At 42.1% G+C, this 53,356-nt stretch overlaps 1 protein-coding gene, 2 pseudogenes and 1 gene segment (V, D, J or C); 3 read left to right on the forward strand and 1 right to left on the reverse strand.

The window, feature by feature from the left end:
- The first annotated feature begins 5,269 nt into the window (after positions 1-5,269).
- On the forward strand, positions 5,270-11,454 carry LOC134467256 (immunoglobulin lambda-1 light chain-like; annotated as a pseudogene).
- A 2,229-nt stretch (positions 11,455-13,683) lies between these two features.
- Positions 13,684-17,088, forward strand: LOC134467266 (immunoglobulin lambda-1 light chain-like; annotated as a pseudogene).
- A 2,934-nt stretch (positions 17,089-20,022) lies between these two features.
- On the forward strand, positions 20,023-22,914 carry LOC134443458 (immunoglobulin lambda constant 6-like). The segment is given in 3 exon segments: positions 20,023-20,062; positions 20,728-20,748; positions 22,309-22,914. Coding segments are annotated over 3 exon segments (384 nt in total).
- A 2,463-nt stretch (positions 22,915-25,377) lies between these two features.
- Positions 25,378-48,792, reverse strand: slc39a6 (solute carrier family 39 member 6). Of its 2 annotated transcripts, XM_063221186.1 has the most exons (13): positions 48,692-48,792; positions 46,452-46,486; positions 45,468-46,154; positions 40,000-40,126; positions 39,533-39,571; positions 34,710-34,748; positions 33,728-33,897; positions 32,096-32,308; positions 29,805-29,892; positions 29,145-29,591; positions 28,222-28,302; positions 27,441-27,631; positions 25,378-27,064 (listed from the first exon to the last, which is right to left on the reverse strand). In XM_063221186.1, the coding sequence occupies exons 3-13, from the start codon at positions 46,149-46,151 to the stop codon at positions 26,912-26,914; spliced, it is 2,232 nt and encodes a 743-aa protein (XP_063077256.1). In that variant the 5' UTR covers positions 46,152-46,154; positions 46,452-46,486; positions 48,692-48,792; the 3' UTR covers positions 25,378-26,911. The 2 variants fall into 2 exon arrangements, with proteins under 2 accessions (XP_063077256.1, XP_063077249.1); XM_063221179.1 differs by lacking the exon at positions 46,452-46,486.
- Positions 48,793-53,356: the final 4,564 nt, after the last annotated feature.

Raw genomic sequence — 53,356 nt, forward strand, 5'->3', positions numbered from 1 at the left:
GTAGGCCTACACACACACACGCACACGCACACGCACACGCACACGCACACGCACACACACACACACACGCGCGCGCGCGCGCGCACTCACACACACACACACACACACACACACACACACACACACACACACACACACACACACACACACACACACACACACACGCACACGCACACGCACACGCACACGCACACGCACACGCACACGCACACGCACACGCACACGCACACGCACACACACACAGTGTTTATTTCCACTGGCTCCCAAAATAACAATATTTCATTGGCTTCACACCATCTGAAATGTCAAAATGGGCACATGTAGATATGACACTTTGTGTAATAAAAAAGGGATTAGCTAAAAGGGGAAAGAACATAACCATAACATCCAGCCGCGCAGAAATAATGAAATAATAAAAATCACACACCCACACACACCTTCACTGGCAGCCGGCTCCTCTTGCTTCTCATCTGGTGACAAGTCGGGATGAAAAATATCAACATGGGCCCACATCATTACTGCTTGTCAAAGACCAAGACTGGTTAAATCAGTAGTTCCCAAATGGACCCTATAGGGTCGTAGAGAGAAGGGACTTTCTTGCATAAAAACCACACATGTACACATATCTATGATAACCTTGGAAATATTCACATTTATTATATTTCTAATTATTATAAGTGCATTTATACTCAGGGTGCGATTTGTAGGGAGGGATGGGGGGGATTGTCCCCCCTTATGGTCTTGATATCGCCACTTTTTCCTCATGATTTTATCACAGTTCAATGTAATTCCATTGACAATCTGACAATCTGAAACATATACCGACTTCTGGTTTTCCGACAAATCGCACCGTGTTTATATACTTTTTTTGTTTTTAGCAATGTCAATGGAAAAATACATTTTTGGCATCTGGAATATGACAAGGAGGGGGTCGTGAAATGGCCTTCCAAAATGGGGTCGCAGCAGAAACATTTGGGAACCACCGGCTTCAATCCAGTCTGTTAAAGCTAAGGAGAATTTGTGTAGATACTAGACACCCTGGCACAGCCAGAATCCAAAGGTTTGAATCACCCACAATCCCACAGGTGCTGGTTTTCCAACAACTTCATTTCATCGCCTTGAGTGTTTAATGAAAGGGAGGACCACCGTTATTAATTCTTCTGAAACCCATTTTTCTATCTATGCTCGAGTTAAGCAATTACACTTTCGGGTGGCAGAACTGTCGATGAATTCATATCTCCATGGCTGAACAACAACAACAACAACAACAGCAACAGCAACAGCAACAGCAACAACAACATGCATTATATAGCACAATATCACAAATATACAGTTGACTCAAAGTGCTTTCAAATATTCACTTCACATTCCCACAGCTCTGGAGGCAGCCAATTGGAGCCAATTGTCCAGGGTTCACATGAGAAAGTGCATGCTATAAAACTAGCTTTGGCAACCACTAAAAAAACTGATCAGAAATATCAGTAAGATTTCATATAAAAACTGAAAGTGAAATGAAATTATGCAAATTAAAAACGAATCGTACCGCAAAGTCTAATGTGATATTACCTTGTGTTTGGGACATCTCATGGAAAATGGAATTCTCCTCGCAATCTGTAGAGAAAAAACACATGCACCACATGCAACAAAGCACATTTTCATTTTGTCACTCACTGACCCATCTCTCTCTCTCTCTCTCTCTCTCTCTCTCTCTCTCTCTCTCTCTCTCTCTCTCTCTCTCTCTCTCTCTCTCTCTCTCTCACACACACACACACACACGCACGCACGCACGCACACACGCACGCACGCACGCCAATCACACCAGTCGCAAAAGGTCAGACAGTCGAGGAGTGCCTCCCACACACAGGAGAAGAGAGTGTGAAAGCTGGCCGACTAACTCCTCTGACCTCTCTATTGAAGCAGAGTTACCTTCAAGATTTTTTCAAACCATTAAAAAGGCTCTAAGCACTTTCATATTGTGATGAGCATAGCATGGGTCCTGACATTTCAAATGAGGCATTGAGATGCTTGCAGGAGTTTGGTAATAAACCAGGGACTTTCTTTTTTAGCGCGGCGGCCTCAAACTCAATATTGTACAGAAATTCTTTTTTTATATAAACAAACAAACATTAAAGTAAACCTGCAAAGTGCTCAGCATGTCACAGTAAGCCATCAGCCTCACCTGCCTGCAGGGTGCAGCAGGTATAGTGGTACTTACTGCAGCAGCCTTTGAACACAGCCCAGCATGGCTCCCACATTGTAGTGGAGCAGTTGCACTCCTACAAACACACACCAACAGTCAGCTTCCATCATTCTCTGTCATCAAAGGAACCAAGACTAAACTTTAGTGTAAAGGCTCTTTTCCACTGCTGTATTCCACACTCGACACAGCACAACCCGCACGCCACTTTTTGCTTTTCAACTGTACTGTGATGTGCCCGATCGAAAAGCAAAAGGTGGCTTCTGAGCCGCGCTGTGTCGAGCTGTAGGCCTACCAGGAAACCAGCAGGAAAAGAGTCTTAAGCTATGAAATAAACACAAACACATACACACTCACACACACAAAATGATACAGCTATGTAACTAAATTAAACTAGATGATTCTGTTCGCACAAACTGCTTCAAAGAATGTCAAGAATGCCAAGAAGACCATGCAGGTGAGTTGTTGGTTTTCAGTTTATTTGGTTTCCACTCACTCTCTCCTCAGCTATCCTGATGACCTCCTCCAGTCCGTTCAGACTGCCTTGGGTCAGGAAGACGCCGTCCGATGCTTCAGTCCTTGTGGATCAAGCACTCGCTCGTGTCCTTGTTGGCCAACTCCATGGTCCAGTCTATGTGCACACACCCTCTTGCTGGGGTTCCCTGGGGAGCTGTGGAAGGAGGAGCCTGCAGAAGCAGCCACTAGGGCTGCACAATGAATCGAAATGAATCGGAAAAAGGCCATTTTGGCTCTGACAATTGTTGTTTTTACATTGTGATTTAATCGTGATCGCACAGCGGGCAATGTAGCATCCTTGAAGCCAGAACATGTTGACAAGCTGGTACTTCTGGTCAAAAATCTGTAGGTCTGCCTAAGCTTCATGCTACTGCCTTTTACTTCACGTAAATGTCATTTAGGGCTTTGTTCATCCCTTAAATAATAGCTCCATCTCCCAGGGGTCCCTCTGGTTCTTCCCATGGGCCACCCAAAGAGTGCTTGAAAGATGGCACTGTGTATCCAGACGGGACGTAGGGCCTGCGCAGCGGCACAGGGATTAGAGAGCAGGTCTGCGTGGGCCTCCCCTGGCTCTCTGCACTCTGGTGGCCCAATAAGTTAAGTTGTCAATTCAACACTTAAAGAGTACTCGGAGACCAAATACCATCTGAGATTTTACTGTAACTCAACTCTCTCTGTTTTAAATTAACACCACATTTTTACTGTGCATCTTCCTGATGATAAAGGAAGATAATTGATTATAATCCAGGCAACTCCAAATAGTAACTATGCTTGGTATTGCCCAGGGGGTGCCGTCAGGGGGGGACAAAGGGGACAGTTGTCCCGGGTCCAGGGAGAGAGGGGGCAGAGAATTGGGTCCTCATTACATTGCATATATTGGGCTAAGGGGGCCCTTTGAGATGACTGGGCCCAGCCAAAGCTGTAAGCGGCCCATGTATTGGCTGGTAAATACATTTTGTTGAGTATATTTAGGCTTTTAGTCATGCTTGTGCCACTGTAACATAATAGAAAACGTATCCTGTGTGTCCCAGTCATCTTTGGCCCAGTCTCTCTGAAGTGGGCTAGCTTGTTTTCTCTGTTTGGATCGTATTAGGGGAAGAACAACAAGTTTCTTTAATGTGTGGGAAAATGTTAAGATGAGAGACAGGACACACCTGCTTGGGTTGGCCATGCGCTATTTCTGAATATGCAAATAGTCAAACCTTTCCAAGGCCATGAAGCATGAAGTGGACAAGTTCCACTTTCAGAATGACATTCTTCCCTTGTCAGCTTGAATTGTGTCCAGGGCCGCTGCTAAGGTTTTGGAGGCTCTTAGCATAACCTAACTGGTTAAGAGGCCCCCCTCAGATTAAATAATATTCATAACAATACGTTTTTTTTAATCAATCTCTTTTAGGAGGCCCCAATCAAAGTGGTTGAGGCCCTAGCGCTCTGCTTACTCTGCTTATGCCTAGTGGGTGTCCCTGATCGTGTCATCTTAAAAGCAAAATATACCAATTTCAGAATAAAAATACTGTGTTAATTGACCACTTGAGACCACAAACAATTTGGAAGATGTTTCGACTCTGTAAGTGTTGGATTAATACTGCATTTTTACTGTGCGATCTTCACCTTATTTTACATGCATGTAAGGGTTTTGAATTGCTGGCAATAACTGTCCGATATAACACGAATCTAAATGCATTTATGAATGGTTTTCTGATCAAATACAGGGTAAGTGGTTAAGGGAATCTTAATATGAATTACTCATTTAAATGTCAGCTGACTTGTATGCTTTTGCACTTAGCCTACTTCATCTAACTTTTTGCTCTACTGTAAAAAAAAAAAAAAAAAAGACAGAAAAAAAGAAAAAGAAAAAAAAGACTGACTGTACATACCTGTCTTTTCAGTTTCAACACAACACACTCCCCTCTCAGGTACAATACAACATGTCTCATGTCAGCTAAAATCTGCTTTCTGTCTCTAATTATGCAGAGCCTCTGTTATACTGTCAACCAAAATGTAATGATCAAGTATTAATCTGTTACTTAAGGTCCTTATTGATGGCATAAATGCTGTTATGATGTAGGCCTAATTGAATCTTTTCAGCAAAGAGTGAGCGGGCCCACCGATCTGCGCAAAGAGGCTATGCATAAGAACTATCAAGAGTAAACGCCAATAATGTGCTAAAGGTCCAACCTCATAAAGTCATAAATCCTTGGAATTTCAAGACAACACAGCTGGAAAAAAGGCCAGTGAAGAGATCATCATGAAACGATCATTGAATGTCAGGATTAATGGTTGAAAGGACTTTGGTTAACTGAGTCACCTTATAATGATTATAATATAATCGAAAGGGTCTTGACATCTGTAGTGACAGAAAAGAGCCTGATGAATGTTCTACCTCAGATGTGTAGCTGACATATCCAAAGTTATGGCTGGCCCCTCCCCTCCCCCACCTGTGTGTGTCCTTATAGGAGGATCCTGCAGTCTGTCTGCTCCCACTGCACCTCTGCTCATCTCTCTGGACACCAAGAGCTGCTGCTTCACACTGACACACACACACACACTGCCAACATGCTGGGGACACTCTGCACTCTCCTCACTGCTCTGACATGTAAGACACCACTGCAGGCTTTGCTTTGCAGGCTTTGTCTCTGCTCTACGTCCCTATGGCTGTAATATGTGCTCTCGTTCTTTTCAGGTGGCAGTGCTGTGAGTGTGACTGTAGTCACACAGACACCTGTCGTCACGGTGAGGAAAGGAGAGTCGGCCTCTCTGGACTGTAATCTGGGGACTGTGACTGGCTCCTCTGCTCGGTGGTATAAACAGGTTCTAGGAGAGACTCCTCAGTACATGCTGCAGTTTCATCAGACTATGAGCTCTGTCAGTTATGGTTCTGGTTTCTCATCTCCAAAGTTTCATTCTAGATGTTCCTCTAAGACTGATTGCAGTTTGATCATTAATGCTGCAGACGTGGGAGACTCTGCTGTGTATTACTGTAAAACATGGGATGGCACTGCTAGCGAGTACGTATCACAGTGATTCACACCATGACAAAGACCTCCTCACTGATTGCGCTCACTTCTGCTTTCAGTCTACCAGACAACTGTAAACTTGCAGCTGAATGCACAATTAAACTCAAAGGAAATTGTGTCTTTGAATGCAATGAAAAATTCCTGAAATATATTTCCTTCACCACCATCAATCTTCCCACATAATTTATTCTTATTGGCCCTGTCATGGCTCTAATGGTGGGGCACTGCACTGCTGCGCTGGCCACTCGGGTCTGATTCTGGTCCGGGTCATTTGCCGATCCCTCCCCATCTCTCTCTCCCATTTCCTGTCTGTCAATAAAGGCGAAAAGCCCCACCAGCACTAAAAAATAAAATAATGTATTACTGTTGATCAATGTTAGCTACAATATGAGCAGACTTGATGTCTACTCCCAAAGTATTCATCAGTCATCTGCATGAGAGGTCTTTGCAAGTTGTGAATTGTAGAGAGCTATTGTCGTCATTTTTCTTTAGAGCCAAGGCATTGATCAATTCATTTCAGTACAGTGATTGTTAATCTTCCACCAAAGCACTCATTTGTGATAGGATGACCTGCTGGTGCCTCCCCCCCCCACCTGCGTGTGTCCTTATAGGAGGATCCTGCAGTCTGTCTGCTCCCACTGCACCTCTGCTCATCTCTCTGGACACCAAGAGCTGCTGCTGCTTCACACACTCACGCACACACAAACACACTGCCAACATGCTGGGGACACTCTGCACTCTCCTCACTGCTCTGACATGTAAGTTGTATATTGTCTGGCGGCAAACGCCATACTCAATCAGCAATTCGAAAAGAATGCGCAAGGCAGCATGGGTACTCCCAGGCTAAGTTGTATACGCAATTTTCAGTTTATTTGAATACATTTGTAGTTTAACAAAGATGTATATTACATTACATTACATTGCATTTGGCACTTTTTAGCCAAAGCGACTTACAATCAAGGTATCATTGTGGATCAACAATGTTAATACTGTATTTCATATTTCATGTATCCTGACAGATATCAGCTGCCAAAAACTGGTTACTCAGACACCATCAGTTACAGTGGCAAAGAACGAGAAAACAACTTTAAACTGTAACATTGCAAAAGATGAAGGGCAATATGTATCTTGGTACAAGCAGCTCCCATCTGAAGCTCCCCAGTTCATCTTGAGGTTCCACCACTCTCTTTCTTCTCCTGATCTGTATGGAACTGGCTTCTCAGCTAGCAAATTCACATCTAAAGCCTCCTCAAAAGTAGACTTCCAGTTAGAGATCAGTAATGTCCAACTGGGAGACTCTGCTGTGTATTACTGTCAGACGTGGGATGGCACTGCTAACATGGCAGTACCACAGTGATAAACACCATGACAAAAACCTCCTCACTGCTCACATTCAGTGCAGCTTGGAAAACAGCAGCACAGCTGATCTGAGCCTGTGAAATGGCCATTCACATTGAATTCATTTTTGGCACTATGATTTTACTTGATAATCGTTATTTATCAGTATTTTAATGAAACTTGTGATTTCACAAACCCTGTGTTATAGACACAGACTGCACACTTCTCCAGGATAGTTTCCACACATTAATGTATCAGCATTAGATGTTTGTGTGCTTTAGGTCACATGAAAAAAAAAGTATTGCCGCTGTCAATATTGTATAGCCCAAATTCCCTCTGAATCATCCAAAATAATATAGCCATGAATTCGGAATTGATCAAAGATGATTCTCCACAGGCAACCTTAAAGAGCAAGCAGCCACAATATATGAATATTGTTCTGATGTCAACCTTGGATACAGATATGGATATGAATTCCAACCCTAGAGGCTCCATGGTGGTTATCCTCAGGAAGTGGAGAAAGTGGAGGAGAGGAAGTGGAGCCAGTGAAGTGGAGTTCTGAGGAGAAGTGGGTGTTTCAGTTGCATCTCTCGGTCCTGGCACTGAGGAGGTTTTTGTACGGGGGGGATAGGAGATGAACCACTGTGGTATTCGGCCCAGGGACCAAGCTATTTGTCACTGGTGAGTACACTTTTCACTATGGCTTTTTCTTTGTAGCAGCTTTTTTTCTTTGCCTCACATAGGTAAATTGCAGATATTTTTGTTACAGATAGCAATCTATTTTAAACTGTATGTTTAAAAAGAAAGATCAACAAGGAATCAACATCCAGCTTCAGTTTTTGCGACAATGTTTTAGAGCTTCATAGATTAACTTATACCACAGACCATGTATGTAGAATAGATCATCAGTTGTCGAAGTATTTGTACAAGTAGGCTATTAACTTTATGACAAAAAAGGATTGAAATTGGCAAATTTGTCACACTTAGCCCACTTCATGGCTTATCATACAGTATCCTCCATCCAATTAATTTAGCCTAAATATTGTATTTATTATGGCCATTAACCAGTTTGTATTACATACTGTAATTGAATTCACTATTCATTTTTGATGTGGACTTGGATATTCATGCATTTTCTTTAAATAACTTATCGCTCTGCATTGCTTATAGGCCCATCTGTTATTTGCCTCCAATGAGATGCTCATTTTCAGATTTTCTGAGTAAAAACTTTAAAATGAAATATAATAAGTACAGTGAGTCCAATATGTATTTGATCCCTTGCTGATTTTGCCGGTTTGCCCACTAATAAAGACATGATCAGTCTATACATTTATGATAATATGTATTCAAACATGGAGAGACAGAATATCAAAAAGAAATTCCAGAGAATATCTTAAAATAATATATTTAAATTTATTTGTATTTAATTTAGGCAAATAAGTATTTGACCCCTCTATTTAAAGAAGATAAAGTGCTTTGTGACAAGGTCCTAGTTGTCTAGCACTGAGGTCAGATGGTTCTTTTAGTTGATGACAATGTTTTTGCATATAGTAGAAAATATTTTTGCCCATTTTTCTTTGCATATTATCTCTAAAACATAAATAGTTTGTCGCTGTAGCTTGGTAAATGGGAGGTTCAGTTCTCTCCATAGAATTACTATAGGGTTAATATATTGAGACTGTAGGCCACTTCACGACTTTAATATGCTTCTTATTGAGCCACTCCTTCGTTGCTTTGACTGTATGTTGGGTATTATTGTCATGTTGGGAGATCCAAAGATGGCCCACCCTTCAGTGCAGTGGTGGAGGGAAGGACGTTTGCACTCAGGATTGCACATGACATGTCTCCCTCCATCCATTCGTTGATGATGTGAAGTTGTCCTGTGCCTTGGCCAGACAAACACCCTCAAACCATAATGATACCACTTTCATGCATGATGGTGAGGAGGGTGTTCTTGGGATCATAGACAGCAGTACTCTTTCTCATAACACATTGAATTGTGAAAATGCCAAACAGCTTGATTTTGGTTTCATCTGACTACAGCACCTCCTTATCATATCCTAAACCAGTCTGATGTCTATTGGCAAACCTCAAGTGGGACTGCACATGTTCCTTCTGAAGTAGAGGTACCATGTGTGCACTACAGGATTTTAAACCTCTGTGGCATTAAGTGTTACCAGTAGTATTCTCAGTGATTTTGGTCCCAGTAGCTTTGATATCATTACCTAGTTCATCCCGTACAGCTCTAGGGTGATTTCTTTCTGTTCTCATGATTATCAAATCCCTACAAAAGGTCAAATCTTGTATAGAACCCCAGACAGGGTGATGGATAGTCATTTTGTATTCCTCACATTTTGGAATAAATGCATCAACAGCAGGGTCATTAATACTCAGTCTCTTTCTTGTGGCTTTGCAGCCCATTTAATCTTTGTTCAGGTCTAAAATCGTGTCCCTGATATCATTTGACCACTCTTTGGTCTTTCCCATGCTGGTGAGGTTGGAGTGTGACTGATTCACTCATACTATGGACTGATTCTGCTGATTCAATGTGTCTTTTATGCATGTTAGTATGTACTGTACAGGTGTCTTCAATTCAGATGACAAGTTGATCGGAAGTGACCATCTGGTCTGTGGGCCCGGAACTGTAATCAGTTGGCAGGGGATCAAATACTTATTTTGCTCGATGAAATGGAAATAAATTAATATATATTCTCTTCAGTTAATTTCTGAATTTTCTTTTTGATATTCTGTCTCTCCATATTAGAATACATATTATCATAACCTTTATTGACTGATCATGTCTTTGTTGGTAGGCAAACCAACAAAATCAGCAAGGGATCAAATACATATTGGACTCACTGTATATTATCATAGACAAAGGTCTTAGCCCTGCAGTAATGTATCGGAACATCATTCCCATATTTTACTTTCATAGGCTTTTAAATGTTTTTGTCAGACACAATTACAAGTAGGCTTAAAGTTTTTTGTTTTAAATTGATTTTTTTAATAATTCAAAATCATTGTATAGGCCTATAGGCCTAAATATTATAGGCCTAAGCATATTCAACACGTCGAAAACGAAAACATGTAAAACTCCTACTGATATTGGTGACTTTTTGTGACAACAATATGATGGCGACTGTGGGTAGCATGTTTCACATGTCACTGAATTTTGCTGGTTAATGTTTAACATTATTAAACATATTAATATTCATTGTGATCCAACATTACTCTAGCCTCCACTGAGGCACATTTGGAGGCTTTTTTGTCACCACCATCGTAAAACCAGACAGTGGTGACATCTGACGGAGGTGACAAAAAAACACTGCGTTATACATTTTGTGTTATGTTGTGCAATGACAGAGTCATAGTGCATTACTAGAGGCCCTTATGTCATAGTAAGCTAGTACTATGGTAAGTAACTATGCATAGTTTGTTCACATTAGTCATTTAGTTTTCCCTGTTTTTTTTAGGTATTTAATGATGACATGTTATGGTAGTGATAGCAGTGCCCAAACCAGTTACCAAATAGGGTTAAAAGTTTAGTGGTTTTACACAGATCTGCTGTTTGAAACTACTGCTGTTTGAGGCTACAGACAATGTGGGCAATATTTTTTGTCTTTCAGAACTGTATTAATGTGTGATTGTGTGTGTGTGTGTGTGTGTGTGTGTGTGTGTGTGTGTGTGTGTGTGTGTGTGTGTGTGTGTGTGTGTGTGTGTGTGTGTGTGTGTGTGTGTGTGTGTGTGTGTGTGTGTGTGTGTGTGTGTGTGTGTGTGTGTGTGTGTGTTTCAGACCCTACCCTGCCACCTGCATCTCTGACTGTCTTCCCCCCGTCTCATGAGGAGCTGAAGGGGGACAGTGTGAGGGTGGTGTGTGTGGCTGAGGACCTGTCCTCTGGCCTGCCTGATGTCAGCTGGCTGCTCGGTGGGAACCCTCTGAGCAGTGACATCAGCACCAGCTCTCCTGAGAAGCAGCCCAACGGCAGATTCCGACTCAGCAGCATCACGACCATCCAGACGGACCTCTGGTCCAGTGGCAAAGACGTGACCTGTCAGGTGACCAGTTCTGGCTCCACAGCCTCCAAGACCATCAGCCAATCAGACTGCTCCAACTGATGCAACAGGGACGCCTAACTGTGCCGTCCCTATGAGTGACATTTTGATAGCATGTGTCAGATGCAACAGCGGCTGCACTAGTTGTTAATGTGTTACCGCTGTCAGGGTGGTTTTTCCAGAGCATGACTCTTTGCTTGAGTTTTGTTTTCACAGTAGTGATTCTTCTTTTATACCTTTCTGTTTTATCTTTCTTTCATACATTAGAAGATCCTTTTATATGTTCGCAATCTTTTGGTTAGAACCTTTTGATTCTTCAATTTTGTTTAAATAAAGAGCATATTAATCAAGAATATTCTTGTTGTGTGGTTATTTGTCGTGACTTATGTTGTGAGTGTATTTAACTACTTTTGCTTTGCATTAAAATTATTAATATTTTTTAAAGCAGTTCTATAAAACATAAACTAAAAAATCTGTCCATAAATATATTGTTTTCTCAAGTAGGGTTATTTCCAAGTCCTACCATGGGAAAGTACCTGCAGTTCCTAAATGGTATTCATAGTGCCATGTAAATCTGGTGGTTTCTACATGGCTGCTCAAGTGGCAGACCAAGAACGGTTTCTAAACTGCAGGTGTAAATTACAGATAGGCCTAATTTTAAGAATCCATAATGCATCAGCAGTATAGTCTGTCATAGGCATGACAGATCATAACATATCATACGAAGCACAGGGAGCGAGAGAGAGAGAGAGAGAGAGAGAGAGAGAGAGAGAGAGAGAGAGAGAGAGAGAGAGAGAGAGAGAGACAGAGAGAGAGAGAGAGCAGCAATTTTTGAAAAGTCTAGTCTTCAAGACAATCCATTCAACTCGAGATTACACACTCCACTATTTATAACCTCCAAGCTTTCTTAATTGACCTTGTGGCTGATGTATTCTATTCTGTATCAGTCTTATTGCATGTGCTGTAGGTGCATTAGTATTTTTTCTTTTTTGCATGTTGTAACACTTAACATCAGAATGGCCTGCTTTGTCTGACAGTGAAATGAATTCATATCTGACAAAACATGTTTTCTTTTTAATCAGATCGCAGCCAAAAATAAAACCGCACATGCTATTTCAAAGTATTATCTGTATTACTTTAGGCAACTTTTGTGCAATTGCCTGTGGAAAAAAAAACATTTATGAGTAGGACCACATGGTGGCAGTGTTAAGTCACAGATATGAAATATCTGATGAGAGCGTAGCCTCTTACTGCAGATACTACACTGAACTACATCAAAACAACATTGCTATGACAGTACCGAAAGCCTTAAGTAGATTAAGGCATAGCCATTGGTAATAACATGGTCTCTACTCTAAGGGGTTAAATAATGATCCCGAACCAAAGCCCCATACCAGTCCCAATGACAGACTGGAGGAAGCCTAGTAGTCCATGGGCCAGACCAGGTTTCGGTACCATCTGATTGGAGAAATTCTACATGTGATTTGTTTAATACCTCAACACATCCCTAGTTTATGTTCTGATATACAGTACTTGGGCTCTGAGATTGGTAGTTTTTAGTAGTTATCACCTAATAAAGTAGCCCATTCCAAATCTATGACATTTAGATGAGAGACAGGAAAACAAAAGTTGCCTAAAGTAATACAGAAAATACTTTTAAATCACGATTCAAGCTGACAAGAGAAGAATGAGAGTCATTCTGAAAGTGAAACTGGAACTGGAGTTCTGAAATTCGCCTGCTTAGGAAAAGTTTGACTATTTGCATGTGCAGAAATAGCGCATGGCCAGCCCAGCAGGTGTGTCCTGCCTCTCATCCAAATGTCATAGATTTGGAGTGTAAGGTCCTTATGGCTCATTCTTTTGAAACTCGGTAGTCGGAAACCCCAACCTCCACCTCGGGAAGTTGCAATAAAGCGGGTACTCAGATCGGAGTTCCGAAAAAAAGAAAAAAAAACCTTTGAGCACATTAGCTTTTTTCCTGACATTTGTATTAGACCTATCCACAGATGTTGCAATACAAAGTAGAACGTATTCACAATGGATGTCAGGAGAACGAACTCGGGTCTACCGACAACTGAGTTTCAAAAGAATGAGCCATTATTGATGGCCTAGCTATGTCATTATGATGTAATTGAGTCTTTTCAGCAACGAGTGAATGGGTCCGCCGATGGGCCCATCTGTGCAAAGAGTCTATGCATAAGTATCAAGAGTAAATGCAAGTAATGTGCTAAAAGTCCATCCAAATAAAAATCATAAATATCATAAATCCTTTGCCTAGACAACACAGCTAGAAAGAAAGGCCGGTGAAGAGGTCATTAAACAATCATTGACTGTCAGAATGAATGACTGAAGGGACTTTGGTTAACTGAGTCACCTTATAGTGATAATATAATCGAAAGGATCTTGACATGATTTCTGTAGTGAGCCTGATGAATGTCCTATCTCAGATGTGTAGCAGACATATCCAAAGTTATGGCTGGTCCCTCCCCTCCCCCCTGTCTGTGTCCTTATAGGAGGATCCTGCAGTCTGTCTGCTCCCACTGCACCTCTGCTCATCTCTGCTGGACACCAAGAGCTGCTGCTTCACACATACACACACACTCACACACACACACTGTCAACATGCTGGGGACACTCTGCACTCTCCTCACTGCTCTGACATGTAAGTTGTGTTCTGCAATTTTCAGTTTATTTGAATACATTTGTAGTTTAACAAACATGTATGTATTACATTACATTACATTGCATTTGGCACTTTTTAGCCAAAGCGACAATCAAGGTATCATTGTGGATCAACAATGTTAATATATTGTATTTCATATTTCATGTATCCTGACAGACATCAGCTGCCAAAAACTTGTTACTCAGACACCATCAGTTACAGTGGCAAAGAACGAGAAAGCAACTTTAAACTGTAACATTGCAAAAGATGAAGGGCAATATGTATCTTGGTACAAGCAGCTCCCATCTGAAGCTCCCCAGTTCATCTTGAGGTTCCACCACTCTCTTTCTTCTCCTGATCTGTATGGAACTGGCTTCTCAGCTAGCAAATTCACATCTAAAGCCTCGTCGTCAAAAGTAGATTACCAGTTAGAGATCAGTAATGTCCAACTGGGAGACTCTGCTGTGTATTACTGTCAGACGTGGGATGACACTGCAAAAGAGAACGTATCACTTTGATAAACACCATGACAAAAACCTCCTCACAGCTCACATACCATGCAGCTTGGAAAGCAGCACCACAGCTGGTCTGAACATGTGAAATGGGCATTCAAAAGGGATTGATTACAATATATTGGCACTAATATTTTACTTTGTAGGCCTAATTCTGAATATTTCAATAGAACTTCCGATTTCACAAACGCTGTTTCTATGCACAGACTGTACATTTCTCCAGGTTAGTTTCCACGCACCAATGTATCAGCATTAGGTGTTTGTGTGTTTTAGGTCACATGAAAAAATATTAGTGCCGTTGTCAATATTGTACAGCATAGCCCAAATTCCCTTGTAATCATGATAAAGCCATCAATTAAGAATTGATACAAGATGATGATTCTCCACAGGCAACCTTAAGGAGACAAGCAGACACAAGATATGACAACTGCTTTGATGTCGATCTTCCATGGATATGGATATGAATTCCAACCCTAGAGGCTCCATGGTGGCTATCCCCAGGAAGTGGAGAAAGTGGAGGAGATGAAGTGGAGCCAGTGAAGTGGAGGTCTGAGGAGAAGTGGGTGTTTCAGTTGCACCTCTCGGCCCTGACACTGAAGAGGTTTTTGTACGGGGGGAGATAGGAGCTGAACCACTGTGGTATTCGGCCCAGGCACCAAGCTATTTGTCACTGGTGAGTACACTTTTCACTATGGCTTTTTCTTTGTAGCAAGTTTTTTCTTTTCCTCATAGATAAATTGCAGATTTTTTTTGTTTCAGTTACAATCTATTTTAAACTGTAAGTTTAAAAGGAAAGACCAACTAGGAATTAACATGCAGCTTCCGTTTTTGCGACAATGTTTTAGAGCTTCATGGATTAACTTGTACCACAGACCATGTATGTATATCAGAGTCCAAGTATTTGTACACGTAGCTTAATGACAAAAAAAAGATTGAAATTGGCAAATTTGTCACTTAGCCCCACTTCATGGCCTATCGTGTCCTCCATCCAAATAATGTGAATATTGCATTCATGGCCATTAACCAGTTTGTATTACATACTGTAATTGCTTTCACTATTCATCCTTGAAGACTGGGACATTCATGCGTTTCTTTAAATAACTTAGTACTTTGTATTGCTTATATCTGTTACAGTATTTGCCTCCAATGAGATGCTCATTTTCAGATTTTCTGAGTAAAACTTTAAAATAAAATGTAATAATATTACACATTTTTTGCCTTACAATTTAGTTCACTCTTGAGAATGTGGCTTAAACCTTTTTAATTCTGAAAGAAAACAAATAGGCCTAGTAAAGAATATAGAAGTAGGCCAATTATCATACCAATTATCTTGACTGTGCAGAAATATATCGGAACAACATTCCCATATTTTACTTTCATATTCATAGAATATATTGTTTTGTCAAAATCGTCTGACACAATTACAAGTAGGCCAAAAGTGAAACAATATTTTAATAATTCAAAGGCATTGTATAGGCCTACATATTGTGGGTACATACTGTGGGTAGCTGGTGAATTCTGCTGGTAAATGAAACATTATTAGACATATTAATATTCATTGTGATCCAACATTATACTCTAGCCTCCACTGAGGCGCATTTGGAGGCTGTTTTGTCTCCAACATCAGATGCAAAACCTGACAGTGGTGACATCTGACGGAGGTGACAAAAAATACTCTTAACCCGTTAAAACACTGCGTTATAAATTTGATGTTACCAGAATGGCAATGACAGAATCATAGTGCATTACTAAAGGCCCACTGTTATGTCATCATAGTAGACTAGTACTATGGTAATTAACTTTTCAATGACTATTACAGCGGCCCACTGATGGTGGTACAGTGTGCATTATGGAGTTACTATGCATAGTTTGTTCACATTATTCATTTTGTTTTCCCTGTTTTTTAGGTAGCAGACTTAATACCTCTTCTCAAAAATATAGATTAGTCAAATAAAAATTAATCTAATAAAATGTTACTATCCAACAGTGACAGTGGTGACATGTTATGGTTGTGATCGTAGCAGTGTCCAAACCAATTAACAAGTTTGCTGGTTTTACACAGATCTGCTGTTTGAAACAAATAGTGATTCTGCCCTAAAACGGTAGACTACTGACAATGTGGGCAAGAATATATTATATTTTTTGTCTCTTAAATGTGTGTGTGTGTGTGTGTGTGTGTGCGTGCGTGCGTGTGTGTTTCAGACCCTACACTGCCACCTGCATCTCTGACGGTCTTCCCCCCGTCTCATGAGGAGCTGAAGGGGGACAGTGTGAGGGTGGTGTGTGTGGCTGAGGACGTGTCCTCTGGCCTGGCTGATGTCAGCTGGCTGCTCGGTGGGAACTTTCTAAGCAGTGACTTCAGCACCAGCTCTCCTGAGAAGCAGCCCAACGGCAGATTCCGACTCAGCAGCATCACGACCATCCAGACGGACCTCTGGTCCAGTGGCAAAGACGTGACCTGTCAGGTGACCAGTTCTGGCTCCACAGCCTCCAAGACCATCAGCCAATCAGACTGCTCCAACTGATGCAACAGGGACGCCTAACTGTGCCGTCCCTATGAGTGACATTTTGATAGCATGTGTCAGATGCAACAGCGGCTGCACTAGCTGTTAATGTGTTACCGATGTCAGGGTGGGTTTTCCATAGCATGACTCTTTGCTTGAGTTTTGTTTTCACAGTAGTGATTCTTCTTTTATTTTCTGTTTTATCTTTCTTTCATACTTTAGAAGATCCTTTTATATGTTCGCAATCTTTTGGTTAGAACCTTTTGATTCTTCAATTTTGTTTAAATAAAGAGCATATTAATCAAGATTGTTGTGTGGTTATTTGTCATGACTTATGATGTGAGTGTATTTAACTACTTTAGCTCTGCATTAAAATTGAATACATTTTTAAAGAAGTTCTATAAAACATAAGCTAAAAAACATAAGCTGTCCATAAATATATTGCTTTCTCAAGTAAGGTTATTTCCAAGTCCTACCATGGGAAAGTACCTGCAGTTCCTAAATGGTATTCATAGTGCCATGTAAATCTGGTGGTTTCTACTTGGCTGCTCAAGTGGCAGACCAAGAACGGTCTCTAAACTGCAGGTGTGGATTACAGATAGGCCTAATTTTCAGAATCCATAATGCATCAGCAATATAGTCTGTCATAGGCATGACAGATCATAACATATCATACGAAGCACAGGGAGAGAGAGAGAGAGAGAGAGAGAGAGAGAGAGAGAGAGAGAGAGAGCGAGAGAGAGAGAGAGAGAGAGCAGCAATTTTTGAAAAGTCTACAGTCTTCAAGACAATCCATTCCACTTGAGATTACACACTCCACTATTTATAACCTCCAAGCTTTCTTAATTGACCTTGTAGCTGATGTATCCCATTCTGTACCAGACTTATTGCATGTAGGCGCATTAGTATCTTTTTTCTTTTTTGCATGTTGTAACACTTAACATCAGAATGGCCTGCTTTGTCTGACAGTGAAATGAATTAATATCTGACAAAACATGTTTTCTTTTTAATCAGATCGCAGCCAAAAATAAAACCGCACATGCTATTTCAAAGTATTTTCTGTATTACTTTAGGCTACTTTTGTGCAATTGCCTGTGGGAAAAAAAAACATTTATGAGTAGGACCACATGGTGGCAGTGTTAAGTCACAGGCATGAAATGTCCGATGAGAGCGTAGCCTCTCACTGCAGATACGTCATTCAACTACATCATAACAACATTGCTATGACAGTACCGAAAGCCTTAAGTAGATTAAGGCATAGCCATTGGTGACCGGTAATAACATGGTCTCTACTCTAAGGGGTTAAGTAATGATCCCGAACCAAAGCCCCATACCAGTCCCAATGACAGACTGGAGGAAGCCTAGTAGTCCATGGGCCAGACCAGGTTTCGGTACCATCTGATTGGACAAATTCTACATGTGATTTGTTTAATACCTCAACACATCCCTAGTTTATGTTCTGATATACTTGGGCTCTGAGATTGGTAGTTTTTAGTAGTTATCAGCTAATAAAGTAGCCCACTCCAAATCTATGACATTTAGATGAGAGACAGGACACACCTGCTGGGCTGCCCATGCGCTATTTCTGCACATGCAAATAGTCAAACTTTTCCTAAGCAGACAACTTTCAGAATTTCAGTTCCAGTTTCACTTTCAGAATGACTCTCATTCTTCCCTTGTCAGCTTGAATTGGATCAGTTTAAAAGCAAAATAAATCTTCCATTTCAGAATGCACAGTAAAAAGTACAGTGTTAATTAAGCACTGGAGAGTGCTCTAGGACCAGAATACACTTTGGAGGATGTTAAATTGACTGAGTGTTGGATTAATAATGCCTTTTTGCTGTGTGATCTTTGCATAATTTTACATGAAAATCTGGGCAGTCATTAATGTCCTGTTTAAAATGAATCTTAATGCATTTGCAAGTGTGGTAAGGACTAAGTATTAATCTGTTACTTAAGGTCCTTATGGCTCATTCTTTTGAAACTCGATGGTCGGAAATCCCAACCCCCACCTCGGGAAATTGCAGTAAAACGGGTACTCAGATCGGGGTTCCGAAACACAAACTTTGAGCACATTAGCTTTTTTTCCTGACATTTGTATTAGGTCTATCCCAAGCTGTTGCAATACAAAGTAGGATGTATTTACAGCGGATGTCAGGAGAACGAACTCGGGTCTACCGACAACCAAGTTTCAAAAGAATGAGCCATTATTGATGGCCTAGCTATGTCATTATGATATAATTCAGTCTTTTCAGCAACGAGTGAATGGGTCCGCCGATGGGCCCATCTGTGCAAAGAGGTTATGCATAAGTATCAAGAGTAAATGCAAGTAATGTGCTAAAAGTCCATCCAAATCAAGTCATAAATCCTCTGCCTAGTATTTCAAGACAACACAGCTAGAAAGAAAGGCCGGTGAAGAGGTCATTAAACAATCATTGACTGTCAGAATGAATGACTGAAGAGACTTTGGTTAACTGAGTCACCTTATAGTGATAATATAATCGAAAGGATCTTGACATGATTTCTGTAGTGAGCCTGATGAATGTCCTATCTCAGATGTGTAGCAGACATATCCAAAGTTATGGCTGGTCCCTCCCCTCCCCCCTGTGTGTGTCCTTATAGGAGGATCCTGCAGTCTGTCTGCTCCCACTGCACCTCTGCTCATCTCTCTGCTGGACACCAAGAGCTGCTGCGTCACACACTCACACACACACACACTCACACACACACACTGTCAACATGCTGGGGACACTCTGCACTCTCCTCACTGCTCTGACATGTAAGTTGTGTTCTGCAATTTTCAGTTTATTTGAATACATTTGTAGTTTAACAAAGATGTATGTATTACATTACATTACATTGCATTTGGCACTTTTTGCCAAAGAGACTTACAATCAAGGTATCATTGTGGATCAACAATGTTAATATATTGTATTTCATATTTCATGTATCCTGACAGATGTCAGCTGCCAAAAACTTGTTACTCAGACACCATCAGTTACAGTGACAAAGAACGAGAAAGCAACTTTAAACTGTAACATTGCAAGAGATGATGGGTACTGGGTAGTTTGGTACAAGCAACTCTCATCTGAAGCTCCCCAGTTCATCTTGAGGTTCTACCTGTCTCATTCTTCTCCTGATCTGTATGGAACTGGCTTCTCAGCTAGCAAATTCACATCTAAAGCCTCGTCGTCAAAAGTAGACTACCAGTTAGAGATCAGTAATGTCCAACAGGGAGACTCTGCTGTGTATTACTGTCAGACGTGGGACAACACTGCTAAAGAGCACGTATCACTTTGATTCACACCATGACAAAAACCTCCTCACTGCTCACATCCCATGCAGCTTGGAAAGCAGCAGCACAGCTGGTCTCATGTGAAATGGGCATTCAAAATGGATTGATTACAATATATTGGCACTAATATTTTACTTTGTAGGCCTAATTATGAATATTTTAATAGAACTTCCGATTTCACAAACGCTATTTCTATAAACAGACTGTACACTGCTCCTCCAGGTTAGTTTCCACGCACCAATGTATCAGCATTAGGTGTTTGTGTGTTTTAGGTCACATGAAAAATTATTAGTGCCGTTGTCAATATTGTACAGCATAGCCCAAATTCCCTTGGAATCATGATAAAGCCATCAATTAAGAATTGATACAAGATGATGATTCTCCACAGGCAAGCTTAAGGAGACAAGCAGACACAAGATATGAGTATTGCTTTGATGTCAATCTTCCATGGATATGGATATGAATCCCAACCCTAGAGGCTCCATGGTGGCTATCCCCAGGAAGTGGAGAAAGTGGAGGAGAGGAAGTGGAGCCAGTGAAGTGGAGGTCTGAGGAGAAGTGGGTGTCCCTGACACTGAGGAGGTTTTTGTATGGGGGAAGATAGGAGATGAACCACTGTGGTATTCGGCCCAGGGACCAAGCTATTTGTCACTGGTGAGTACACTTTTCACTATGGCTTTTTCTTTGTAGCAAGTTTTTTCTTCGCCTCACATAGGTAAATTACAGATGTTTTTGTTTCAGATAGCAATATTTTTTAAATAGCCTACATTTAAAAAGAAAGACCAACTAGGAATTAACATGCAGCTTCCGTTGCCACAATGTTTCAGAGCTTCATAGATTAACTTATACCACTGACCATGTATGTAGATCAGTGTCCAAGTAGGCTACTTGTACAAGCTTAATGACAAAAAAAAGATTTAAATTGGCAAATTTGTCACACTTAGCCACACTTCATGGCCTATCATATCCTTCATCCAATTAATGTGAATATTGCATTCATTATGGCCATTAACCAGTTTGTATTACATACTGCAATACAATTGCTTTCACTATTCATCCTTCATGTGACCTTTAGGTGAAGACCGGGACATTCATGGGTTTTCATGGATTTTAATAACTTATCACTCTGTATTGCTTGTAGGCTATCTGTTATTTGCCTACAATTAGATGCTCATTTTCAGATTTTCTGAGTAAAAACTTTTTAAAAAATGGAATAATGTTACACATTTTTTGCCTTACAATTTAGTTCACTCTTGAGAATGTGGCTAAAACCGGTTTTAATTCTGAAAGAAAAAAAGTAGTTCAAATGTAGAAGTATATAGACAAATGTCTTGGCTGTGCAGCAATGTATCGGAACAACATTCCCATATTTTACTTTCATAGAATAGGCTTTTAATTGTTTTTGTCAAAATCGTCAGACACAATACAAGTAGGCCTAAAGTTTTTGTTTTAAAGAGAAAAAATATTTTAATAATTCAAAAGCATAGATAGGCCTATTGTAGGCCTAAGCATATTCCCACTGATATTGGTGACTTTTTGTGACAACAATAAGATGATGGCGACTGTGGGTAGCTTGTTCCACATGTCACTGAATTGTGCTGGTAAATGAAATATTAATTAAATGAAACATAATGGGACATATTAACATTCATTGTGATCCAACATTAGGCTACTCTAGCCTCCACTGAGGCACATTTGGAGGCTTTTTTGTCATCACCATCAGACGCAAAACCTGACTGTGGTGACATCTGATGGAAGTGACAAAAAATAGTTCTCAACCTGTTAAAACACTGCGTTAGCATTTGATGCAGCATAGTACATTACTAAAGGCCTTCTGTTATGTTATAGTAGACTAGTACTGGTAATTAACTTTTCAATGACTATTATAGCGGGCCACTGATGGTGCGGCGTGCATTATGGGGCTACTATGCATAGTTTGTTCACATTAGTCATTTTGGTTTCCCCGTTTTTTTTAGGTATTTAATACCTCTTCTCAAAAAGTATACATTAGCCAAATAAACATTAATCTAATAAAAATGTTACTATCCAACAGTGACAGTGGTGACATATTATGGTTGTGATCGTAGCAGTGTCCAAACCAATTAACAAATAGGATATAACTATCAAAAGTTTGCTGGCAAGAAAATATTTGTTTTGTCTTTCAGAACTGCATTAATGTGTGTGTGTGTGTGTGTGTGTGTGTGTGTGTTTCAGACCCTACAGTGACACTTGCATCTCTGACGGTCTTCCCCCCGTCTCATGAGGAGCTGAAGGGGGACAGTGTGAGGGTGGTGTGTGTGGCTGAGGACGTGTCCTCTGGCCTGGCTGATGTCAGCTGGCTGCTCGGTGGGAACCCTCTGAGCAGTGACATCAGCACCAGCTCTCCTGAGAAGCAGCCCAACGGCAGATTCCGACTCAGCAGCATCACGACCATCCAGACGGACCTCTGGTCCAGTGGCAAAAACGTGACCTGTCAGGTGACCAGTTCCGGCTCCACAGCCTCCAAGACCATCAGCCAATCAGACTGCTCCAACTGATGCAGCAGGGACGCCTAACTGTGCCGTCCCTATGAGTGACATTTTGATAGCATGTGTCAGATGCAACAGTGGCTGCACTAGCTGTTAATGTGTTAGCGCTATCAGGGTGGTTTTCCAGAGCATGACTCTTTTCTTGAGTTTTGTTTTCACAGTAGTGATTCTTCTTTTATACCTTTCTTTTAAAAAAATAATCTTTTTTATACATTAGATTCTTTAGATACGCTACTGTTTTACATGTTATATATATATCTTTTGGTTAGAACCTCTGAGTCTGATCCTTTGATTCTTCAATTTTGTTTAAATAAATTGCATATTAATCAAGACTATTCTTGTTGTGTAGTTATTTGTCATGACACATTTTGCGTTGGCATTAAAATTGAATCAATTTTTCAAAGCAGTTTTATTAAACATAAACTAAAAAATCTGTCCATAAATACAGTATATGTTTTCTCATAAGTGAGGTTATTTCCTACCATGGGAAAGCACCTGCAGATCCTAAATGGTATTCATAGTGCCATGTAAATCTGGTGGTTTCTACATGGCTGCTCAAGTGGCAGACCAAGAACGGTTTCTAAACTGCAGGTGTGGATTTCAGATAGACCAATGATCAATGTTAAGTATTCTTAAATTGAAATATTCATAATTCATAATGCATTGCATCAATATAGTATGATCAATTAAATACAAGTCATGACAGGTCATAGTATGTCATCAAATCATACATAGCATAGCACACGCACAGAGAGAGAGAGAGAGAGAGAGAGAGAGAGAGAGAGAGAGAGAGAGAGAGAGAGAGAGAGAGAGAGAGAAGCAATTTTTGAAAAGTCTACAGTCTTCAAGACACCCTATTCCACTTGAGATTAAACACTTCCTTTACAACCTCCAAGCTTTCTTCATTGACCTTATGACTGCTGTTTCCCATTCTGTATCAGTCTTATTGCATGTAGGTGCATTTGTATCTTTTTTGCATATTGTAACACTTAACATCAGAATTGTCTGCTTTGTTTGAGAGTCAGCTCACATGCTATTTCAAAGTATTTTCATTATTACTATATTACATACTGTATTACTGTATTACTTTTGAGCAAAAAAGTATTTATGAGTAGGACCACGTGGTGGCAGTGTTGAACAACAGCCATGAAATGTCTGATGGGATGAGATGTCTGGTGATCCTCAGCCAAAGCCCCATGGGACTCACTAGTTTGACGCCATGTCGGCCAATGGGCGGGACTTGGGTTGTGCGGATGGGCGGGATTTGGGTTGTGCGTACTCGTGGATTTGGGAGCTCGTGCACAGCTGTAGTGCTGGGTGGTTTTGTCGATACACAAAAACATTAGGCTACTTTAATTCTCAATCGCCTCAAGCCCCATAGCCCCAATGACCATAGACTGGAGGAAGCCTAGTAGTCCATGGGCCAGTCCAGGTATCTGTGCCATCTGGTTGGGGAAATTCTAGTTGTGATTTTTTTATACCTACAAATCTCTAGTTTATGTTTTGATACGGTTCTGAGATTGGTAGCTTTTTAGTGGTTATCACCTACTTGTATACTTGTATATGCCATCCCATTAAAGTGCCATAAATCCAATCTCTAATTAGAAGGTTCTGAAAGCATCTCTGAACCAAAACAGATAAAACAAAGAGAAAAAAACCCTGAGCTATAGCCACTCATTTTGGTATTAATGCCATGCAACTGTAAATTTACCAAAAGAACTAAAATGGGTAAGCATTGATGAATTGCTTGTTATTAAAGTCAGTCTGTAATGTGTGCAGGGCCGTATTAAGGTGTGTGTGTGTGTGCGAGTGTGTGTGAGTACTGAACTGTGAGGTGATTCTTTTGTCAATGTCTTATATGTACAGTATATCACGAAAGTGAATACACCCCTCACAGTTTTGCAGATTTTTGAGTATATCTTTTCATAGGAAAGCATTACAGAAATGTAACTTTGACACAATGATTAGTGACCTTTTAACATCATATTTAACCGCTTAAATTTCTTGTTCACTCAGAAAAAAAACAAAATACAGCCATTAATGTTTGAACATGTACTCACAAAAGTGAGTACACCCCAGATTAAAATCCGGTAGAGAAGGGGTTATGTTGGCTCGAATCGTCTCGAAATGAAACGAAATGAAAAGGGTTGACAAGGGAGGTCATCAGTGTGCGTTTCAACCTTTCTTTGTATTGAACTTTTAAATTTTGAGTCTGCATCTGGCTTAAATAGATTGGTGTGAGATTTGAATGCAATCCTATGAAGAATATCATGATCTGCTTCAGTAGTCACAGTGCATGTTGACATGCATGTTTCTTTTAGGTGTATTTCAGATTGCCAATGTTGACAGCATTCATGCATCCCCAAACCATGTCAGTCCCACTACCATGCTTGGCTATTGAGAGGATACACCTTTTTTGTAAAACTCACTTGTTTACCACCACACATGCTGACACCATCTAAAGCAAATTTGTTTATCTTGGTCTCTTCAGATCACACGACATGGTTCCAGTGATCCATATCCTTGGTCTGTTCATCTCTCTTGAGACCAAGATAAACAAATTTGCTTTAGATGGTGTCAAGCATGTGTGGTGGTAAACAAGCGAGGGGGGGGGTCTATGGATTTTAATGTGGCATGTTTGGAGTTTGGTCCCTGTTGTACGGAGAAGGTCACAAAGAAAATCACAACTCCTACATACTGTTTCAGGTCAGGACACATGACAACCAAACACACACAGACACACACATGTACAAAACAGTTTTGAATATGGTTTGTATTTTTTCATGGAATGCATTTAGTACACCTACATTTTTTCGTGTTCTAACTCCTTCAGTGTAACAGACACAATATGATCACCGTGTGTACGTACGTACGTAAATACTAGAGATGCACCGGATCCAAGGTCCGGTTCCAGATCCGGACGGATAATAGCGCCTGAACCAGCGTGTCGAACCGGACCTGGACCCACATTTGTAAACGCAACGTGAACATTGTTGTCAAGTGCTCATCAAGTCCTCAAGGCTTGATGTCCCACTTAGATAAATAAAGAATAATAATAATAATAATAATAATAACAGTAGTAATAAATAAAAACATAAAAATAGCCCAATAAAAATGGTGGTAGAAGTAATTGGCTGCATTATAATACATCAGATGACGATCGGCGTAGGATCCAGCATCCGGTTCCGGATCCGGCAGGATATTAATCAGTGGATCCGGTATCCGGCAGGATCTTAAAAATCAGGATCCAGTGCATCTCTAGTAAATACACTCAAACACACACGTTTGAATATGGTTAGTTTTTTATCCGAATGTGTTTAACACCTACAATTTGTGTGTTCTAATAGTTAGTTCCCTTCAGTGTCTCAGACACATTTAGACAGTACTCTCTCTCTCTCTCTCACACACACACACATACAAGTTTCAATTATGGTATAATATTTTTCCTGGAATGTGTTAATACCTACACTTTTTGTGTTCTAACACAGTTAGATCCCTTCAGTGTAACAGTGTGACACAATATGATCTTGAGAACAGTCACACACACACACACACACACACACACACACACACACACACACACACACACACACACACACACACACACACACACACACACACACACACACACACACACACACACACACACACACACACACACACACACACACACACACACACACAGTAATTGACACTACTGGCACTTGAGTGCTAGCTGCTTAGCATGCTATGGTAACAGCACAGAACAAAGGAGTTAGCAAAAACATAAACATACACCTAAAAAAACCACAAATGCGCACATGCACACACACGCGCGCACACACACACAAAAAAAGCGTACAAATACCATACTTCATCTATTGGCACTTAGTGCTAGCTGCTTAGCATGCTATGATGACAGCACAGAACAGACATACAGGCGGGGGAGTGGTAAGGGGAGTAAGGTTAGTAAGGTGACTGGTAAAGGATGGGGGTCAGGGTTCAAGGATGACCTGGATGATAATTGCTGGCCCCTCCCCTCAACCATCTGCATGTGTCCTTATAGGACGATCCAGCAGCTGGTCTACTCATCGCATGCACGCACGCACGCACGCACGCACGCACGCACGCACGCACTGCATTCCCCTCACAGCTCTGACATGTAAGACACCACTTCAGGCTTTTGGTGTGTACCGTACAAGAAAAAAAACTCTGGTTCATGCACACACATTTGCACACAGTCAGGGGTCAGTCTAGAGGTGGAGGTTGTATGCGCTGCTCCAAGATGGCGATGGGGTCATAAGGTCGGTCTAGAGGTCGAGGTTGAGCTGTATGCGCGGCTCCAGGATGGCGATGGTCAGCATGATGCCAAAGCCCAGCAGGATGCCGGCGTTCTGCAGCACGAAGAAGCCGCAGTGGCTGAAGCCCTGCTCACTCGCATCATTATGGAGCATCTCAGGAACCTGGAACAGAGAGAGAGAGAGAGAGAGAGAGAGAGAGAGAGAGAGAGAGAGAGATAGAGAGAGAGAGAGAGAGAGAGAGAGAGAGAGAGAGAGAGAGAGAGAGAGAGAGAGAGAGAGAGAGAGAGACTGATTATGCAATTGAAATATTCTGCTTGTAATAGACTGAACCTAGAAAATCAGAATCAGGTGTACTCAGTACACACAAACCATGTTTATGGAACGCACGCACGCCATCCACAGGAGAGCACACACAGATACACACACACAGATACACACACACACACACACACACACACACACACACACACACACACACACACACACACACACACACACACACACACACACACACACACACACACACTTCGGCCCTCACCATGTCCACGAGGGCTACGTATAGGAAGAGGCCGGCGGTGAGGGCGAAGACCCAGGCGGCCACGTCCTCTGCGTAGTGTCCAATCAGGATGCCCACAGCCATGCCCAGGAAGGCCATCATGGCCGACAGCACGTTGTACAGCACCGCCTGCTTCACAGACATGCCCGCCTTCAGCAGCACCGCAAAATCACCTGCACACACACACACACACACACACATTACAATACACAAGTCAACATCATATGCACACGCTCACACGCGTGCATACACGCGTGCATACACACACAGACAGACAGACAGACAGACAGACAGACAGACAGACAGACAGACAGACAGACAGCATAGCCTGCTTCAGACAGGCCTGCCTTCAGCAGCACCGCAAAATTACCTTACACACAATCGCGCGTACACACGTACGCATGCACACACAAATACATTATACACAAGTCAACATTAGACGGGAGAAAAAAGCAGAACAATTGCACCCTCTAGTGCTTGCCTGGAGTAAGACCCTCAAATGGGAAATAAAGATCAGTAATCAGTGCACAAATACTGATCAAGATCAGTGTACAAATACTGATCCGTCTGTTTCCGGCCCATGCTGAAAAGGTAATCAAAATCAGTCCATAACGGGGCTCTATGGCTCAGTGGGCTTACTGAGAGAGATTGCTCGGTGGGCATACCGGTACACTAAATCCAGGGACCTGGGTCAAGTCTGACCCATGCTCATTTCCCGATCATTACCCAACACACACACACACACACACACACGGTGTCTTACCTAGCTCATGGGGGAGCTCATGGCAGAAGACGGCAACAGACGTGCTGAGACCACTGGACAACCCCTCAGTAAAGGCAGCTCCTACCACACACACACACACACACACACGCACGCACGCACGCACGCACGCACGCACACACACACACACACACACACACACACACACACACACACACACACACACACACACACACACACACACACACACACACACACACACACACACACACACACAATTTGTTACAGAGCTTTCAGCATGCTGTTGTGATACTGCGTGTTTGTGTGTGTCTGTTTCTGTTTTATATCTGTGCGTGCGTGAGTATGTGTTTCTATATGAATGTGTGTAACAATGTACTGTATGTGTGTATATTTGGTGTAAATGCATGCAAGCACCTATACAGTGTGTGCGGTATAAATGCATGTACTCTACATGTGTGCATGTGCACCTATGACAAGGCAGTCGCTGAAGCAGCCCTTCGCCCATGATGACCATCCACGTGAGAGTGGCCACGACGGCTATAGGTGTGTGTACAGTATATCATTGTTTTCTATCTTTGTGTGTGTGTGTGTGTGAGTGTATGTGTGTATCATATTGCATTGCGTGTGTTTGTGTTTGTTTGTAAATGCATGTACTGTGTGTGTGTGTGTGTGTGATTGCACGACTGGTCACTGGGGGTCTAAGGATGGTTGACTTCACGAAAGCAAAGGCACAGCAAATAGCCAAATATTGCTCAATATTCTCCATTATTGGTAGTCGTTATGGTAGTCGAGATGTTGTTGGCACCCTTAAAACTGCTCTTATTTTCAGACCCACATTGGACTGTGACTTAGCATCATTGCATCTGTAACATTTATGTCCATACCGTATGTACATCTCTGGAATTGCGGACATAAATAAAAGTAGTTAAAATGTGCGATCGTACCTATGGCGAGGCCGTCGCTGAAGTTGTGCAGGCCGTCCCCCATGATGACCATCCAGGCGAGGGTGGCCACGCCCGCCTGCTGGAAGTGCTGCCGGTCGTAGGTGTTGGTGTGGCGGTGCGTGTGGCTGTGCGGGTGGTGGTTCTGCGAGTGGTGGTGGTGCAGGATGTGGTGGTAGTCGTGGTGGTGGTGGTGCAGGCGCGCGGGCGGCGCCACCGTGTCGTGGAAGTGCGAGTGGCACTTGTCCTGGCAGTCTGACGACCGGTCCTCGTCACCGGGCGCCCCCTGCCCCTCGTGCTGGGGTGTGGCCAGCATCTCCTGCTGCTCCGCTTCCGATGGGTTGTCCTCCTCCTCCTCCTCCTCGTTGGCGTTCTCGGTGGTGGTGGGGGTGGCAGTGAGTGCGAAGTGCCCGCTGCCGTTGCTGCCTGCCCCGTTGGCCTCGGCCTCCACTGATGTGGGGGTGGGGGTTGGAGATGTGGACACACGCAGAGATCAGTTCACACATACAGTACATCGGCTAATGCCAAGCAAGCACATACTGTACACTGGCTATCACTGAATACACACACACACACACACACACCAGTAAACCCAACACACACACGCACACACGCACACACACACACACTCTCTCTCTCTCAGACATTCATACACACACTCACCATCGAGGGTTTTGCCATCGTTCTCCTCCGTGGTGGGCAGCTTTTCAGAGTCCAGCGTTACATCATTCTCGTCAAACTTCTTCTGGCCCTGTCAACACATACACAAAAGCTGTTTTCAGGTTCATCTGACACCAGTTACTGTGGGCAAAGTGTTCACCCGTGAGGGCCTAGTGTTCCAACCGTTTGTTTATTTCACCGCATGTGACCCTGGACATGGACCTGCTAACGCCTACTTTGTTGTCGCGGTTCGAAAAAAGCACTTGGTTCCCGTCGCAAACCAAGTTTTTCGGTTTCTGAATCCTCCGTGTGAGGAGTGGGGGGGCAGGCAGTGAGGAGGAGCTGAAGTGGGGACCTGCGCAAACTTGTGTAGAGGTGTGAGACAAGACTCATATACACACGTGAGTGAGTTGTTGACCAACCAGTTCATGGGCGCGTGACCTCGGAGGCAGTCAACAGACGAGCGTTGAAGGGGATAAGCAACTGCAGAGGTTGCAAGATCTGACTGCAGTCGCATTCATTCCGCGATAGTTTGACACCATGTGACGTCACCTCGTCGACGCAACATCACCGAAATGTTGAAGTTTGACAGGAAATCTATCCGTCATGCAGCATTTTCATCCAGAGTGCATTGCTGTCTAAATGCGCATGCATGCGTTGACGACTACTCGAATGCACTTAGTGAATCTGAGGAGGACCGAGAAATCGAAACGTCATTGCCATTGAATTAATGAATAAAAAGATAAAAATTAACTTGAACAAAAAAAAAAAAACAAAGGAGTGTGCGAACCTTTTTTCAAAAAATATGTAATCCTTTTGTTCAGCACCAGGGATTGTGTACAAGTAACTCACTACAAGTAATAGCTATCTAGGACCATATAGGAAAACAACGCTGTAAAAAAAAAATGTTCCTTACTGCCAATTTTGAACTGCGAATGCGCAGCACTTGGCCACAACAATATCTGCTTCGCGGTCTACAGGATCAAGTGGCGTGGACTCTGTAGCAAGTTAACCCCATGTGAGTACCTACCCGATGTGAGTCGCACATGTAATCTGCCACCGCCCATCAGCAGATATTCCGAAGTCATACGATTAGGTTTGAGCTGTCGCAAAAGCCAACACATCAATGCGGCGAGATGATTGGATCAGTGACAGTGCAGCTCAACAGGCAATTGGGTCTTGCTGCCGGGAAGGTGGGAGATGTGCAGGCACATGCCATGTTTCATTGCCATTCATGCCATTCACTTCTATGGTCTCTTTTTTTGAGTGTTCCATCTCCCCTATATAAAATCCCTCTGGTAATATGCAACGATAGTACCCACTACGTTAGCTAATCAAAAATCAAGAAACGACGGCTTGAGTCATGCCATGAGGACTTTACTGGGTAGAAAACGGGCGTAGATACGGCAATTGTTAGCCTTGTCAAACCATACCACCTGTGACACTATTACTTCCATACTTCCTGAGAGGCTTCTTAGCCTGGGCCACACTTACTGTGCTGCAAAAAATGTCCCCATCTAGTCAGTATGGTCCAGCAGGTTAATTCTGTCTTTACAGTGTTTCCCAAGAGTTAAGAGACTTCAGTGGTGCAATTGAGGAAGGCAATGCGGATTTTACGCAGTGACGTGAGTGAGCAGCTAACTCCAGTTTCGACTTCTGGTGGCATCAAGTTATTTGTTCCTGAGGAGAACTTTAAAATAAATAGACAAACTCTTTCTATTTTTAACCTAGAAATGCACTCAGAAAGTGCAGACCTCCGCCAAAGGAAGCTGAACATTTGACTATTACACCCTTTATATATTTTTTAAAGTCTTTCTGCCTTCTTTTTGTAGAGTTAGAAACTGGAATGTCAAAATTCTCCCTGTCCTACAATTCAATTTGTGGACACTAGGGGCGTCTAGATTTCTAGGCTAGCAATGCTGAAGAATTTTTACAAAAATCCTGGTTTTAGTTTGTGATTCGGATCACCACCAAAATTGAATCACTTGTTCCCTTTATCGTTTCCAAAAACTTCAACAACAAAGATTCAACCAAATCTGTGCACAACTTTTTGAGTTATCCTGCTGACAAACAAACAGACAGACAGAGAGACAAACCAACGTGACCGAAAACAGAACCTCCTTGGCGGAGCTGAAAAACATAACCTACTTGGCAGAGGTAACAAATGGTGGTGTTTTTTTTGTCTGTGACTATGCATAGGGAAAGAGTGGTGAGATTGGGGGATAGCTTCTTCATCCAGTTAGTTTTTGTGGTAGACTAATGTGGTATATTAAGGTACGTTTATGTGTATGTACCTTGTGCTTCTTGTCCTTGTACATTTTGCCCAGAGTGAGGAAGTGCTCGATGAGGAACATGATGTAGACTCCACCCAAAGACGTCAGCCCCGCCCACACAGAGCGCAGAGAATCCTCCTCCTCGTGGTCGCCATGGCCACCATGTCCGTGTCCGTGTCCCATGCTCTCATTGGCCGAGTGGTGGAGGTGGTGGTGCTTATGCTGACCCATGGCCTGAAGGGATGGACATAGCATTGAACCAATCGGATTACAGGAATATGAACAAGAAATGTTGAGATGGGCAGGGTTAGTGGGCCGGTAATAAGGTGGATAGACATGTTGCTGAAACAGAATTCACCTTTCGCAAAAGCCACGCCCCCTAGTTATTGTTGCTACATCCGTCAAAAACTTAGAACCAGGCACACGTTTTGGCTGCGTTTCATAGGAAATGTGTGTAGCCTACACTTCTTGTATCCTACACACGCTGATTACTAGAAGCCATATTCAACTGTGAAATACAACAACTTGATGATGGCGATGTGATGTCTGTAACCAGGACATTTGATAGTGCTTGGTGTAAACTGGGACATTGCAGCCGTCCGCCAAGACATTTGACGGGCTTTGGGCACTGACACTGCGCAGCTCTTGGGCAGTCACACTGGGCTTTTCTCTTCTGTTCACTTTAATGGTTTTAGTTGACAGTTAATATCTTCATAACAAGGTTGGAACAAGCGCAGCCCCATTTCAGTGTTACTTTTTTTGCTGTCACACTCGACGCATATACACAGACACAAACTGGGAAGGAGAGAGGGTGGGGGCTGCTCCGTGGGCTGTGCATTTGGCGCATATTAAACAACGCAACTAGTAGTTTCCCAATAAAATTTGAATCATAATGCCGTGGATCCAATACTATAATATCATATAATATTGTCCTTAAGTCTGAGCGATGCATTGATTATTTGTTTAGGGTACATTTTCTGCCAGCTAAATGCAGGGGGGAAGGGGGCTATATTAGCAAACAAGACGATTGCACAGTTAGCCTGCTAATTTTAAATATGATCACCTGGAGCTAATAGCCTCCACATGGCTTAATCCATCCCTGTTATCAGTCCGCTTGAGGATTTGCTTCGGGAAAGTGAAAAAATGAGGTCCTAATTAATCTTCAGATGGTGTCGGACCCTGACGGTGCCATAGGCACACGTTGTATGTCTCCCTGAAATCGTAGGTTTTTGACAGACCTCGACAAGTTCTACACTCCTTAGTTACCGTTGCTGAGCTCGGATTAGTTGGCGGCCGTTTGTGGGAGGGGTTTTGCGAAAGGCTAATTCTATACGCTATTTGGTACATATAAGTATATTCTGTGTGTTTAGTCTTCGTCTGAATTGTACACCTACAAACCACAGTCTATACACACCGCGTATAGATTAATGATGAAACAAATAAAATTCAGCCAATTAGATTCATTTAAAAAACATGACAAATCACAATTGAATGCATATGTGTTTATTTGCGTATATGTGAGGGGTTATCCACATTTGTACTGTGTGTGTGTGTGTGTGTGTGTGTGTGTGTGTGTGTGTGTGTGTGTGTGTGTGTGTGTGTGTGTGTGTGTGTGTGTGTGTGTGTGTGTGTGTGTGTGAGAGTGTGTCGTACGTGAGGTAAGAGGTGAAGAAAGGCATCTCCACTGAGTGTGCCAACTGCGAGGGCGACCAGGAAGCTGAGCAAGAAGTTGAAGGAGGTGCGGTTGATGAGGGGCAGCAAGACCACGCCCACGAGAGCCAGGGCACTGATGATGCAGATGGACAGGAACCCGCCCAGCCACGCTATAGCACACACACGAGCATACACACATGTATTACAGTACATTACATTTAATAATATTATATTACATTTCATTATATTACATTATTTTGTGTGTGGGAGCGGTCCATACACGATCCAGTTATACCAGTTCTTTCAGGAAGTGTGAGCCAAAGTCCATGCCAACCATTGTGATAAGCATGTAGAATGATATTTGAAACTTTTGACCTAGTGCAGTTTAAAGACATTTATACCCGAGCTATATTAGCCAACCATGCTAATCTGCTTCCTGCCATATGAATCAGCTGAGCGGATAGGAACTTCTGCTGAGATCTGCCGGTAGGTGTAGCTCACAGAGCTGAGTGGAAATCTGGCAAGTGCAAGGTTAATGAAATATGTAGAGTTTTGACTTTAACCCATTGATGCTGGATGTTGCGTTGCGCAACATTGGCCCTGGCGCCTGGAGCTGCATTACGCAACATTCAGGCTCATGAGATTTGAGACAACTTTATTAAAAATACTTGGTTGGTTGAGATGAATGAACACATTCTTTTGACATATAAGGGTCTTAGTGTTTAAATGCAACTTAATGCATGCTTTTATGTGCTTCAGAGGCTGAGATACTTAGGTTTTTATAGGCTGAGGGCAGCTTTTCTTAAAAAGGGCTCAGGCATTGAAATACAGTGTACATTATACACAAAAGGTAGAGAAAGGGTAGAGAAAGTATATATTCTCGCACGCACGCACGCACGCACGCGCGCACACGCACACGCACACGCACACGCACACGCACACGCACACGCACACGCACACACACACACACACACACACTTACCTGCTGCAATGTTAGTGGTCTTCGGATTCTCCTCATGTCCTACAACACACACACACACAGTCATAAATACATGCATTTTAGTAGTAGTACGTGTAAACAGATGCAGACATTGGGCTGTGCCTCTGCGAAAGCCCAAAAATCAGATGTCAACAGGCTCAGTTTTCTCCCATGCAAATATAATGTATTACTAACCTCATCTGCATTTTGGTAATAACAAATACTCATTTTTTGTTTTACATCAAAATGGTCCTTTATGGGCCAGACAATCTACCATTTGACACAGGACAAATTGCAATAGAAATCATTCCAAGTTTTTTTTTTTATCCCTAGGTACTGTATATTTAAATGACATATTAAAAATCTACTGATTTCTATTTAGTGGAACAAACTTTTTTTCAAGGTAAAAAAATGGGAGAATCCCCCTTCATTTTTCCATAGGGAGGCAACAGGGAAAAAATTTAGGTATCAATTGGAAACTTTCACAGTAGTTTATTCAAACTACGACAAATATTTTTTTTTAGCGCTGGGACATTAATGCATTAATTTAGATTAATTAATCACACAAAAAATAATGTGATAAAAAAATTTACTCATTTTAATCGCACTACAAAATATAGCTTAATAGTTCTGGATTACACCATTCGAGGGCAGTATTACGCCTGATGATGAACAGCTTGCTGAAATTGAGAAGAATTCTCTCTTCTTTTAAAAATGAACAACATCTTTAGATTAAGCTTATTTATTGTCATTAGACAAAATCCATGTGAAAAAAATACTTTTTACTGTTCTCAAATCAGATATTTAAATGCTATTAAAATGTGATTAATTTGATTAATTAATTTCACTAGATTATGCTGCAGTTGGCATAATTCATAGGTTACAAATTTACTGATAGGATAGATCAGTGTTTCTCAAAGTGGGGCGTAAGCTTAGAGGCATCTCAGGGGGGACTTGTGACCAGTGTTTAAATTGGCTTTTGGGAGGTGGGGGAGCCCTTCACTCGCGGTCAAAATAGCTTTTAAAAAAAATAATAAAAAATTTAAACATCGCCCCATCAGGCAAATACATGTATTCTATGAAGTTATTGCCCATAATTAATATCATACATAAATCAATGTATTACTCAGTTATGAGAAAAACAGCAAGGTACCCTCATTCCCTCTTCACTGTATTAGGTTGCTAAAAAATGGGAACAGTTAGACCAGTATCAATCCTGATGCATTTATGTAGCCTACTTTTTAATATTCTCTCCTGTCAGTTGGCAACAGTATGCTATTGGACTGTCAGTACAGGGGTAAAACAGTTTTAATTCTGACCACCATCACTGCACCATCAAGCTACAAAGATGTAGACCTAAGACTATTAAGAACTCATATTATTGATGTGAATAACAATTTGTTTTAAAAGATCACATTTTAACATTTTATCACATTTTAATTCTCCTAATTTATTTCTTTAATTCTCTTAATAATGTCATGGGTTTAGCATGCATTTATTAGCACGTTTTATGCCTAATAAGTAACAAAGTTAAAAGAATAAAAATGCATGCTTAGGCTATGCTGTTCTATTACAGTGCGTGAAAGTGTGCACTGTCACTTTAAATCAGGCGGAGTCTGCAGAGAATCTTCTCACTCGGACACGTCTTTTCTTTACAGATTGCCCCTTTGGCTGACTGATTATATGGGCGTTCTTATTTCAGTAGTTTAGTTAGTTCAGCTATCTCGCTCCGTGCATATGTTTTAATTACACTTCAGTCGCATTAAGTAAATGTTTTTTTGCAAAGCAATAACTTTGGCAAAAGGCGGCAATAGATTGCTGCAATTCTAGCGCGAGAGAGACGGTGCACTGCTCTACACGCAAAGCTAGGATGGACACGCAGGAATCCCTGTCATTTGCTTACTGTCTAAAAACTTTTAATACGTTCCTGGCATGTTTAAGCCCACATAAAAGTAACCTGCAACCAAATGGCTACACATTCTGACAGAACAATAGACGGAAATCCCAAACTTGATGTTGATTTCCCCCCATTAACAAACTGTTAAAGTAGGCAGACACCACGCTATTCTGCATGACTGTTTGGTTAACTTTGCCTGAAAGCTAGCCGATATCAAATGAAATGACAGCTTACCTCCGTTTTGTAAAAGGCATTGTATCTAGCCTACTAACTTTGCACATTGAACATGAAGGCATGGAGGACAGGCTTGAAGTAGTGACAACTCGAAGCGGAGTAGTTCTAGCTGTGAGAAAGAGCAAGCGCTCCGTCCGAACCGCTCAACTGTTGCAAAGTTGCAATGTTGCTACAAACTCAAATTGTGGTGTCTCGCAGCGCATGTGCAGAATGCAGATGCATAGTAAATGAAATAATGCGGGAGTCCCTTAATCTTATTTCATGTAGCTATCATTATAAAACTTTCATAAAAATATGATATTTCAAGAAGAGCTGAAAATATATGAACTGTGAATACACTGAGGGTGGGGCAGCAGGAGCGCAGCTCCGTTTGGCTGTCCCTCCGAGGTGAGGAGGCGGAGCTGCGCTCCGGAGGGCTCCGCCCCAATTTAAACCCTGCTTGTGACATCTGATTTTGGGTTTTTTCCCCAAGGAAATGATTTCCTGTCTCGCCAATAAGTCAATTCCTACAAGTTTCTTCAAGTCAAATTCAATGCTTTTTCAAGACATTTTAAGACCATTTATCCTCAAATTTAATACCTTTATCCAGAGCCGGTTCTGACCTCCACGGGGCCCTACGCAAAAATATGCCAAGGGGCCCCCATAAAGCGCGCAGATTATGATTCAACTAGTACACCTTTCGAAACAACAGTAAAACGTTGACAACACCACCCTTTCCACTCACATTCTCTCTAGCCTAGGCTACCCGTTGATTCAGTTGAACTAATTGCACAAACGAAACGCTACTCAGCTTGTGGTTCTCAACAACTTCTACCTTTTAAAACAACAGTAAAACGTTAATCCCCCTTTTTACAACATGTGACTGTATCGAAGATCTGGGCACTTTTTAACCCGGCATTGTGCCATACAAAAGCCCATTGAGTGCTAGTGGTGCTAGGTTGTTGTTGGCTAAAAACAGACAACACAGACGGCGTTTGTCGTTTATGATTGACGCACGAAATATGTTTCGAGGACTGCATGTGACTCGAGCGCCTTGACGCCCATCGTGCCCAATTTAAAAGTCTGTTTACAGAGAGCACAAAACGCTGCGAATTGGTCACCATCCACTTCTTTGACCCATTCACGAAATGAATGATTGTGTAGCCAAGCCTGGCTAAACTTACATTTGCCCATTGTTGCCGACGTTTCACCTCACTTCACCTCACTTTCCGTTTGTCCACATAGTAAAGTTTGTCTTCGCGCGATAAACTATCAACAACCTTAGCTTAGCTCTGTGGCTCTGTGGCCATGGTAAAGTTAAAATCTGTGTTCATTGAATTAAGCTCGGTGTGTGCGCGCGTGATGGTTCCGCCCACAACTCCAGTTCCACCATTTACTTGACCACTCGTACATTTTTTACATAAACAATATAAAGATCATAAAAAATAATGACTGTTGAGTAATGAACAATGCAAAGTGACAATTTATATTCGGCATCCAAATTTAAGTCTTACACATGAAAATTCACGGCTTTTCAAGGCTTTTTAAGGTATTATTTCCAAATTCTCGAATTCAATGCCTTCAAGGCTTTTTAAGACCCCGCGGGAACCCTGGTAAAGCCCTCACCAACATTATTTATATTAATAATTGTCATTCATTTGAATACCATAGGAAATGAAGTCACATCTGCATTCGACTGCAGTCCCTGTTTGTTTAATTTCACCAGTCATCACCTTTCCTTTGATTCTGCGCAGCGATCGCAAAATCAGTCTGTGCGAGTACTGCTGTTGCTTGGGGGGGCTCGGAAGCATTCAGACCCTCTGAAGGGGGGAATGATGGAAAAAGTTTGAGAACCACTGGGATAGATAACAAAAACACCCTGTACCTACATTCTAGTAAGCACATGCCTCGCCATAAACTTTATCAGAACAGTCACCTCGTCAACATCTGCTTCCCTCCCATGGGAAACTTTAATGCCTTACTTAGCATGGGGAATCTCTCTCTCTCTCTCTCTCTCTCTCTCTCTCTCTGCAGTGGGAAATAGACCTGTTAAGTTTGATTAGGCTTACATCGCTGTTTTATGATTATCCATTGGCCTTCACGGTCGATCCGTTATGCGAAATTAATGGCTTGGCAGAGGCAACTCTGTCTCTGTGCTGCGCACGTCGTCAAAGTTCGAAGCCGCTGCCTCGCCATTCATTTCGTATAACCGGTCACCTCGTCGGCCGTTATCCTTTACTTAATACCCCCTACATCACATATGAAAAATGTAACTTCATCACTTTAGTGGAAGACATTTTTTTAAAGGTCAGAAGTTGCAGATTTCCATTACATGTTGCCCTTGGAAAAAGTACTTTTTGACCTGGGAAAAAGTATGTTCCATTAACTAAATTGATGAGGGTAGATTTTCAATATGTGATGCAGAGGGGTTTAAAGGATGAATATATTGTATGAATGATTACTATTGAAAAAAATATGTTCCACTAAATATAAATCGGTAGATTTTTAATATGTGATTATCACTTCAAAGTAGAAACCATTACTATTGCAATTAGTCCCATGTTTCTGCCTTTTTTGAGCTAGATTGCCTATTAAGCAATTACTTGCGGGTCCAGAGTATTGCAATAAGTCAAAGTGTAAAAACCAGACCTGCTTATGATTGCACCTGCCCTTCACTGTGTGCAGATCTGTTGTGTAAAAGAGTAGGGCATCTTACCTAATGCAGTTTTGGGGGCCTTGGAAGGGTCTACATCACCTGTAACACACACACACACACACACACACACACACACACACACACACACACACACACACACACACACACACACACACACACACACACACACACACACACACACACACACACACACACACACACACACACACACACACACACACAATACTGTAGTAATGCTACACTCACACACGGATGTAAATACAGAAAAACACAGACACAGACGCGCCATACAGACACCGCAATCGACTTCAAAACACACCAACAGAGAGAGCACACAGGTGCACAGACACACGCACATGTTCATGTGCACGCACCGCACATGCACACACACACACCGCACACACGCGCATGCACACACACACACCTTCAAAACATAGCAACACAAGTGCGCATTCATGCGCACGCACACACACACACACGGCTAACCCAATCACACCCTCACTCACCATGCTGCAGACAGGACTGGGAGTCGATCTGAGAGAGCAGTGCTGGACACAGGAAGCCAAAGTCACTGATGGTGATAGCCTCCATCCCCATCCCATGGTTCTTCAGCATAGCAGAGGGACTCAGACACTAGGCGGAGGGAAAGAAGAGGGAAACAAAACAAACAGGCCTGGTTATACTTCTCCGACTGACTGCATTATGACTGGCTGTATTGTATTGGCTGGATTTTTCAAAAGGAACCATGTTTTTGGGCTTTTACATTTATTCGGATAGGACAGTAGAGAGCTTCAGGAAGGTACTGGTAGAGAGAGAGGGGTAACCCATTCAGATTTCGCAATGAGATTCAGGACTTGGACATTTTAGGCTAATTGTTTTCAATTTTCTGTGAGGCTTTTTGGTCTGATAGCGTGGTATGAAGTGTCATTCTGTAGGACTTTTGTGCTAAAACTGATTTTTTTTTTGGCTTCATTTGCTTTTTTTGGAGTCCTACTGCTGAAAAATGCTGGCCAGTATAGCTTCCGAACCCCTATCTCTACTAACAATGATCATATTTTCACAATCCTGGTGTCAATTTCAGAGTTATTGATTATGCTGAGTCCATTTATGACAGTTACATTATAATCAGAAGTTGCTGTTACACATATTTTGGAGATTTAAAGGCTATTTCGTCCACCTACAAGCCTGCTGTGGGAGATACGACTATTATTTATATGATAAGCACAGATCCAATGAGACGGATGCCATAGTAAAGATTTCAATTTTATTAGGCTCAGTACTGTGAGACAATGATGGGTTTGAAATTTATTACCCCTTTATGCCCCCCCTCTAGGAGTGCTATTTCACCTCGACCAGGATACGTACTGCAACTATAAATGCAACAATGCAATTTTTTTTTTTAGTGTGTCAATTTAGGGTTATTGAGGACCCTGAGTCCATTTATGGCAGTTCTAGTGTGATCAGAAGTTGCTATTACAACTATCTGGGGTGTTTTGTCATGCCATTTGTACTGAATGCTAGTTAAAAATGTAAAACAGTATCTGATGTTGCTGCATTGTTGCTGCAAATGACTTACTGACAATTTTATGAACAATTTCAGGGTTTTCACTTATTTTATTAAATTAGATGACAATAGAACTGAGCCGCTCGGTTTTTAATTCACTTTGTATAAGGCTTGGCTGATTGTCCAGATCAGGAGAAAGAGATCGGCAAGTGAGAGTCCTCTGCATAGTGCTTGTCGTCCAGTGGACTGGGAAGGTTATCTGGCTGCCTTGGGAAACCATCAGTGACAAGTATTTCTTATGATCTCCTGAATTATGCTCGCCTCAAGTACTTCTTATGATCTCCTGAGTTATGCTCGCCTCATGACAGTCCATCTTGCTCAAATGAATGCTCTGGAACAAGATAATCCCCATCACATGGGATGATCTTAGGTAGGGGGATTTGGTTGCAGCAATATCAAAGGTTCCCTTCACACATGTTCACAGATCAAAACCTAGAGCATAAAGGAAAATTAAGGAACTTCAGTGTTATGGTGGGAAAGTAAGACTGAGTCAGGATGCCGTTGCCCTTGTCTTGTCACCACAACACCACATCTTGCTCATATTGTGATGCAGTATTTGGACAGCTTCCCTCAACCCAGCAAGTCTGTGAGAAGTGAACACTACCATCTTACGGGAGATGTTGCCATCAGATCAAGGGCAAAAGCTGTGAAGATGCAAAATTCAATTGAGCTCTACTGTACTGGCAATCCATTTGCACGTTTCATTCAGAAGAGACTTCGGAGAGACCTTACTATTATACACGGAAGCAGGCTTGTGAGCTTGTGCCTAAACTACAGACAATTGGCAATTACTGTGTTCTAATTGTTGATGCTATGGCTGAAACTGGAGTTACATTTGATCATATCTTGAAGTGACTTGAGCAAAAGTGTACCTGCTTAGGAGAAAAAAAAGTGAAGCAGCAGCACTCCATAATGACCAGCACTCCTCAGTGAGTTGTTTTTTGTGCCTGTTCGGTACTTCCTTAGACAGAAAGAAGTGGTTGGGTTTTCAAGGAAGGAGTTTAAGTTCAAGCGGGCTGTTTACCATTCATGTTCATGATATTTTGTATGAATGAGTTGATATTACCATTACAGTACATGATCTTTTTTTGCTTCAAAGATGTTAGGTTGGAATATTACGGCTGGGCTGTTAAAAATGGTTGCTTAAAAATGGTTAACAAAAACAAGCTAAAAAAAAAACTAAATAGGGCCTTTAACTCCAACCCAAAAAGTCACTGTATGAAACACAGTTACTGTTGTTGTTCACACACAAATTAACTTACATAGCTGGTCGGCATCAACTTCCTGAGTGCACACAACCCCCTCTCGTTAGTTAGTCTTTATTTGATGGCGAACCTGGTATATTCATTTTTAACTCTTGGGCACTACCTTAAAATTAGTCATTTCTGTGTAGAAAAGTATCTTTATTGCTGCATTTATGGTCGATGTACTTTTCCTGGCCAAGGTGACAAGGCGCCCCCTAGAGGGGGGCGTAAAGGCGTAATACATTTGAAACCCATCATTTTATCACAGTACTGGCCCAAATCAAGTTGAAATCTTTATTGATGTGGACAGATCCAATGGGATGGATGCCCAGGGGCGCAGATAGCTTTTAAAAACTGGGGGGGACATTTTCACAACCAACCGTCCATTATTTTATGATAATACACTGAATATCATTTTTTTTTTAATTGTTAGTGGACTATTCATCTTCAGCTAAATAATTGTATTTGCTTTAGTAGCCTAGGTCTACTACATTAACAAGTTTTAAATCTTGATTAAAAAAAAAAAAAAAAAAATCACATGTTTAAACCGCTCCAGCTTCTACACTATGTGCACGAGTAGTCAGATTAAGTCAGATGTTGACAGCATAGGCTACAGACCAAGTTACAGTGAACACGACAGCTACCTGCATTGGCTACTTGATTGACAGCGGTCATGGCATGGCTCTACAAAGCTGTCTTTTCACTCGAAAACAGGCCCACGACAGAGACCAAAATAGCCCTTCTGAACAATTAAAATCAGTTAACTTTCGCAACTACAAACAGCGTCACAGCGGACATGAACCCATATTGACCTTACCTTAAAGCGTTGTCTTGAAAGCAGTAAATCCCAAATTTTAATCCATGCGTTTCCACCGCCATCGTTCACGTTCCACAGTTTTTGTAATCCACATCATAGCTAGCAAGAAAGGGACTGTCTTCTAGATTAACTAAATAAAAGCAACTGGTCTGAGCCAAAAATGTACTGTAAATATGACATCTGCTCTTAGCTCCACTTCCTGAATGTAGCCCTGTCAACTCAAGCCAATCACCGTGAGAAGCAAAAAGCTTATGACGCTTCAAATCTGGGACTTCAGTGGCTGTTAGCCAATCAAAAAATAGATTTACTGCCATTAACTTCAATACATTTGTTTCATTCTGCAATACCTCACCACACCATCGCAAGCATAGAGATTCTATGTCGCTACCTGGTGTCACTGTTGATTCAGCTGACAGAGCCGTTTAAGTTTTTAGACCGAGTGTAATACCGTTTTTTTGCCACATATGAAAGTGAATGGTCCAGGGAGGCGCTATTTCGCACATTGCAAAATAGGCAGAAATCAGATATTTTCTCCATAAAAGTGAGGGGGACGGGTCCAGGTCCATGTCCCCCCCCGCTATCTGCGCCCATGTGGATGCAATAGTTGTCATATCTCCCACAGCAGGCTTGTAGGTGGGTGGACAAAATAAATCTCCAAAATATGTCTAATAGCAACTTCTGATCTCAGCATCATCAATAACCCTGAAATTGACACCAAGATTGTGAAAAATGTGATCATTGGGTCATTCCATGTCAATTCACATGATTCCCTAGAATCTCCCCACGTGACCCTCTCCGATTTACCCGATATCTCACATACAGGTACCTTTTGATGTCAATTGAAAGAATACCAAGTATTAGCACTCTACGTCCAACGGTTATGGAGATGAAGCCCTCCAAAGTTGGGGTGCCATGCCCACTTTTCAAGCCTGTTAATTGCATACAACATTTACAAGCAGATTTTGACACTTCTGGTTTTAGTTTGAAGGAAGATACAGGCCTAAAAAATCACCATGGCCCCTCAATATGACCCGGTCTACCAGATGATGTACTCACAAATGGAATGCCTTGATTATTTTTGGCTATATTAAGCCTTAAAAACTGAATTTGTGAAACGCGTGTTGAAGAGTCTTGCCATTTTGGGGTTCCAGATCTGGGAAACTATGTATGCTTTGGGAGTTATAATTCGTTTTCCATCATATTTGGGAACTGTACAGTGTATTCCAAAAAATGTAGGGCGCTCCGACTTTAAAAGATAAAATAGGAGGGACTCAAAAACAGCTGTGGGACAAAATGACCTTACGGTCGAAATTTTCATTTTTAAATTTTCAACAGCAAACTCGCCATCCCTCTGCAGGTTTGTTTATGAAAATATGTGCAATGAAAAGGAAAAGGCTATTTTAGTGTGCCCTATTTTGCATGGTGGTGTTCTGTATTTCTCCCGTAAAAACGGCTTCTCACAAGGAGGCGTGGAGCTTTGGAAATAGCGTGATTTTAAAATAATATTTATTTAAAAAGGGACAGCATATATTACCAGCATTTAAAAAAAAAAAAAAAAAAATGCTAAATACACAAGATTATAGTATATTTTAATCGGTCGATAGCCGAATGCTGTCAGCACAAAAAACAATTCCTTCGCAACTCCTTGGCCAAGGACTGGAGTTAGGCTACTTTAAAGAACATGATAATTGCTTGAGCAAATTTGTCTACTGTAAAAATTGCCGACAGAAAAGCGATGTTGATTTTTTTAAGTGCGTGGGTGGGGATAGAAAGTTCAAGGTCCACAATAGACATCTATTTAAATAGATAAACACATAAGTGAGTTGGTTATCAAGAGCCTTTGTGTAACGTGAACGCCTTTCGTGTAGCACGCTGTGGGGTGGTCACCAAAGTTTACAATGGTAAAAATATGGGTCCCTTAAGAAAAGGGTTGGGAACCACTGTACTACGCAATTACTTCTCAAACCTACTTTGCAAAGTAAAAACAACAACTCACTTTTGCATGGTCAGGTGGTGTATGTAGGGTAGATTGTCAGCCGACTACTTTCATTTGAATATTTGTAAAGTATCTCCGTTTTGTTTTTGTGCATTTGGAAGGAATAAAGTGTAATCATTACCCACACACAGTACAGGCATCACACAAGGTGGATATTTATGTATTTGTGTGTGTGTGTGTGTGTATCTACTTACAGCAATATGTCTGTATGTGTACTATATATACTGTATGTGTGTATGGGCCTGAGGGCATACAGATGTCACAGTGTGTGTGTGTGTGTGTGTGTGTGTGTGTGTGTGTGTGTGTGTGTGTGTGTGTGTGTGTGTGTGTGTGTGTGTGGGGGGGGTCCTCACCTCCTCAGTCTTGTTGGCTTGAGAGCGGTGGGCGAGGTTCTGGAGTGGAAGTTGCGTGGTGGTGGGGGGCGTGTTCTGCCCCGGAGGGGTGCGATCAGGCCCAGCGCTGCGCCTAGACCGTCCTGGGGGTGTGGCAACCGTAGTCATGGGAGGCGGCGGCGGCAATGTCGTCGATGACCCCTGGCCCCTTTTGGTATACTGATTATGATTCGCATCTGATTGGCTCTTCTTTCCCTCGGCTCCACCAACAGCTGCGCTGCTGCGTGGAGGAGGAGGGTCTATCTTGTGATGGTGTGTGGGGCTGGCGTGTTGCTCTTGCTTGATGCCAGGGGACGCCGGCGGTGGTGCCGCACCATCACCGTGCTGCTTGTCATGGGAGTGTGTGTGGTGGTGGTGGTGATGATGCGTGGAGTGGTGTGAGTGGCGCACGGTGCGCATGGTGTGCTGCAGGAGCAGCTGCAGGCCCTCTAGCGTGACGCTGCCATTGCCGTCGCCGTACTTCTCAAACAGCGCCCACAGGTGGCGCTCCTGTGCCAGGCGGGCCGCCCGGCCGTCGGTCGTCGTCACCGTGGCTTCGCTTACACAGCCGTCCTGTGCCGACGCGCCAATGGACGCGCCCATCAGCATCATCAGCAAGCCAGTCAAAGCCCAGAAGGGGCGGGGCCACCTTTGCAGCACCCTCATCCCCTAAAGCAGAGGCAAAATAAATTATTTTAGAGGTTAACAATCATACATACAGGGATTGGACAAAATAGCTGAAACACCTGTCATTTTAGTATGGGAAGTTTCATGGCTCAAGTGGACCAGTCAGTAGGTTAATCTTCATTAATATATAATTGCACATTGCACCAATAAGGTGAAGTGTGAAAATTCAATTAGCAGGGTAAGAGGAGAGTTTTGTGTAAGTGTTGAATCTTTGACCGAGACAGGAAGTCTTTGTGGTGCATCACAAGCCATGCGGTATCCAAGGTAATGTCTACATACCACCAAGAAGGATGAACCAGATCCAACAGGATTAACAGTGGATGCAAGAGGAAGGTAACATTTGTAAATGGGCAGCATGAATTCTACAAATAAACTACTAAAAATGTTACATAGTGATCCTTTCAAATAAGTCTAAATAGTCTAAGTTTTAGTTCTAAATTCTAGTTCAAAAGTACTAGTTATTAGCCGAGTTTCCTCAAATTAATATGGACTAGATGCTTTTACTTGAAACTAGAAAAATATGTTTATTAATATTTTCATTTTTTGCAGTGCAGTGCAGAGACTATTTGAATCATTACCACAGAGGTTAGGTCCCACCCTGCTCAGCTATTCGTATGAAGCGATTTCAGACTAATATTTCCAGGTTTAAGTCTCCTGGAGTCTAAGTCTCCCCAGGCTAGGTATGCTAAATGCTGTATATATTAAGATTCTTCCAAATCATAATAGGCTGTCAAAGGAGCTTAGCTGTGTCCAGGGTACCTTGCTCACAGTTTTAGGCAGCATCAGTAAGATATCCTAATTACATATTACTGGAGGCCAAATTGTTGACCACCATATCCAACACAAACACACTAATAAAACATACTGTACATACACGCACAAACGCAAACGCACACCTCCAGATGAATGGGCAGCCAGGGCAGCAGTTGTGGAGAACGAAGCCAAACCCCAGTCCAGCGCACGCACAGACCCTGAGGCCAAACTACAGTGAGTACAATACTACACAGCCTCAAGGCTTAGCACCTTAGCAGATATGCTGCTGCAAAATGTTTTTAAAGGACCCTCCCAACACCAAACAAACAACACAGCTTATCTCAAGTTTGTTTGTACAGGTGTTTCTGTCTGAACTAAGTTTCTGTAGATAGCTGTTGTGTCTGTGTGTGTGTCTGTGTGTGTGTCTGTGTGTGTTGATATCTCCTACTGTTTACCATCATAGCCGATGATAAGTAGCCTCTCCGTTACACTTAACAGAATACACCTGCCAAGTGAGAGCCCTTACTGTGTATCTGTGATTCCCAAAGTTGTTCTGCTGCGACCCCAATTTTAGACCTGTATGATTCACAATGTCTCTGGCATAAATACGTAAGCATTATGAGTGGTTAAAAAGCCCACTATGAGGCAACTGTTGTCGCCTGCCAGTATACAGTATTACATTGCGGATACATGGGATGCTTCATGGGAGTTTTTGTTCCAATCCCTGCTGGCAATGACAGCCATTCGTCCATCCATCCGAGAGCCTCACTCAGACTCACTCCAGTGTATAACGTAAATAAAACAACTTTGTCATATAGGTCTGTTTGCTCTGAGCAGTGCGATTCATTTATGTGGCACTAAAACATTGACCCATTTCAGGGCTAGATTAACAAACGTCTTACCAGGCTCAGGGGACCATAGCCTCGGGTGGTCCCAGGGGCCTAGAGCAGGGCAAAAACCACCCTTTTTCATCGCCCTCCTCTAGGGAGCCTAAAAGGGCGCAATAGGATCCAGGTGAGCAGAGGGGCTCTAAGTGTATTTATTTTTTGGTACAGGTAGCACTTTTCTCTTAAATCCTTCCCAGCTGCCCACTAGGCGCACAGTCAGTCAGCATCAGCAAAGTGGACACGAACACTGCTCTACGCACGCCGCAGAAACTTGGGAATGTGCGTGGGCGCGAAGTTTTTCCACTGATACAGGCTGACTTGTTTAGTGATGTGGCAAGAAGGGTTTGGGTTTTGCACAAACTTGATTCCCTTCATCGGTTTCAACATGAAGAGAAATCGTCAACACCGTCAACAAACACATAAGACTATGTTATTAATGCTTTCAGGGTGAACTAGCTAGCGGTTTGTGCGAACTCAACACGTCCATCTTTTTCGAGGTCTCGGTTGGGTCATGAGAAGGGGACACAGATGGTGTAGCATCACGCGCCAAGGCCTGCCAGAAGAGTTGCGCATCTGCCGCACTCGACGGTTTAACGGCCTAAAGTGAATGTCATCAACATCTAGCATGGAAATTTCACACTGCTCCACACAGCTCTCCAGCTACCTACCGGCTGTGTGTACGGCAAAGAACACGTTTTAAAACGTCTTTCTGCGCACCGCACACAGTCTTTGTTCTGGGTACCGTGTGCAACACCGGCGTCACACACCGGAAACGAGTTAAAGATTCACAGGGCACCGCTCTGTGATGCTCGCATTGTAGATTCATAGTGCTGTAGAAATGTACAGGATTTCCCATCGACAAAAAAACACATGACCTACCAAGTTATTGTGTTTCCCTTTGAAATGTCGTCTTCGGCCGGCGTCGCTCGAACAGTCTTCTTGGTTAAAGCCTTCAGTGTGTTCCGTTTCTGGAGTACACATGCGGCATGACGGAGCTGATTGGCTGAAGTCGACGTCTCCTGACGTAAGGTGATGGAGCACCTTAGTGAAGCCTGTAGAGGGCGCTTGACTCGCAGTCTTTTGTGGGGCGAGTGCACAAGTATGTTCAGCTGCAGAAAGGAGTAGCATCCAACTGCAGTTTGCAGAAGTGGGCAGGTCTGGATTTCTGAGATCCCGCCCCTCCCATTTTGGATCTCGCCCCTCCTATTTTTCCTATTATAGTAGTCTGTACAGTCCCACACCATCCCGACGTCACCCTATTTGAGAATTTGCGCCACTTGTCTTCTCCGGCGAATGCATAGGCCTACACTATTCTACGCACACAGCTTGTATCGTGTCTCGTCGTTTGGAGTGCTAAATAAATGTATTTACTTACCACTGGACATAGAATCATTAATCAATCATAATAGGATAGCCTATTCGATGGCGGTAGGCCCAAGTGTAGCACACCAGCATACATTGATGACTCTTATAGCTGCTTTGGACAATAATAATGCCTATGTAGGCTAATTGCGGTGTAAAGTGGTTTGTAGTATGTTTCGTCGTTGGTTAAGTAAATATATTTACTAAACACTGGACATAGAATCATTCGTCAATCATAATAGCGCACCATATTTGAGAAATGGACCCAAATTATCTGGCGAATGCAGTAGGCTTATTCTATGCACACAGCTTGTTATCGTGTCTCATCGTTTGAAGTGTTATATATTTAGACCTACTAAACACTGGACATAGAATCATCCATCAATAGCGAATGCGTTACCCTATTCTAGGGAGATTGTATCGTGTCTCGTCGTTTGGAGTGTTAAGTAAATAGGCCTACATTTACTAAACACTGGGCATAGAATCATTCATCAATAATAGTGAATGCGTAGTTGGCTACACTGTATTCTATGCACACAGCTTCATGTCTCGTCGTTTGGAGTGCTAATTAAATATATTTAGCCTACTAAATATATTTCATTTTCATTTTCCACGTTCCAATTGCATGAGTGTTTATTTCCATTTACATAGAATAATTTGTCCTTGACCTTACTTTCTCTTTCATAGTAAAGGAGAAGATTGAAACGGTCTCTGCAACTGCTTTAGGTTCCATTGATTTAATGATAATGTTAAGCGCTGTTAGACGGTTAAAAACAAAAGGTTAATGCTAAATGTGTCAGGGTGTCAGTTTGGAAGCGGGGCAGATGCACGAAGGATAGGCCTACCAAAGGCTATGCAATGGCCTGCTCAGAATCCAGTCCCCAATCCTAAAGAGATTGTGGCGACAGCATCCAGGCTTTGGGACTTTGAAGAATGTGCTCATGCTTTTCAATGATGGGTAGGCCTATGTTTAATTTCGAGCGGATCACACATGGAGTAGCCTAGCCTAATTCGCCACTGCACAGGCGTTTTACTGCCTACTTTAGTTTTCTTGTAGTAGCCTACCCATCTTTCGAATTTTAGAAACTGGCACCAAATATCTGGTCTTCAAACTAAGATACTAAGAAGATACACTTAATATTAATTCAAATTAGACCCATGCGTTAACAAATACTACATGTAGCTTATATTAGCTAATAATAATAATAATAGCTTATATTAATTTCCCTCGGGATTAATAAATTATACTAAACAGGGTCGCGTGCTGTTCATCGCGCGGTTCACTCAAAGCTCCCCGCTCGTGTTTCCTACACTCACCAAACCATTATACATTAGTGGAGTAGAGAGAGTGGATCTACGATTTTATTTGTGAAAACTCTGCGTCTCTGCTCTGCACGGTGCAGTGACTTCCAGAGCTATTTTTCTTCCCATGTAGAAGCTTAGCGCTGCCGCTGAATGACAAGGGGGAGGCACTCGATGTGCTCAGGGGGGAGGAGGAAGATGTGCTCAGGGGGGAGGAGGGAGATGTGATCCAGACCTGCCCCCCGCCCTGCACACTGCAGTTGAACATACTTGGCAGAATGCGGGACAGAGGTGTGGAGCTCCAGTCCCTCCCATTATCGCCTATTATGGTATAGCAATACACTTCCATCTACGTGGTTAGTAGAAGTCACATGTGTTGGAATAGAAGGAACTGTGACAGGGTTTTTCCACTTCTACCGGTAATTCTACTTTAGATACCACTTCCATCAATGTTCCATCGAAGTGACTCATTATCAGATCAATAACATATTGCTTATGGCAAATGAAAAGCCTAAAATAAAGTTTAAATGCCTTTTAAAGTTAGCACAGTTAGTGAGTTACTGACAGGGTGATTTTACTTGGAAAATATATAAAATAAGCTTGTTGAGATGTGTGGGACCATCAGTTGTGTTTTTGCATTATCTGCAAGAATGCAGTCTATTGCTTTATTAGATGGGTTAATTAACCTTTTTACACACAGCTCCGAGCACAAAGGACCCCTCCACGACACAATTTTGGGTTCTCACCCACCAAACACTGGTCTTTAACACACATTATTGTCAATTCACACCATGAAACTTTACATTAGACCTGCAGGTGATTTTCTCCAAAGTCCTACATGAACAACTAACACGCAGAGATCGACCACAGAATTAATATATGGTCTACACACACAAACACTAACGCACGCACGCACGCACGCACGCACGCACGCACAAGTGTGGACATGATAGGGACGAGGTGATGCTGAAGCACCAGCCCCCTTTGCCCTAGGCTAGGCCTACTGGACAAAAGTGCCCTTTTTGAAAGTTCTTTTTTGAACATTGTTTTGTCACAGTGTACTAAGGCCCATGTTGACATGATGATCTGCAAATGCTTCACGATCAAAAGCATATGATATATGACAACAATGCTGCCTAGCAAGGCAGCCAGAATTTCCACATGCCCCTCATCCCCCTTCAGCACTCGCTCCCCAAAATCACTGCACATGGGCCATTAAATATTCAAGGTGCACTGTATAATATTTCAGGATTCATGCCTCCCATTCAGGAATATTACCTTTTTCAAGAATAATTAACATGGTTCTCACGCGATGGTTGTTTCACAAAGATGCACAAAGTACGAGCGGTCTGCGTGAGAGCCAGGCTAAAGAATACTTACCACCATCAAATTTTAAGTGTTCATTACAGGGAAAATTGCACTTTTCATAGCCTATCTGCCTGGTACATCTTCATGGTCCGCCATTTTGAATTGTCAGAAATTGACATTTTTAGCTGCAAAACTCACTATACTTTGGTCTTTGTATAGTAGATATTAGTTTAGTATTATTTAGTAAATATCCATGAAAAGATTGCATTTGGCAATAGGCAGTACAGTTTCAATAATCAGCATAATTGCAATAGGCTACGTATACTCTGGCCACCATATACAGTGCACCTTAAATTAAGGTAATAATAAATAAATATAGGCCCCTACATTGAACATGCGTCAACAATTCATTTGGTATGTGATGCAATATAGCCCAATTCATGTTATTATTGTTATTATTGTTATTATTATTATTATTATTATTATTATTATTATTATTATTAATAATAATAATAATAATAATAATAACAATAATAATAATAATAATAATAATGACATAAATGGACTCGCAGTCCTAATGTGTTTTTGGGATCTGATTATCTTTACTGACAGCATGTCTTCAGACTGTTAAAATAGTGCTCTAAGAGGCATGCAGGGGGCAGGGCAAGGCTGTCGCCCGCAGGTGCTATTTGGTGCCAAAGGCAGGCGGTTTTGAAGGCTATTCCTGGCCCATAAGCCTCCAGCCAACACACACACACGCACATACAAACATAGACTACACACATATGGAGTGCACACACGCATACACACACATGGCAAAGACATAGATACCAAGACGGACAATAGGGAGTTTTTTGGGAAGTCATTCACTCCGTTTCCAGTCGCCATCATTCCCATAAAATAATCTAAAATAATATAAAATTATCTTAATTTTCTTAAGTCAACTTCACAACAGAAAAATGAATGATTTGGTATAAACCAAAAAAATAACTGAAGAGATTCCTGTTGCTTCGGAAATATATTTCTTAGCATTTTACATGGAAATGAATTATATCTCACAATACATTCTCTATTTATATGTATTTCGAGCGGCTTTCAGTCCAGGCGCCATTTTTTCCGGGAGAAAATGCTTCCCGGAAGTATACAATTGATTGTCCTCTCTTGTAGTAGATCCATCTCTTTGCACACGGTCCAAGGGGTGGCCCCCCCGCTGCCGGCACCCAGGAGAGGGTGGCGTCATCACAGACCCTGCCCCAAATCGTGAAATTCAGGGTCGTCAGGAGTCACCAGGGGTCAGGGCATCAGAGGGGGTGTTGACCTGGCACAAAAATCATTGCAGGATTGCCAATGCACACACACACACACACACACTGTCCACAAAAAATACATTTACATTTCTTTCTTTCTTTTTAATTTTCTTTCCAGATGACGGATCAGGAGATGAAAGTTACTGGTGTGTAGAGAGTGTGTGTGTATGTGTGTGCGTGTGTGCATGCATGTGTTATGCACTCACTGCAAACTCTCTCTCTTTCTTTCTCTCTCTCTCTCTCTCTCTCTCTCTCTCTCTCTCTC

The sequence above is a fragment of the Engraulis encrasicolus genome, chromosome 2, assembly GCF_034702125.1.
Source record: "Engraulis encrasicolus isolate BLACKSEA-1 chromosome 2, IST_EnEncr_1.0, whole genome shotgun sequence".
NCBI lineage: Eukaryota > Metazoa > Chordata > Actinopteri > Clupeiformes > Engraulidae > Engraulis > Engraulis encrasicolus.

Bases quoted from the DNA above. Each gene is read 5' to 3' on its own strand.
- slc39a6 (XM_063221179.1), bottom strand. From the start codon at position 46,151: ATGAGGGTGCTGCAAAGGTGGCCCCGCCCCTTCTGGGCTTTGACTGGC. The intron at 28,303-29,144 runs GTACGATCGCAC...TGTGTGTGGTAG, and splicing joins CAGCGACGGCCTCGCCATAG to GAGCTGCCTTTACTGAGGGG. The intron at 27,065-27,440 runs GTGAGGGCCGAA...TCTCTGTTCCAG, and splicing joins ACGTAGCCCTCGTGGACATG to GTTCCTGAGATGCTCCATAA.